Source organism: Myripristis murdjan, chromosome 21 (assembly GCF_902150065.1).
Source record: "Myripristis murdjan chromosome 21, fMyrMur1.1, whole genome shotgun sequence".
NCBI classification, from domain to species: Eukaryota; Metazoa; Chordata; class Actinopteri; order Holocentriformes; family Holocentridae; genus Myripristis; species Myripristis murdjan.
Genome location: NC_044000.1, coordinates 4403077 through 4475165, shown reverse-complemented (window position 1 = coordinate 4475165; position 72089 = coordinate 4403077). Strand labels below are relative to the sequence as shown.

The following is a 72089-nucleotide window of genomic DNA, read 5'->3' as shown; positions in this document are numbered from 1 at the left end:
GCAAGTGTCACACTCTCCATATGTGCAAGATTTTCAGTCAGAGTTGCACACTGTCGCATCTGTCAACTCTTCAAGGTTTTTTGTTGACAAAAGCCCACATTTGAAGAGGGTGCTGGCCATGAACTCCATGTTTTTGTGGATTTTGCAGAGACATGTCTTTCTGTCACTCTCGGTGGGTCATACGACCCCAAATGGCCTTGATTTACAGAAAAATGACACCTGGTCTGTATTTTCAGATTTAAACTTTCTGTAAAGATTTCTGAAAGTGTCCAATAACAGCCTCTTCTGCTTCTTTCTACTGACTGTTTCTTTCTTCCCAGTTGTGTCGGCTGATCTCTTAAGAAGAAGGCTGCCAGCTTCTCCCTTGCAGCTACCCTAATATTCCTTGCTTTCCAGTGAAATGACGTGATGTCACCCTGCACCTTTGTTCTCTTCTGTGAAAATCCAAAGGTCTTCTGTGCAAGTGTTTGTAATTTATACCTTTTAATGATGTTGCCCATGGTGACTTTGGCAAGCATCTGTTTTTCTCTCTCTTTTTGTGTGTTCTGGTATTTTTTTCCACAACTGAGGCATGCAGCAGTAATTTTCTGCATATGCTCGGAGGGACAGAACGATCAAGGATCTTGTCAAGTTTTGCACGAGGGGATTGGTTACAGGTCTTGGGCTGACTCTGTTGTCACCTCTTTCTGTATTTCTGTTTTTGCTTTTTGTTTTGCCAGGAAAGCTGTAAGCTTTTCAGTTTCTCTTTCCAGTCTGTTTGTTTCCTCTTTTCTGACATTGGCCTAACTTTCTTCTAAAACAGGAAAAAATCACAGCACATAATTAACATGCAATTGTATTCCCATGTTTTAAGAATGAAATAATGGAACCTATTGTAACAAATAATCCTGTACAGTTCAGAGCTCAAACCTTGGATATTCTGCAGGTGAAGGTGAAGGTCCTGTTGGTATATCGGGTGGAGAAGGTATCGCTGCCCTGGCCTTTTGCCTTTTTTTTGCATCTCTCTTTCTTTCCCTCCCTCCTCTTTTTCCTCTGGGCACGCTTTTCTTGCTCTGTAAGGTCTTCAGTTCTTTTCTTTTTTCCTATCTCCCTGTCCTGCTGCCATTTCTCTCTTTTTGCAGGTACCTGGCTCTCCTTTCTGGGTCTGCGTCATGCTTTGCCCTATACCGACACTGTATCTCCGCTGCACTAAGCGCTGGTGCCATTTCCTAACAAATATATGGAATTTAATCATTTTTTTCAGCAAAGCTTATTTTTTAATAATGTTTTCTATTCTCTCTTAATTACATTGCTATTAATAATACAGACACACAAACACACACACACACGTATGTACATATGTGTGTGTGTGTGTGTGTGTGTGTGTGTATATATATATATATATATATATACATGTATGTATGTATGTATGTATGTATGTATGTATACACTAGGTTTATAATGAAAGTACGGCAGTCTGTGTGAGCAGCGCACTTGTCAGAACCAGCAGACCTGGTGCCGGCTGGCACCGCGCCAGCCTTGCGCCGGCCCTGTGCCAGCACTGGCCGAGCCGACCGGTCAGGTCTGGTCTGCCGGATCTGATCTGAAGTGCCGCTCCGGACAAAGCTGATGTCTGTCATCAGCTTTTAGATTTCCTGGTGACACAAGTTGTGCTCCGTTCTCCGCCATATTTGTTCTCTCTGAAGCAGATGGCCGAGATCTCGTGAGATCTGACTGCTGTAACGGTACGGAAGCACTAAACCACGCAAGACTAAAGGGGTTAACCAAACAAAAACACCGAACGGATAAAATTTATTTGCATTTTAAAATATCGATACTGGGATTTATGTATCGATTATCATTATACAATATCAAAAATATCGATATTTTTAACCCACCCCTAATATATGTGTGTATGTATATATATATATATATATATATATATATATATATATGTATATATATATATATATATATATATATATATATATATATATATACACAACATTATATATACATATATATAATGTTAAAATATACACACATCTATACATATGAAGTTAATAATATTATAATTATCACTCCCCACCCTAATTTCCACCTTGTTAGGTCCTCAGCAACCAACAGGGTGGAATTTTTTTTAGCTAATCTAGCTTTTAGCTAGCTAACCTTCAACAGAATAACACACCTTTAATAACTAAATCTAATATGTTTTTTTTTTTTGTTTGTTTTTTTTTCTCAATAATTCTACTGAATAAACATTTTTTGGGGGGCAATTGAGCACATTCTCACAGGGTGTAAAATTACTACTGGGACATGTAGAATTTGAAGAAAATAGCAAATAAAAAAATATAGTTTCACCAGATTCAATTGCATAATGAAATAAAGTTTAGTCTAGTTTATCAAATTATTAAAGAAAAAAAAACAGTTGTATCATTTTATGGCCTACACCTCTTGAGGAAGTTGATTACATTGTACTGCGGGCACGATGAAATTGAGCGTGTGTGTTACCAAAAAGGTGTGTAAAATCCAAAATAATATTTGAAATGCATTTTATTTATGGTTAAATGATGGCAAACACTTAAGTGCACAATTAAAGTACTTTGTTGTAAATATTTGGCACATTTTAGAAAAAAAAAAATCAGGATAAGAGAAACATGCGGACATGAAATGTTGCTACAAGCAGAGAATCACCCTGCTGCCAACATAAATAACAGCAGCTTGGTGTCATTAACTCCGAGTGTTAAAGTGGCAGAGGAGCTGTGCTGTGACACGCAGGTTAAGGCTTGTATTTACAAAGAATGTGTCTCATGCAGAAACAAGTCGCTCAAACAAACCAAAAAACATCAAGAGCAGTGGTCACATGGTGGCTCACAGTGGCTCACAAAGAAGATCGCTGTGACAAAAACACAAAATGTATGTGTGTGTGTGTGTGTGTGTGTAAGTAGGGATGGGATTTGATAAGGTTTTAGCGATTCTGATTCCATGATTGAATCTGCTTATGGATTTGATTCTTTAACGATTCTCTGATCAAATCTCAGTGGGCTAGGGGAAGAAAAAAAAAGTACAAATGGGTTTATTTGTATTAACTTTCTTTCATATCATTGTGTTGTTTAAATGCCACCACTTCTGTCCAAATTTGAACGAGTGTTCAAATTATTTAAATATTTATTAAATAACTGTACAAAACAAATATTTCTTTTTTTCTCAATGTGGGTACAGAAGGATCAGATGCAAGGAGCATTTGACTGGAGAAATTCTGATACTACCTGGTATTGGGTTATTTCAGTCAATAACTTAAAAGGTATTGAGTACCAATACCCAGCCCTACAGCGTATAAAGTATGTATTTAAATAAATAAATATGTATTTAAATAAATAAATATATTTTAGATAACCTTAAACAAACCTAAAGCATAAGTAAAAGAAAATCTCTTCTTCCTTTCTTTCTTTCTTGACCCAAAAACAAAACTGACATTTAAAAAAAAAAATCTGACATTGTAATGTAGAAATGAAAATCCAATAACACTTTAACATGTTACTAGACAATGCTCCTTCCTTATTAAAAGGGTATATGAGCTGAGCTTCCAAAAATAAAACCAGTCCAGCAGCGACAAATACAATCAAGTCAGGAACTCTAATGTCGAAAAACAACAGTTTAACATGTTACTAGACAATGCTAGCTGTAGCCGCGTTAGCTTTAGCTGCGCTAGCTTTAGCTGCGCTAGCTTTAGCTGCACTCCTGCTGCTGCTTGGTTGAGCTTCATTAATGTTAGCGTCACTCCGGCGCGTATCGAAAACACCACATTCCTGCAAAGTAATTGCCTGCTGTGTGGACAAATGTTTCTGCATGCTGCTAGCACTTCCTCCCTTTGTTGAAATAGAAGTTTTGCAAGCATTGCAAGTGGCTTTGTTGTCATCTTTCAGCCTCAGTAACACAGAAACACTGGCACTTTTTAAATCCAGGCTCAAAACCCATCTGTTCCATCTCGCCTACTCTCTTTAATTGTTTATGTTTATTCTTGTTGTTTGTATGTAGGGGAGACTGGGGTAAGTTGAGCCAAAGGGTAAGTTGAGCCACCCCCTGTTGCTAGGAAACGGTAAAAAACATTGATCATTTGACCAAATATTTAAGAGGAAGGCATCATTTCATGGAGTCTGTGAAGGTAAGAACCACATGGGTAAAGTAGTTAGACATTTATTTCCAAAAAAACATTTTTTACTCTTGAAAGTGAATTCAGTCTATCATCAGTTTCATGAGAATTGTGTTAAGACTAAAACAGATCATTTTAAATTTGTTTTATACATCAGCTGTGGTATCTATGAGCTACAACATGAGGTCATAAACCTAGAATAAAAGTGCACCATTTTAGCTGTGGGGACTAAAAAAGTCAAAATGGTAGCTCTGGGGTAAGTTGAGCCACTTGGCCAGGGGTAAGTTGAGCCGCCTCAGGAACAGCTGGAGAAGTGTAGAGGCAGAAATGTCGGAGAGTGGGCTCAACTGGGGAGAGCTTGAGCAAAAAGCCACGAACAGAGTGAAATGGAGGATATTTGTCAGTGGCCTGAGCACCCAAGAGGAGCAAAGGGCTTAAGTCAAGTAAGTCAAGTTGTGCCGGAGCCCCATACACTTAATAAGTGTATTTTGGCTGTAGCCTAAATATCTTAAATATTAAATAAATATGAAATATTGAATGAATGAATGAATGAATAAATGAAAAAAATAAATAAATAAATAAAATAATAAATATTAATTACTTATTAAGTGTATGGGGTAAGTGTATTTTGGTTCAGTGTTCAAATGTGTTATGTTCATATGTTCATAACTGACCTTACTGTCAGCAAGGACACCAAGAAACTAGTGTTCTAGTGTTATTTTTCCAAAAACACAGCTGTTAATGTTCTCTTCTCAAGCGCACTTTAAGGCATGTTAAAACAGCTGTTTATTGTACCTGCTGAATTGTGTTTAATACATAAAAATACACATGAATGTGAAGAAGTGACTGTTATTTAGGGGGGGAGAAGGTGAGGGAGGGGTGGGATGGAGGTGGGGAGGAAGGTGGGGGGGAGTAGGGATACGGCTCAACTTACCCCGCTCCTATGCTCAACTTATCCCATGCACGGGGTAAGTTGTGCCACGAGACCACTTTTTTTGGACATGCTATATTATGGAAACAGTTATGTTTACACTCATTCTGTTTTTTTGAAGAGATCCACAACATCCTGAAATATATGCAGATATATTAGTTAGTGACAAAACTATGATTGCCTTGATGTAGTGATCCTAAATATGAAAAATGGCTCAACTTATCCCAGTCTCCCCTACTTGAATGTATTAATGTATGCAATGATATTTTACTCTGTTTTAATGTGTTTTTGCTTTGTAAGGCGACCTGAGTGTCATGAAAGGCGCCCCTAAATAAAATGAATTATTACTATTATTATTATTATTATTATTATTATTATTATTCGGGATTAAAATACAGGGTGTCAGTGCTGGTTTTGGTTGATTATGGCTTTGACATTTGATTAAAATAAAAGAAAAAAAAGTCATGCAGTCATGAAAAGAAATGAAAAGCCCTCCACATAGGACGCACCTGTACCTCCTCAGTCATAGCTCCTCCAGCAAGCCTCCCCGCTCCTCACTCCTTTCTCCTCCAGATGCATTTTAGGAATTGAGACATCCTTAAAGATGGCACGCTGAGATCGATTTCCATGTCAAGGCAGAAGGACAAAGGAGAGCAGAGATGAGGAGGCACAAAATAGAGAGATGATAAAAGCCCCCTGACAGATTGCTGTTATAATGGTGGATTTTCCAGGTAAGAAGGAAGGCTTCTCTGCAGAGGAAACAGATCTGCTTGTGCAGAAAGTGAAAACGCACGAGCAGATCATCTACGGCGACAGCAGGGCCCCATCGACGCTTCCTGAGGTGAAGCAGGCATCCCCTGTGTGTGGAACAAGCAGAGCGGACGTACTTTGATGCCCACCCACATTGATGCTTGATTACTATCTTTATCATGCGCCTTTAAAATAAGTGAAATACTGAACCAGGTGAGCTGGCTTTGTTGGTCAGTCACTTTCAACTGCTTCAAGATAGCAATGCACCAAAAATGCACCTGACCACACCTCATTTTAAGACCAACACACCCATGGATGCTCAGATGGACACAAGTGACTTTGCTGTTTCCACAACATGGGCGCTGGACGGGAAAATGACAGCTGCGCCACTTGGAAACTCGAAAGGACAGTTGCATGCCGTTGTACACTGGGCGTAAGATATGGCCCTTTGTCCCTCTTGTGTTCTTCCCTCTCCCCTGTATGTTATCTGAAACATGAATTCTTGACGTGTAGGCACTTTTTTAGGCATGCTCTTGAGCCTGTACTATGTCAGACTTTGAGGGCCTTGAGCTGATGGAGAAAAAAAATGTTTGGAAATGTCTCATAAGAAACTCAATATAATTAGTCTAATTCTTGCTGATTATGCAAGGAATGAACAGTTTGAAATGGAGTGTTTTTTCGCCGACAACTCTCAACACCAGCTGTTCGCGTGAAACTTGACAAACTCTCTGTGGTCCTTCACTCAGGTTCAAGTCAGGATGTGAGCTCCTGTTTTGTTTGTTGTAAACTTGTGGTCCTGTAAAGCCCTTTGAGACCTTGTTGAAACAACTTGTTGAAAGTCAAAATTTGTCCAAGACAGACACAGAGAAATGTAGTAAATTACTGCTTTTACATGTGTTTCTTTACTCAGAATCGCTGTTGACAAGATAAATGAGACAACTGATTTTGTATTTCTTGTGTGCATGTAAATGTAGTTTGATAATGTGATAACATCAAAGACCAGTACTTAACAGAAAATGGAGATTCAGTAAGTTAATTCAAAAGGTGTAATTTAACTTGCTACTCCTCACTGAAATATAGATCTTGAATTTACGAGCAGAGTCTTGCCTTCTCTTAACAACCACAGTGGTGCCCTTGAGCAAGACAATTAAACCTTATCAGAAAAAAAGTGGAAAATGGTTCCGGTGCAGCTGTTCTCAGGCCACCAAGCAGCTATGATGAATTTGCATATATTGGAGAAGTAGGGCAGTGCTGAGAATAACATGTTAGAACACAAAGTATTTACCCCAATTGAGTGATTAACCTCAGTGATGCTTTACCTCAGTTGTCTTCAGGGTCGCCCAGAGGAGTCCTGCAAGATTTTACCAAGACTTTAGAACATGTCAGTACATTCTTTGGTCTGTGGTCTCTGGGCCATTCTTGGTCCAAAATGTCCAAATGTAACACAGGTTCACAGTTCACGGTTAACCAGGCTCTGCTGTATTTACCTTCACTCTGCCTCCGGCTCCATGTCTTGTTCTCCCTGCTGTTGCTGTCACTTCCCTCGGCCATTTTTGGCTCTTTTGCTCACTGTCCAGACTGAGCTGTCACCCCGCTAGCTGGTCGGCTAATGCTGCACTAGCCTCAGGGCGAGCTAGCCCCGGCCCCTAAAACGCTGCTGTGTTTTTTCCTGCATCCTCACTTGCATGAAATCCTGACTGCAGGTGTTGCATTTTGCTGTCTCAGTGTCTTCTGTAGTGAAGCAAAGTCCAAACTTTGGAGCGTTTGCGGAGGTCATCCATGGTCCTGCATGTCAACACAAGCGTCTCTTCTCACATGTTTTGCTGACATCTGGAAACACCACCGCTTTTGGCCACAGAGGCCACCAAAATTGCCACAAAATGTTTTTTTTGTTTGTTTGTTTTTTAATAGAATAAATAGAAACAGAAATAGAAAAAATAGGAAAATAAATAAATAAATAAAATAGATAAATACTTATAAATGGATAAATACTTGAATACATGTAATTAGATAACAAAAACTGTACAGTGTACAGTTACATAAAATTACATAATTAAAATTCAGATCATTGATGCTGGATCAGATTTCTTGTGTTTAAATGCTTAGGTTTAGATGACTTTCTCAAGCAAGGTGTTATTAGAGTTTAAGCAAAGAAAAAACACCACCCAGGCATATGACATATTACAATTACTACAATATACAAGATGCAAGATGGTCTTTAGCCTCTTACCATAATATTGATATAATATTTATATATTGCCCAGCGCTAACCATAACATGAGATTGTATTTGTTTACAAGCCCAAACCCTTAACCTAATGAACTGTACACATACGCTGTTTGAAATCACACCACAGGTCTTATGTTTGTAACACTGCTGTGCAGTAATATGTAAAATAATTCTTAAATAACAACTCATGTGATGTCAGTTATAATAGAAGAGACATGGTCTGTAGTTCCCTGTAGTTTTCATTTTCACATGCCACTATGTCACCTTTCTCTTCAACTCCATGACACAGACACTATAGTCTTTTTTGTTTCCTTTGCACACTGCTTTTTATCTCTGGCCTTCCTGACATTGTTTTGAACTGGGCAATGAGCTCTGGGAGAGACACCAGCATGAAAAAATGTTGTGTCTTCTGCAGGTGTGCCTTCTAAACCCAGGGTTTGGTTTTTACACAAAACATTCAGCAAGTGTCCAAACCACATGATCTAAGTAATTACTGTCAGTCACTAATAATTATGTTTGTGCTTGTGTGCAGTGTTGGTGGCCTTGTTTGAACTGTGCCTCTCCATCAACAAGCTCAAGGCAGAAGTTGCTGGTGTTGGCAGAGAAGGGGTATCAGGTTTGTGAGTAGCTGCACACAATCTCTGAACCTTTTAACATTACAAACTGAGATGTGACAACTGTTGTTAGTATGCTGATCCTGCGACAGCCATGATTGCAGGAGCTGTCCATGGTGTTCTGTATTTGATCTTCCTCATTTCTCATGGTCGCAGATTGCTGGAATTCATTGTCAAAATTTTTGCAAAAAGGCCACCTGCCCACTCAACTCAGATTATTACCCAGCTGTACTGTGACAACTAGGGATGAGCGAGTACACCACTATCTGTATCTGTATCTTTTTGACCATCTACATTATCCGTATCGGAGTGGGCAGGGCCGAAACCTAAAGTGAATGGTGCTTAAACCATAGATATCTATAATAAAGGCTAGATGTCTTACGGCGGAGTCTGTAACGTCATCACCGGGCGGCCATCTTGCCACCGGCAAGCTCTCTGGCGAAGTCTATGGTAACAGACGGAAGGTGAGTGATCTGCACAAACGTAAATACTCTAATCTCGCTGAAATCTTGACGGATTTACAAACGGTTTGGTTTCTTACAAACGTTATTAACGTGGCTACAATTCTGGATGTTTGACTGGAAGTGTAACATAATTATTAATTAAATGCAGTATTATAGCTACATCTCTGACGTTTATAACAAACCACACCGTTTGAAAATCGGTAGGAAATTGAGCAAGTTATGGTTATTAAAAAGTGCATGCACCACTACCACAAAATGTTATAAGTGAGCGAGCTGACTGTGGCAAGATGGCGGCTATGTGCGGACGTGCGACTCCATTGGCCGGCAGCGCCCACGAGACATCTAGCCTTTATTATAGATATCTATGGCTTAAACCAGAAGTTGGTGGGGTTTGACCGGAAATGGGTGGGGCTTAACTGGTATGTTATTTTAAGCCTGAAATTGATACAGATTGATCAGAAGTTGCTATATTGTTTATTGGAATACTATTTACAGAACAGCCTCAGAATTGAGCTTCTGATCAATGTTTTTGATTTTGAATGGGCGATTTGAATGAGCTATTTACAGAACAAATTTTTTATAAACACAGAACATGAATATTCTGACGTGCATCAATTAATAACACATGCAGTAAGCAATTATGAAGTACTATAAAGAGAGAGTATGTATATATAAATATATAAATATATATATGTGTGTGTGTGTGTGTGTGTGTGTGTGTGTATATATATATATATATATACACACACACATAAATACATTCTGAGTGCAATAAATTGCATACTCAATTTTTTTTTTTTTTTTGTCTCACTCCCATTTCTTCTTTTTGCATTTTGAAGCTCTACTTAGAAACTTCTTAAGATCCAACAGTGCAAAATGCAAATTCTTGCAATTTTTCAACTGGTCTTAAGATTTTGAAAAGGTGGAACCGGGGAAAAGGTGAGGCTGATTAAGACATTTCACACTTTATGCACGGGTTTATTGACATGAGTACTTTACACACAGAGACAATCAGGGGCCTGTCAGAAAGCTCTGCAGCTGTAGGATAACCAGCAAAAAAACAGCAAGTCACAAACTTGAACCACTGACTAGTACTGATGCTGTGAAGACAGGATCATATTTGGGGACGCACTTGCACGATGCACATGTGGGAGAATAATATTAGGACAGTTAAACAAATAAATTGTTTACTCACCTAGAAGCCACCCGTCGCGTACAGTGCCAGCTTGTAGCCTGTTCCCAACCATGCTGTTACTCAGAATGTATGAGTCGTGCATTGAACCAGGCCACCTCGCCACATTATTGGCTAGTTGCATTTGCGCATCACATATTATCTGTACATTGATTGCGGTTTAATGTTGGCCTGTTCAGCTGCATTGTATGGGAATTTGATGTACCTGGCTGACATTCAGATAATGCCGTCCCACACAGCTGGCATGGCTTGGTTCAGTGTTGACTGGCACAATCCCGATCAGTCAGCCATCTCCCTCTGGAATGCCCCTGTTGCTAGGAACCACAGCAGCTCTGCGAACAGTTCCAGGAGGATTGCCCTCGGGAACCTAAAGCGACTAATGAACCAGTTGTCATCATGTGCCAGTAAATCCTCTCTGACTCCAAACACACACGCTCTCCTTATTGCACCATTTGCAATGTCTTCCAATAGTGCCAAAGCAGCCATTGTTGTTAATGGTATTTTCTGCATCACTTTGCACATGCTTTTATATCCGCTCATCTAATTGCAGACACATGGGTGTGTTAATTCTTCATCAATTTTAATTGTTCACGTGTCTCAGATGTGCACATCACTCTGAGGACTAATTGTTTTCACATTATCAACAGTTTCCCAGCATCACCTCTAAGTGTCGGCAAAGGATCAATAGCTGTAAAAACGTGTGTATGCCAGCTATGAAGTTGGCGTGAGGCACTGCACATTTCCACAGTCATTTCACTCTTGATACATCTGAACTTTGCTGTGGAAAAGGGCGCACGCCACGTTTTTGTGCACAGGGCCAGGCAGTATAGGCAAATGCTAAGGGCGCCATCTGCTGGAGGGGCACCGCTAGCGGCCCAGCACCGGCTGTTCTACCGCATAGGCGGCACCATTTTGAGCCAGGCCCACCCAATCAGAACAATATGTTTTCGGGATTAAAATGTTCATCCTTTGCCAGCCTTAGCAGAGCTCATGTGAAGCTAGCTTCTCAGTCAATCAACAGCTTTCTATCATACGTGAGTGCCCGCCCCCAGGCTGCATCTCAGCATGTGACCCAGTGAAATGAATGAGTTAGTTTGCGTGCAAACGGTCCCACCCAGACTCAGGAAGAAAGAAATGTGTACAGGTAAAGAGAAAAAAGAGAGACGGAGACAGAGTTTATTATGGCGAAACAGAGCAGCTTACTTAGGTTTTTCCCCAAAGGACACTGTGTTGAGCAGGAGGAAACTCCTGCGGCCATTCCACCACTTGATTTACATGTTACAAGTGTGAGTGCTAGTTTACCGGTGAGCTCAGCCGTCCGGCCCCGCTCCCAAAGCTACGCAAGTCCTCCTACTCCTCCTTCATCCATCCCCTCACAGTCATGTTAGCAAGCCAAGCCACAGTAACAAAAATAACTGAGACCATTTCTGCTGCACTTAATAGCCTCTGATAGATGCATAATTCTGAAAAAGCTATAACCAAAATAACTTGGGCCTTTTTATGCTGTGTGTGCGTTTTATCCATTTATTAAACGGGTGCTTCCCATCCTTAAATGTGATTGGCTGAGCCGCGTTCCATGCCATTGTAAAATCAGTGTAAGCCACTGGTAGACCGCAGCACAAAATATCCCTGTGCCAGTGTAAACAGACATCGCGTTGCCTAGCAACCAACTACTCTGCGCTCAACTTCCTCGTTAGGTCACATTTGTTTCACGACTTTTGTCAACAAAATGTCAGACTTTGTGGTGAATTTTGGCCTGAGCCTGGATGAGTGGTTGGAGGAGCTGCTTGGTGTCTGTTAAAAGACACTGAATTCACCACCAGCAACAATGTTTTTGGCGGTGTGGTAAAGAAACTCCGCCGAGAAGGGCGTGACAAATCTTCCCACCACCAAGCCATAACCGAGGCAGACTGCCAGAAGATGAAGCACTTTCAGGCACCAAGTTCAAACACACCTTGAGGGCTTGTCTGTAAAGTCTGGTTTGACGTGCAGCTTCATATGGGACGCAGGGCGAACGAGGGCAACCGCTAATTAAAGGCCGACTCCAACATTCGCCACGACAAAATTACCTAAAATATGTCACCCTGAATGCACAAAAAATCACAAAGATGCTGCCGAAAAAAACATAGACAGCCTGCGAGGATTCATATATGAGCAGCCGGGTAACCCACTGTGTCCGGTGGCCTCCCTGGAGAAATAGGCTACCTCTCCCTGCTGCCTCCTGATCCACCTGCCTTTTATCTCCACCCAAAGCGGACACAGTGTGACAGCGCCGATGTATGGTAAATTAACAGTTTACTTTTATTATTATTGTTATTGTTACAACCGACGTTAGGCATACGTCTGCACAAAAACGCACCTGTCGCGAAACGCAGCCACCGTCCCTGCAAAGAGGAGTCCATAATTGAACACTATTTTAACAATTGCACCATTAATGGAAATATCCAATTCAATATTAACGAGCCCAAATAGCCTGATGTGACATGATGATGGCGCTAGATGAAAAAGCAATCTTAGTGGTGGAGGGGCGCAAGGGAGTATTTTTGCCTAGGTCGCCAACATAGGCAGGACTGGCACTGTTTGTGTGTATTCAGGCTTTGTACATGCGGCCCATGGTCATTCAATATAGTCAATATAGGTAGTCAGCTGACCTCATTCTTTGGGCACATAATGTTGCTGAACCTAGACCTGACCAACTGCAGTAACCCCAGATCATAGCACTGCCCCCACAGGCTTGTACAGTAGGGGAGTGAGGGGGAGCGAACGTTACAACCTAACGTTTCAGGCCAAAGGCAAAAAAATGTAGGATATGTAGGAGTTAGAGAACTCATTTTTTAATACAAACAACAACAAGCTTGCAGCGTAATTTTAACAATGTCAGCATTAGAATGAATAGCCTATGTTGGATTGTTTTATTGAACCAAGCCATTTTTTCATGAACAGGAATATAGTTACACTACAGGAAATAATCTGGATAAAAAACAAACAATTAACACACCAAAATATCGAGTCCCTGTGGGAATATTATAGGAATATTATAGCCATGAAAGTCTTATGGCCAATATAAACGCAGGCCTGCAGTACCACAAATATGCCATGAGTCCCATTTAGGATATTACAAGAATACGGGCCTACCATAGGAAATAAAAAAAAAAAAATAGGCCTATAATAATAGTAAAAACCCACGCAGATGTGCAGTGTTGTGCGGACTGCAGGGGTAATATCATTCTGTGGATGAATGAATGAATGAATGAATAAATGAATAAAGACAATCAACCCATCCCACATGGGGTTATTCTGACACCACATAAATCATAACTCTGGCTTGTAAGCCTCACAGAAGAAAAAAAATCTGTTAATACACTAGTTGGAGTATCTGTTTCAATATACACTAGCTACTAGAAAGAATACAGTAGAAATCCCATGATGATAGGGGCTCACATGTTATATCCACACACACGCTCCACCTTGCGCACGCACGTGTGCACACACGCACCCATGCGTGCACACACACACACACACACACACACACACACACACACACACACACACACACACAGCTACACTATGTAGCTAACATTACTCTTATGTTAGTTACAAATATGCAGTTGTTTTTAATGCGGCTTAGTTGTAACACTGCGTTACAACCAACCCCACTGTGTACTCACTGGTCTCAAACCTGACTAGCACTCGCTATGAGTTAGCTAAATGTTTTGAATCAGTGCTATGTTTTAGGCAACATGATGCTTAATACGTTGATGTAAGATTGGATTCGGTATTGCATGCACACAGTTCAGTAGTCAAAAAATTAGAAAGGTAAAGAAATTCACTTACTTGGTGGTAAAACACACGTTTACATGTATCTCCTCCAAAATGCAGCCAATTCCCCCCAAAGTTCGCGCTGGGCTCTCTTACGATCATGTGACGAACTAACTGGAAGCACTTGCCGGTTGACCTTGTGCAACTACCTAAATAGTCCGTGTTACAACTGACCCCGCATTAGTTTCTATCCCGCGCTCCCCTAGGCACTAGGCATGATGGGTGCATCACTTCATCCACCTTTCTTCTTCCCCTGATGTACCCATCACTCTGGAACAGGGTAATTCTGGCCTTTCCTTCCAGTTTTTAATAATGCGTTGGACACTTCTTAACCCAATTTTGGTAGTTTCTGCAATCTCCTTAGATGTTTTCTCTGCTTGATGCATGCCAATGATTTGACCCTTCTCAAACAGACAAACATCTTTTCCACGACCACGGGATGTGTCTTTCGGCATGGTTGTTTAAGACATGTGAAGCTACTCATTGCATCAGTTGGGGTTAAACAATTTGTTGCCAGCTGAAAGATAATCGCCCATGCAGTAATTATCCAATAGGAGGCTCTTACCTATTTGCTTAGTAAAATCCAGGTGGCAACTTTTTTTTTGGCCAGGCAGTGTATCTAAGAAATAAATCTATATAAATCTTTTCCCCCATGTTTTTGAAAGAAATCACATGAATTTGCCCAGGTTTCAAAGGGTTAAGTATGTTGCGTAACATAATTTAGACCTGTAACCTTGATGTATAAATCTTGGTCAAACAATAAACAGAATGTTTGCATGGGTTCCTTATGACTTGGCAACAAGTTAGGTAAAATGTTGCAAGTGGCACTGATGCTGCTGCCAATTCACCAGAAACCATCAAACCACAAGCTTTAATCTCTTCACACTCCCAAACACACGCATCCAGACACACAAGACACATTCATAAAAACAAAACACTCAAAACAAACATTAAGCCAATGATGTGAGTGTTTGATGAGTATGATTTATGACAGGTATATTATGTTATTACAGACACATGTGGAGGACTGAAGATGTTTTCCACCTCATAATAACAGCTCAGTCCACCCACAGGAGAGAAGTATTAAAGTCAGCCACGCTGAGACAGGCCAAAACAGGTCTCTTAATGTCAACTTTATGCAAATTAGCTGCTTTACAGATGCCTGGCCGTCACACCTAATGTCAGATCCCTCATGTGATGCAACTCAGCATATCCAGGTTTTTGCAAATATATTCATTGCTGTGTTTTATGATGGCAGTGACCTTCGACATGGACCAGGTTGCAAGATGATTTGGCTGGATCATGGAATGATGACAAACATTTGTTTTTTTCCCCCTGCCTATTTATTTTAGATAACAAATAGCAGGCATTGCATATGAACAATTCAAAATATTTCAAGAATATGAGTACGTACACAAACACAGATAAAGCAATAGGATACATACAGGACATGTACAGTTCATATGTTAACAAAGATGTTAAGCTGCTTTACATGGAGATTGGCATCACTAAGCCTTGATATTGTAGTAGCGTTAATAGGAAATGCATTGCCTAGCCTCTACATCCGGGGTGTCAAACTCATTTTGGTTCAGGGGCCACATACAGCCCAATCTGATCTCATGTGGGCCGGGCTAGTAAAATAATAGCAAAATAACCTATAAATAATGTCAACTCCAAATGCTTACCTTTGTTTTTCAATATTTCAGTATTATGCCTTAATTTATTATTTAGCCTACATATGTGCATTACAGCTCACAGATCACAGTGGATCTACAAAGGCACAAAACATTTATTCACAGATACACCTATGGAACTGAAAAAATAGCATTTCACTTTGATTAAAACAACTTGTTTATTTTATACAGTGGATACATTTTCACATCTGACCACCTGAACCAACTCACCACACTTTACAAACTAAAGTGGAAGATATAAAGAAAGTTATCACCCTGCCTTGTAAATGTATTAAATGTGTACATACAAAAAAACAAACAAAAAAAAAACATTAAAGTTATAACAGTACATGAGCAATAGGGTTACACCAGACCAAACTATTTTGTACTGAAGCTGCTGACTGATGTTATACTGCAAAATGTTCATGGTCTTTAAATATTATATTACCGCAGTAAGTCGTATTTTTCACTGCGGTCTATTGGCTGCTCCTGAAACTTGGCATCTTTTAGCCTTCACGATTGTATCAATGTCAGGTGTCAAATCCTGAGTAGCAGCCAGTTTCAGATTTCAGTCATTTAAGTGCTTGTGTGTTAGCCTTGAGCGCCGCTTTGTTTTATTGATGTTCATTACAGAGAAAACGTGTTCACAAAGATAGGTAGTCCCAAACATGCATGAAACCTTTGCAGTTAATTTGGGGTACCCTGGCAAGAGATAGTGATAAAATGTGTCCAAGCCCACCAAGGCAAATTTGTCCTTCATATCTGAATCACACTGCAAGTCAGTTATTTCGAGTTGGATGTCAGCGGGCAGATCAGAAGCCTTGACTGTAAATGGTGAGCAAAAAATGGCAAATTCTGTCTCAAGTTCACCAAAGACCTGAAACCGTCGCCAAAACTCCCGCAGCAATCCTGTAATCTTGTCTTTATATTGATCCATATCAGCATTAAGTCCTGTTGCACGCACATCTCTTAGACAAGGGAAATGAGCGGTGTCACCGCTAGATAGTTGTGTCTCCCAGAGTGACAGTTTCAACTTGAATACGCGTATGCTGTCATAATACTGAGTGACTTTTTTGCGGCCCTGTAGCATTTTGTTACGATTATTCAGGTGCTCTGTAATATCCACCATAAAGGCAAGATCCAATTTCCTCTCGTAGGTTAAAGAAATGCTTCAGTACTGCACCTCGGCTTACCCATCGTACTTCAGTGTGGTATGGCAAGCCGTGCGCAATGTCTTTATCACTGAGAAGACTGACAAACTGACAGTGACTCAGATCTCTCGCTCGGATGAAATTAACTGTTCGGATAACCACCTCCATGACATAGATAGATATGACACTCATCATTGCTTGCTCTATGAGAAAGTTGGTTGGCCCTCCCTTGAAGAGAGGCGCAAAGGACATTGGCTTTTATTCATCTTTAAAGCCCTTCTCCGTAGACTACCATCATACATCACAAACCTTTTGGAATGGAATTCTGGCACTTACATGACCCGTTCATCTGACTTGTTACTCCTAAAAGTTCCCCGGGCTTGTACTGAACTTGGTAAAACTGCATTCTCTCATAATGCCCCAAACGCGTGGAACACCCTCCAGCACACTCTGAAGATGCAAGCACTCCCCTCTCTTGCAGAGTTTAAGACTTTAATCTCAGAACACTGTGTCTCTGATTGTATTTGTTTTAAATGATTTTCTTATTATATGGATGTTTTATTTTGTTTTAATGCGCTTGTAAACTCGACAGCATTGAAAATGAGGGTAACCTCAATGTCCATTCGAGAATAAATAAAGGTTGAATGACATTATCCATTTTTAATGATTTGCAACACAACGCTTCCTGGTGCAAAATACAATGAAATGTCCAAAAATCTTGTCCTCCATTTGCGACCTGTACTTTCTCTCTGAATTTTGTCACAATGCCTGCTTTTTTCCTAATCATTGATGGTGCACCATCTGTAGCCAGGCTGACGGCACGGGACCAGTCCACCCCGACCTTGTCCAGCGCTCCAATGACAGAGCTAAAAATGTTATCTGCTGTTGCGGTGTCCATCATAGGTACCAACTCAAGGAACTCCTCGGTGATCGTCAAAGTCTCATCAACACCATGGATGAATATGGCCAATTAAGCAACATCTGTAATATCAGTGCTCTCATCAATTGCAACCGAAAATGCAACAAATGACTTGACTTTGTCATTTTTTTGGCTGTCCAAGTCTGCCGAGAGATCTAAAATCCTATCTGCGACACTGTTCCTCGTTAGGCTAATGTTAGCAAAGGCCTGTCGCTTTTCAGGGCACACGATTTCTGCAGCCTTCAGCATGCAGCATGTTTTCACGAACTCCCTCAGAACCCTCAGAAAATGGCTTGGATCCTAACGCTATCTCGTTAGCAATAAGGTAGCTAGCTTTCACCGCTGCATCACTGACCTCTCGGCTATGAGTAAAAACAGACTGCTGTTTCTTCAGACCCGCAAACAATTCATTTTTCTTCTCTGTTCTCACTTGTCCTCGCAAGTGGTTGTATTTTTCACCATGATGAGTCTCATAGAGGCGCCAAATATTATATTCCTTGAACACTGAAACTTGCTGATTACACACCAAGCACAGGTTTCCCATTCACCTCTGTGAATAAATAAGAATCAGTCCATTTTTCTTGGAAAACTCTGCACTCTGTGTCCACTTTTCTTCTTTTTGACAAAGATATTTTGGTAATGAGGGTGCCAGTGTGGGTGATTTGGCAACATGATCTTAATCAGATGGCACATTCTGGGTAATGTAACTGACGGAAGTAGTGTTTCTCCATATGGTGCATTCATGGCACTGTTGTTGCCTGGGAAAAAAATGTGCCAGCATCAGGAAGCATGTACAGCTCACCAATAGACTCCTATTATCATCATACTTCTATTTTACATATTTTATATTGTGTTTGCCATTGAATTGAAAATTTGAAAAATAATAAAATATGATTATTACCTTTTACATGTATAATTCAAAATGTAATAAGAAATAGGCCTCTTCATGTGGTCATTTTATGGTGGTTATTTTAACTATTTATTCATGTACTCATTTACTGAAAATGTACTATATCATGATGTATATAGTTATCAATATATATTGTTATTTAGTTCATATTGCGCAGCCCTAGAACCTTGTAAAGTGAATATTAGTTTTGATGTTTTTGCATAGCTTCACTGATCAGCACAGAGTAGCTGGGAGGAGTAATATTAATCTTCACACTTAAAGGGTTATGGATCTTGCTACCTTGGTAGTGGGTTCTCTTAAAGAGGACTGTCCTCTCCAAGTGCCCCAGATACAGTCAACAAAGGGTCTGTTCTTTTTTTTTTTTTTTTTTTTTTTTTTTAATCTTATTGGCTGGCTTAACAACAGCAAAGAAACTGCTAATGAGATGGAAGCCACCACATGAATTGAGTATCTTTTAAGTGGAAGCTGTCCTTTTTTTTTTTTTTTTTTTTTTTTTTTTTTTTTAATTTTGCTCACTGCAGCCCAGAAGGTTAAATCAGTACTTCATTAATTAGAACACCTGTACATTGGCAAATCAACTCTGTATGTTCTACTTATGCAGTGAATATATTTTTATTTATGTCTGTTGATTTTCTGTGTATGGCAAAATGAGGAATGTTGATTATTTATGATAAAATGATGAATGTTGGTGAAAACCCTGGGGTCTGGTATGGGGGTTATGGTGAAGCAGCCTGGGTTATGCAACCACAGGATCACTGGTGCATGGGAAAAGTGGAAGAGACGCTGCAAATAATACAACCGTCGACTTTATTATCCACCGACTGTATGGTTTCAACATGTGTACAGGCACAATATGTACTGTATTTTAGTTCAATTGTATTGTAAGTAGCCTTTGGCACATGTATGCAATATGATGTCACTTCTGCCGAGAAAATCCTTTAATAAAAACTTGCTCACAAAAAATAAATAAATAAATAAAAAGGTTCTGATTTTACTTATATTAGAAAAACTTTTAATTATTGCGTTCCAAAAATTGGATAGTTTTGGGCACAACCAGAACACGTGCCCCACTGAGGCAGGAAATCCCCCACAACGGTCACACAAAGGATCTACATTTTAGAAATATATTTCTGATATGCAAATTTACTATCATGTTTTTAATTTTATTTTTTCTTATTTTAATTTTGTATGTGCTTATTTATTTTTTCTGTGTCTATTATGAGAATGGCTGAGAAAGGTACTTATTTTTTAATTGTACCTTATTACATTTTATAGTTACATACACACACGTAATAACATATAGTCCCTCAGTATTACATTGACATAGGCTTACAGAGAAGTTAGATGTGATGGCTTGGACCTTTGCTGAGGAGTAATGTCAAATAATCGGATCTCCTAAATCTTAACTGAATACTCCTGTACTAACCCATGCTCTGTGATTACATCCTATTCAATGGCGTGAAAACAGTCAACAGTCATCTGCGATGGATACAAGGAATACAATATTTTATGGTGAGCTAATGAGTGCCTGCACTTTTGAGGTCTTCCGCGTGTTTGTGCTGAATTCAGGCCTGAGCTTGTTAAAACTGGTGGTGACTGCAGGCATTCCCTGTCAGATGTCATGAGGGAATGAAACCTCACGGGTTTATGGAAGTTCTGTGGAAGATAACCTTTTTGGCAGCACCTCATCACACCTTTACTTATCTACACTGTGTTTAACTCTTTCTTTTGGCAAATGCGTACCTGGAATTTTCTACTCACTACCCATTTTTAATTAAAAATGTGAAGTGACCCAGAATGAGCGATAGACCAGTGATCTGAGGATCAACGCTGCTGTGATGGGAAAACCTTAGAGATCAGGAAAAACAATTCCAAAGAAATAGCTTTGTTTGGTGAAACTTGATCTGAAGTCTGTTTGGTGTAATTTGATCTCCAAAAGAACAAGGAACAAGGATCCAGAAATATTACCCTCACCTGCTCACTGTCACATGCCAGCTAACCCAATACCAAAAACAATACCAAAGAAATAACTTTGTTTGGTGGAACTTCTGAAAACTATCTGAAATCTGTTGTCATAAGGCATCTCATGTGGTTCAGGAAGAAAATATGAAAAACAGAATGACAAACTCCAGTTTCCCCACAGAGATCAGTAAAGTTTCAATTAATTATGCTGATATTAGATAAAGGTGCAGCCACACACTCACAGCACTGTGCACAGAGCCCGACAATGGGATGTTTAATCGTGTAACTTAATGTTTCCCAACATTTTTGGCAAGCATAGACACAAAGATGCAAAGCCACAGTGAGATAATTACAGGTACAGTGCTGAGTGTCTGTCTCCTCCTTCGTACTGAGATGAGGAGGGAGAGTTCCAGCTCATATCTATATATACTGACTCCAGGCGACAGAAACTACATCTTTACCAGGGCACAGCTCCACACTCTGGGAAAACACTGAAACAGGTGAGTGCTGGAGATCACAACTTCTTACCATCTCATTACACAGTAATTTTTTAAATGACAGAAGAGCTGCAAATTGGCTTTATTATCATACATTTTTATTAGTTTACTTGGACAGTGGTGGGTTTTATGTTGTTTTTAATCTCTCTAGTCTAACTGCATTTTTTTTTCATTGCAGCCTTAAAAAAAAAGAGGCACAATGGCAGGTGAGTATGTTGTTGTTGTTATTGTTGTTGTTGATTATTTTCCACATATTTCAGCATTAACCTGAAAAGAAGCTTTCTTGAGGGGCTCTTTGTTGCCATGCAGCATGAAATTTGCACTCCAGTGTGAACTCAACCTGTCTATATGAATTTTACAGATGCTCCCAAACCATCCACAATTTCCTCTGAACGCCCCAAAATGTATCTAATGACGTGTGTGTGTATGTGTGTGTGTGTGTGTGTGTGTGTGTGTGTGCGCGTTTTTTCTTATATCTACAGATTCAAGCTTTAAGAAGGAGTTCCTTGACACCCACAATACCCACAGGGCAAATCACAAGGCACCTGCACTGACCTTCAGCAGTGACCTGAATGCTTCAGCCCAGAAATGGGCTGATCACCTGCTGTCAATCAATAAGCTGGAGCACAGTAGCACCAAAGATGGAGAAAATGTCTTCTATGCATCAGGCTCTGGACCCATGAAACTGACAGGTAGATTAACCACTTGCCACTGTTTTTCATCCTTCAGCTTTTAAAGAGTAACTAATCTCCAAGCCCAAATCTCTGTGAAGCCTGCCCTCTAATGGTGAAAAGTAAGATGTCTGGTGTTTGGTGGTTATGTCATAGAGTACAACACGAAGGGCCACACACTTTTACGCATGACCTATATCATTAGAACCAGACTCCCATCTGCCAGTTCAAATGTCTAAACAGGTTCATTATGTGTTCATTTGATTTGCTTTTCCTTTGCATGTGTTTGTTTTAGGGAAGGAGGCTGTGGACAGCTGGTACGGTGAGATCAAGGATTACGACTGGGACACTCCTGGATTCGGCTACAAAACTGGTATGGCACCAGGGAGTAATTTTGCCTCGCGCACCCCCCCAAAATGGGTAGAGCCCACACTGGTCGGTAGACTAGAAAAGTGCTGTAGGAAAGCAGTTCATTTACCATTTACCAATTACACTGCCTGTGTGGTAGAAAATGCAAGGTACTGTGGAGACATTGCTCCACCAAGTGTGTGAGTGTCTCTGTTATCTGACTGCATGTCGATCTTAAGTCATACTTTGACCATTAAGACAGACTTTTGTCCTTTGTTGCTCCCTCCAGGCCATTTCACTCAGGTGGTGTGGAAAGAGAGCAAAGAGGTGGGCGTGGGCTTGGCAACCGACGGCAACACCGTCTATGTGGTTGCTCAGTACCGGCCTGCTGGCAACATGAATATGGCGGGATACTTTGAGAAGAACGTTCTTCCTAGCGGTAACATCTCATTTATTTCTTTGGCTGAGCAACATTTTGGGTATACAGTATGCAGTAGGCAACTTTACACAGACAGACAATCAGCAACAAGAGGTAACAGTTTAAATTTTGAGGACTTCTGTACCCAGAAACCTTCTGTCAAGGGAAAACTGTAAACAAACACTCAAACTCTAGTATTTTGTTTGATTACTCTATTTTGCCATTTCATTTTGTGTCCCACAAATTTTTTTATCTGACAGAAATATGATAATGCTTTGGGCTAAAGCAAGCAATGACCTTGCTGAAAATTACCAAGTGGAGCTCTCAAACGCACATGCTACTCAAAATTGAGGGTTCGGGTTGAGGGGGCAGTACAACACGTGGTGACATTACCTGCCACCAAAGACCAGGCATCCTGCTTTCTCAGGCTTCACAGAGATTTGGATTCAGGGTTTAGTTACTCTTCAAGAATAAGTGATATCAACATTTTATGTTACAACTTGTGCATGATCCTCATGCATGACATTCATCAATCTGTCATTTACAAGCAGGTAGCCATGTCTGACCAGTATTTATTGTCATTTTCCAGATTAAAGCCTGTGAAATTTACAGCTGGCAGAGAAATGGGTGGAGCAGACAACGCTAAGAGAAAAGAGCCAAGCCAAAACACCAGTGGAGGACAAAGCACACAATCACATTGGGTCAAATAATAAATGGTGTTGGTTACATATTACTCGACTATAAGTGAAAATTGTTAATTTCAATTTCTACTTGAATCAAAGTATCGGGGTATTTGCTTTTTAACATACCAAAGTATCCAAAAGTACACTTTCTCTCTAATGTCACACTGCTGGATTTTAACAATGCATTTATTGAACTTTCTAATTTTAAGACCTAGTCTTTGCAGTCACTTGTATTAGACCTGCTTCAAAGTGATTGTCTTTTTTTTTTTCATTTTAGCTCTGTGTATGTATTCTCAAAGCTTCTGCAATAAAAATTTCAAAAAAAAAAAAATCTGTCTGATTTATGTGTGTGTGTGTGTGTGTGTTTGTGTGTAGTAAGTTCCAGCTCAGTTGCTGACAAATAACTAATAACATCAGTGGTTTAAAGTCAAAAATACCAAAATCCCATTAAAGTTCTGTGTACCAAGATGTTCTCACGATTAGGCTTAATTATATAGGGTTATGGGGGCACGGAACTGTTTAACATCATCTGGCAGCCTGTCAGTCTAACCAGGCAATCAAATAAATATTTTGGCCTGTTCAGGACCTCACACTGCCTGCCAGGGTGTTAGCACCCACTGTAGCTGTAAACCTGCCTTTCTACTGGGCAGAACAGCACGTCTTGTAACTGTAAACATACAATTCTATTGGGCTGAAGCTAGCTAAGTTTAATGTAGATGTAAACAGGTGGAAACTGAACTTAACGTAGTAAAACACCAAACAATAAAGACTTCTCACACCAGAGCAAACTCTGTGTTTTCTGCTAGTGAGGCTGAGCCAGTGGGAGAGATACAGTATGTGTGAGTGGGCCACTAATCAGCCCAGAGGCTTGGCTAATCCTCTCTGGGGTTAGGGTTAGTTGACAAACATCAGGTAATATTTAATTAGCTACAAGTGAAACCTCAACTCGACAGGCTTTCTAAGGTTTGATGGTGAATTCTCTCAGGTGTCTTCCCACAGGCCCTGAAAACTGCAGTTATCAAGCCACTCCTAAAAAGGAACACTCTAGACACTTCACTAATGAGCAACTATAGGCCCATATCAAACCTCCCGTTTTTAAGCAAGAACATTGAAAAAGCTGTTTTTCAACAGCTGAACAACTTTGTGGCACTAAACAACTGTTTTTATGTCTTCCAATCAGGATTTCGATCAAACCACAGCACTGAGACCGCTCTTGTTAAAGTATTTAATGATATACACTTAAACACTGACAGTGGCAAAATTACAGTACTAGTATTACTAGATCTCAGTGCTACATTTGACATGGTTGACCACAACATATTAATAGACAGACTGGAAAAGTGGTTGGGGCTTTCTGGCACAGTGCTAAACTGGTTTGAATCCTACTTAAAGGACAGAGAGTACTTTGTGTCCATAGGTAATTACACATCTGAGTGAACAAAAATGACATGTGGAGTTCCCCAAGGCTCCATTCTGGGACCTCTTCTGTTTAACATCTACATGCTCCCGCTAGCTCAGATCATGGAAAACAACAAAATATGCTACCACAGTTATGCAGACGACAAACAAATCTACATAACCATATCACCAGGGGACTATGGTCCAGTACAAGCACTGAGTAAGTGCATTGAACAAATCAACAATTGGATGTGCCAGAATTTCCTTCAGTTAAACAAAGACAAAACTGAAGTAATTGTTTTTGGAGCCAAGGAAGAACGATTAAAAGTTAGCACTCAGCTTCAGTCAATAATGTTAAAAACTACTTTTACCTTCTTTTTATTAATTGTTTTTATGTATGTTTTCTTGTGTTGATTTTATATTGTTTTAATGCCTTTATGCTCTATGTAAAGCACTTTGAATTGCCTTGTCACTGAAATCTGCTATACAAATAAACTTGCCTTGCCTTGCCTTGCCTAAACATTTTAAATAACAAGAATAATTTTTAATCTTAAAATTTTCAAACATAGACTTCAAGAATGGCCAGGGTGCTCTGGTGGTTGGAGAGGAGCACTTTAGACTCCATGTAATGGAGTCATATTCAAAAGTTGCTCTTTGTTGTTTACAAAGAAATATGCTCAAGTCAAAAAACAAACAAACAAACACTCAAGTACAGTATAGATACTTAAGCACAGTGCTTGAGTAAATTTGCTTCATCACTGTCCACCACTGAACCTTGTGAGCTGCTCTGGAACACCTGGATCCTCACAGGCCCAGAGCTCAACATCTCACCACCACCATGCAAATGTGCTCTTGACTTTTGGAATATTTAATCAAGGTAAGACTTTTAATAATCACAGGCTTGCGTGAACAGGCCTTTGAAATGAGATACTATGCTGAATATGACATTTTCATATTTAAATGAACCAGACACCTAGAAAAATAAAAAAGTACAAGTCAAATGTCTGGTTACATTTCCATCAGTAATCGGTTCCTTTCCTCTGAAGCAGAACTGAATTTCCATCACAATTTCACCTGTTGTTACAAGCATTGCACACAAAAAATATTAATATGTGATATTATAGAATATGTATAATACATGATGCATGTATATAATATTATATAAATCATTTTGTGAAGGTCAAAAAAATGATTAAATATTTACAAAACATCATAAAACAGCCAAACATAAGTCAGACATGTTGTTAAAATGCCCCTCAGACACCTTTAATCTGGTGTGCAGCTCCACAAGCACACATCATCATCTCTACCTGGAGGCGTCAACATCATTCTCATGGAATTATGAGATATTCTTCTAATCATCATGAAGTCTTAATTAAAAAAAACAAAACAAAACAAAAAAAACAGAGGCAGCCTGCTGATATTATGGTGCTGCACCACAGATGAACGTGTGAACTCTCCACCCTTCCCACAAACCAACAAAGAAGACTTACAGTATCAATAGTCAGCCAACAGGTGGCAGTACTGTACGCTTCTAGTCTCAGAAGTAGGCTGGCGAAAATCAACACCACTAGGAAAATAATCTCAACAAAACATCAGGCAATATTTGTTATTTGGGAAAACAACTGAATATCACAAACAGCCTTATGGTTCAATGAAAAAGTTTGTTGGCCAGATTTGGACTCCAGTTTAGGCCTGGTGTAAACCAAAGTGCTTCACAAACATGGTTAAAATCAGTTGGACACCATTTTAGGTGTTTTACGAGTCATTATTCAGAGATGGGCTGGGAGGCTGCTGAGCCTTGTATATAGATTAGATTTGCAAAAAACTACAATTCATTCCCTAATAAATTAAGTCAATACACAACCAAGTGTGAATAAGTGTGTAATAGACAATGTTCTGGATATAGACCAAAATAAATAAATTTTAAAGTTTAAATATTTTTAAGTTTTTAAGTTTAAATATGTTTCCTTGATGAGGGTTTTTTCTATTGAGTGATTGCAGCAATACACTGCAGGTAACATACCCAGACTTGGTTAACTGCCATGTACTGAGACCTTTTGTCCTCAGTTTTTCATGGACCTTTCCTGTTGTGTGTTAGAGCCCCACCGATGCCATTTCCTCACATCCTCATTTGGGCAGACCCCCTCGATTTGGACATTATCTTTAACCCTCAGCATAAGCAGAGACCTTGTTGGACCAATACTGTTGTCCATCTGTCATTCATTATTCTTCTGTGATAAAAGCGGGTTGAGAAAGGAGCTGCTTCGCTGCCATCTCTACTTATCAGCTAAGCAGGAGGCTGATAAATCATTTCTCAGTGAATATCTTGTGTCAAATGGATGCTTTCTTTCATAAGGAGTAATAAGCGAGACAACCCTGTTTGGGTTTATCTTCGATCCTCTGGAGGCATACACACTTACAAAGCAATTTCACAAATTCAATTTAGAAATGTAATATTTATTAAACCAAACAGAAAAGTTGTCAGTTACGATTCTGAATAATTCTCTGGGTACATAACCATAGATTAAATGGCAGTGATTTAGTTTAAATTCTTCTCCTGAATTTCCTTGTCTTCTCTCCATGTCATCTTGCCTGGCTTTCAAATTCATCTCCATTTTGATTTTCCATTTGGATTCCTCTTTGCCTTTGTTGTGGTTCATCATTTTGCATCCCACGTCACCCCCGCTCGAACCCTCTCTCTTGACTTTGACATCTGTACTAAGACTTTTGCTTGTTAGTACAGATGGTGGCTGACCCATAAAACCCAACAACACCTTGTCTCAGTAATCTGTAATCTGTAAACTATAAGGACTGTGCTCGCTTCCCTTCCCCTGCCCTGTATGTTATCTAAGATGTGAAATCTTGACATGTGTAGGCACTTTTTAGGCATGTTTCTGAGCCTGTACTATGTCAGACTCTGAAAGGAACTTGAACTGATGGAGAAAAAATGTTTGGAAATGGAAATGTCTCATAAGAAACTCAGTATAATTAGTGTTATTCTTGTTGATTATGCAAGGAATGAACAATTTGAAATGGAGTTTTTCCAGAGAAGTCTCAACACCAGCTGTTCACATGAAACCTGAGAGAAACTCTTTGTGGTCCTTCGCTTTTTGAGGGCCTTTGAGTTTTTCAGCAACGTCAGGATGTGAGCTCCTGTTTTGTTTGTTGTAAACTTGTGGTCCTGTAAAGCCCTTTGAGACCTTGTTGAAACACCTTGTTGAAAATCAAACTTTGTCCAAGACAGACACAGACAAATGTAGTAAATTACTGCTTTTACATGTGTTTTTTTACTCTGATTACTCAAATTCCTGATTACGTGATAAATCAGACAACTAATTTCGGATTTCTTGTGTGCATGTAAATTCAGTGTGATAGTCTGATAACATTAGAGATCAGCACTTTAAAAAAGTGGAGATTCAGTAAGTAAATTCAAAAGGTTTAATTTAACTTCCTATGCCTCAATGAAACATAGATCTTGAATTCAAGAATGAATTGAAATGAATTTGGATTTCAACACCTTTCCTAAGTATTTAAGGGGACATCAACATCACTTATTCCATACCACAATTACTATGATATCCAAAATGCAAGACACTCTCTGCCCTCATAATATTGATATAACATCGATATATTGCCCAACCCTAACCAAACGTAAGCTTGGATTTGGTCCAAGTTTAACCTGCAAAACTACACATAAATAACTTCAGAATCACACTTCAGGTCTAACATTTAAAACATTCCTGTGCAATAACATGCAAAATAACTGTTGGACATTGTTTGCTGCTGGGGCATCCCCACGTCCGACACATTCAAGATGAAGGTGCAGCCACACACTCACAGCACTGTGCACAGGGCCTGACAATGGGATGTTTAATCGTGTAACTTAATGTTTCCCGAAATTTTTGGCAAGCGTAGACATAAAGATGCAAAGCCACAGTGAGATAATTACAGGTACAGTGCTGAGTGTCTGTCTCCTCCTTCGTACTGAGATGAGGAGGGAGAGTTCCTGCTCATATCTATATATACTGACTCCAGGCGACAGAAACTACATCTTTACCAGGGCATAGCTCCACACTCTGGGAAAACACTGAAACAGGTGAGTGCTGGAGATCACAACTTCTTACCATCTCATTACACAGAAATTCTTTATATGACTGAAGTGCTGCAAATTGGCCTTATTATCATACATTTTTATTAGTTTACTTGGACAGTGGTGGGTTTTATGTTGTTTTTAATCTCTAGTCTAACTATATATATATATATATATTATTATTATATTATTATATTATTATATTATTATATATATATATATATATGTATATATATATATTTTTTTATTTCAGCCTTCCAAAAAAAGAGGCACAATGGCAGGTAAGTATGCTGTGGTATACGATTATTTTCCACATATTTCAGCATTGACCTGAAAGGCAGCTTCCTTGAAGGGCTCTTTGTTTCCATGCAGCGTGAAATTTGCACTCCAGTGTGAACTCAACCTGTCTATATGAATTTTACAAACACTCCCATCAGCCCACAGTTTCCTCTGAACACCCCTGAATTGTCTGATGACAGTTTTATTTTTAAAATTTTATTTATTTATTTATTTATTTATCTACAGATTCAGGCTTTAAGCGAGAGTTCCTTGATACCCACAATGCCTACAGGAGAGATCACCAGGCACCACCACTGACCTTCAACAGTGACCTGAATGCTTCAGCCCAGAAATGGGCTGATCACCTGCTGTCAACCCGTAAACTGGAGCACAGTCGCGCCAAAGATGGAGAAAATATCTTCTACGCATCAAGCTCTGGACCCATAAAAATGACAGGTAGATTAGACAATACCCACTTTTCTTATCCTTCAATTTTTTAAGAGTAACTAATCTCCAAGCCCAAATCTCTGTGAAGCCTGCCCTCTAGACTAGTGGTTCTTAAGTCAGTCCACTGGGAACCCCTATAGGTTTTTGTTCCAGCTCTACTCTTGCACACCTGCTCCAATGAAGGGCCACACACTTTCACACATGACCTGTATCATTAGAACCAGACTCCCATCTGCCCGTTCAAATGTCCAGACAGGTTCATTATGTGTTCATTTGATTTGCTTTTCCTTTGCATGTTTTTGTTTTAGGGAAGGAGGCTGTGGACAGCTGGTACAGTGAGGTCAAGGATTACGACTGGGACAGTCCTGGTTATAGCCACAAAACTGGTAATCCCCACAGTTCAATTAACTGGCTGTAGAGTGATTCAATAGCTGGGAATTTATATAAATCTGTAAACTTTTGAAAAAATAATACTACATGTTATTCAGATTGTTGTTACATTCAAATTTGCTCAGAGAAACTATCGTTTTGTGTTACAAAAGGTTGCAGGTCCAAATTGTTAGGGACAAACAATTTAGGGAGAAGCCATTTCTTGTTAAGAGGTTATTTGTTAACCTCTTTGTTAACCTTTGTTGACATTGATTTTATGGACAAACAATATTTATTGTGATATTTAACACATTTTCAATAAGCGACAACATCAGTAAATGGATATCAGTAAATGGATTATCTCATTTTATTGTCGTTTTTGGGAATTAAGGAGGTTACAGTTGTAAGTCGAGCACTTGTGTGTGTGAGTGTGAGTGTCTCTGTTATCTGACTGCATGTCGATCTTAAGTCATACTTTGACCATTAAGACAGACTTTTGTCCTTTGTTGTCCCCTCCAGGCCATTTCACTCAGGTGGTGTGGAAAGAGACCAAAGAGTTGGGCGTGGGCTTGGCAACCGACGGCAACACCGTCTATGTGGTTGCTCAGTACCGGCCTCGTGGCAACGATCGTGACCATAACGCCCACAAGAGGAACGTTCTTCACACATACTGGACACATTCTGTCCAGAATGTTCCCTAAAAATGACAAAAACCTTCCTCTCATTTTTTTTTTTTTTTTTTTTTTATCATTGGGAGACTTAAATGGTAAATAGTATGCCTCCAATTTCAAAATCATTGTAATAAAAGAGAAAACATAAAAAAATAGAAAATTAAGAAAAAACATTTTCTTTTTCAAATAAAACCAACTGGGATAAAAATCCTCAACAAAAGAGAAGACAACGGGCCTCTGTACTAAATCAGTTGTTTTCTAACTAATGTTGAAAGCCACCAATTAAAAAAAAAAAAAAAAAAAATCATGTTCCCACACCTGGGAAGGATCCTACATAAAAGAAGAGAGAAACCCACCAACCCTAATATTACTGGGGTGCAGAGGACCCCCTGGTGACAGATATGTATTTTTCAAAAATGCATAGGCAGGGGAGGAGAGGGAGATGAAGAATTCCTAGAGTCTCCTCATTCTCAAAATGCTATGTTCATCTGTGAGTGTCTGGATTCAAACCTGGGTCTCCCACAGGAGAAACCGTACGCTATCTGTATGATTTTTTATTTTATTAAATTTTTTTCCCACATTTTTTGTACAGTGAGTTTCAGCTAAGTAACTAATATCTAGAGTGTGATAATGTCAGTGGTTTACAGAACACACAAAAACACCAAAACCCCATGTAGATGTAGATAGGTGGAAACTTCACTTACTTAATCATAGTGAAACACCAGGCAATAAAGACTTTACTGTGTAATCTACTGCAAAAACGTAACTGAAAAACGTCAGGTAAAATTTAGTTAGCTATAAGTGAAACCTGACCTTAATATACTTTCTTAGATTTGATGGCGAATTCTTGTATGCAGATCTGATCAGGGAGCAGGGGCAGGGAGATCACATCAGCCTGGACATAGTGGAGTCATATTCAGAAGATGCTTTTTTCTGTACTTGTTTTCAAATTAATACACTTAAGTAAAAAACACTCAAGTACAGTATAGATACTTGTACTTTAGCACAGTGCTTGAGTATTTGCTTCATCACTGTCCACCACTGAACCTTGTGAGCTGCTCTGGATGACCTGGATCCTCACAGGCCCAGAGCTCAACATCTCACCACCACCATGCAAATGTGCTCTTGACTTTTGGAATATTTAATCAAGGTATGGCTCTTTCATCATCACAGGCTTGCGTGAACAGGCCCTTGAAATGAGATACTATGCTGAATATGACATTTTCATATTTAAATGAACCAGCCAAAAATAAAAAAGTACAAGTCAAATGTCTGGTTACATTTCCATCAGTAATCGGTTCCTTTCCTCTGAAGCAGAACTGAATTTCCATCACAATTTCACCTGTTGTCCACTTGGTGTTACAGGCATTACACACAAAAAATATTAATATGTGACCATACCAATTGTCTTCCAGCAGGTGACAGTATTGTGCTTTTCTTCAAAACTAGGCTGGGTAAAATCAAGGATACAAGGATACAAGGATACAAGGAAGTTTATTTGTCATTATACAACAGGTTGAATAATGAAATTAAAGTGTGGTTCCCTCTTGATTGATTAATTGATTGTATAGAAAATCAACACCATCAGGAAAATAATCTCAGCAAAACATTATTTATTTGGTAATATTTGTTTGGGAAAACAATTGAATATCATAAACAGTTCGAACTTTTTCATTGAACCACAAGGCTAAGACTTTTCATAATTAAAGACAACGGTAATAAAGATTTGAGCATGGTTGTTTGAGTTCAGAATTGTAAAATAAATAGACTGAAATGCAAACATAACAATGGATGCATATTTGTAGATGTAATCCTTTTTTGCATCTCTCTGAATATTTTACACAACATTGCAGTGCATTAATATTTCAGATATAGTTTTATTCATAAACCTTAATATCCAAAACAGGTAAGAAGCATTGAACATTGGAGCAGCGTGGCTCAGGAGGTAGAGCAGTCGTCCGGTAACTGGAGGGTTCCCGGTTCGATCCCCGGCTCCTCTAGAGTGTGTCCTTGAGCAAGATACTGAACCCCTCACCGCTTCTGATGGACAGCTGGCGCCTTGCATGGCAGCCTCTGCCATCAGTGTGTGAATGTGTGTGTGAATGGGTGAATGTGAGGCAAAAAACATTGTAAAGCGCTTTGAGTGGTCAGAAGACTAGAAAAACGCTATAGAAATGCAGTCCATTTAACAAGTGGGACTTTACAAGTTAAAATCAGGTCCACATAAATGTTTTGTCTTTGTGCTGAACTGATCCCTTGTGTCGCTCCAAGCCTGGTATTTGCATGACTCAGATGGTAGAACACAGGTTTATCTCATGGCAGTGTGTTCCCATGCCTGTAGGCCTTATGTGAAATCACCATTACACTGTTATCACAGCTTTCTGAGATGAAGCAGAGGGAGAGGATAAAGATGAGAACACTGAAGACTTAGACATGCTGCATGCTGAGAGTCTGTGGGAGGAAGCTTACAGTATATTGATTTCTTGGGAGACTATTTCAAAGCTGAGAACATTTAAGCATTCTTGATGTTTCTAACCGGTTACCAGCTGTATGATACCATGAAAACTGTGTGCAAAAAAAGAAAAAGGATGCAAGGTGGCGTGAAACTTTGGCCTTTAATTCAAACCCAGTGAATTTCAAGAGTCAATGTGTTATTCTCAGATGCAGAGGCAATGAATATGGCCTTTGGGTAGACAGAGTGGATAAGAAGGAAATGTACAACTGAGGATGCAGAAGGAAATGCAAATAAGAACAGACATTTATTGTATTGTATTGTATTGTATGGTAAATCTTCATTGTCCCCAAGAGGCAATTCAGGTGCAGCACATAAAACCCACATAGAAACACAAAAATACACAAATACACAATACTGACAAATAAAAACACCACAGGTCCATAATGCAAGCCTACTACAGAAAAATTGGGTTGTGCAAACAGCATAATCAAAGATACAAAGATTAAGAAAACGAAATGCAAAGATTTTAAGTGCAGGTAGAATCTACCAAGTGAAAGCGAGGATAGAAGAGGTCTTTCTGACTGTCTATTGTATAGTGCAGACAGGCTAAGCTGGGGCACCCCTGTGATCTTAGAACAGGTATTCACCGCTCTGTGTAATATGGCTTTACACCTTTCTTTAAGGTTACCAAATCAACAGTGACCTTATGTGACCTGTTTTCACTTGTCATGCTGGCTGACAGTGGGATGTTTCCTCCACCTGATAGTTTGACTGTCAACTAACTTGTCCAGGTCCAGATCCATGAACCATGTCTAGACCCACAAAAAAGGGTATCTCAACAACATCCTAAGTTATTGCCTATGATTTGTAAAATTGTGGTAAGTTACATTACCTCCCTGAATAGCATCTGGCCCGGTCCAAACAACACAGGGGAAGTCACCGCCCTGACTGACTCGGACTGAAAGCGATCAAAGACACACGACAATCATCAGCATGGATGAAGTGGTGAACATGACATTATTGAAGATACATCCTCAAAGGCCAAGTCACAAGTACAGGCAGCGATCAGTGTGATTACAGACATGAGAATGACGTCATCAGTGGCTTCCGTGTTTGGCCAAAGTGAAGTGAAAAATATCCTTTTTAAACACCACGTGGAGCGATGTGTTTGATAGTGGGTACGGGTGAAGTTGCAGATCTAACTTTAATGGGTCAGGTTGGGTCAACTGATTTTGAATAAAATTGCAAGTAATAGGTTAGGGATGGTGCGGTGCTATTGAGCTTTTCGAGTTCTGGTCTGACTCGTAAAAACTGGGACTCAGGCTTCTACCCATTGCATTCTGTAGCCCACTAGGGTTAAATGTGTTTCCCTGATGGAGTTTTTTGTTGTTGTTGTTGTTGTTGACCTTTGAACAGTCTGTGCCTGTATTTTGTCCCAACTTGACATCATGTTTCAACCTGAAATGCATACAATTACAGAAGCAAAACACCATCGAAACGCTGTTTCCTTTTGACTGTAATCTTTAGCCTGTAAAACTCCGGCGTTTGTTTTGTAAAGAGTAAAACAAATGGCAGAAACTTGACAGTGGTGCAAGACAGTGGTGCATTTTGAAAAGGTTAAATTAAATTTCCTAACCATTATTTATGAATACACAAATAAATAAATAAATAAATAAATAAATACAAACACACACACACACACACACACACACAGCTGAGGAGTTTCATGTTGATGGCTTGTTTCCAAAAGTGTGTCAGCACAAACAGAAACTTCTGCGCCTCTGATCTGTATGAGCTGAGACTTTTGGGCTTGCTGCACTTCTGGCCACACCCAGTCAGTGATGTCACAACAGGTTCTTTATTGCCACCTGATGAAAATACCAGTCATGAGATCAGTGACTGTGTGTGGCCAGAGGTGCATGCCTTAAAGCTTCAAACCCTAGAGAGCAATGCAGCAGAAGCTTTTTGTTTTTGTTTTTTTGCCATGTAATTTAGTGCTGACTCATTCTTTAAAGATGGCTGAAAGGCAGAACCGACCTTATGCAAACTAAGCACCTGTGTCGGGCGCACCATGACCACCAGAGGGCTCCCAAGAGTGCTGTTAGCAGTGCGATGGCGTGCAGGCGGGGCAGGCCTAGAGAATGTCTTTCAGAGGCCGTGCCAGGCTCGGTTTTAAAGTTGCCATGAAGATATTTGCATCATATTAAACTCAACAACCTAAGGTATCCATTGTCACCAAGCATGTCATGGAGGTTTTTGGCAAAGGGGCTAAATATTTCTCCAAATTTAAGCTACATAAAAATAAATTAATTAATTAATTAAAAAAAAATGGAATGGGAATTTTCAAAGGGGTCCCGTGACCTCTCACCTCAATGTAAACAAATGAAAATGGGTTCTCTGGGTACTCAAAGGTCTCCCCTTTGCAGACGTGCCCACCTTGTGTTAATCCCATGCAGTTTGGGGCAAAACCATTCTGCACTTTTGCCCGTTGTATTTATTTATTTATTTTTTAAACAAAAGCAATTAAAATGGTTCACTTCACTGCATTTACTTTCCAGTAAATGCACTGTCTGCTGGTTTATTTCATTACTTTTCAGTACACTATGTTTAATATGCCACTTAGTACTGTATCACTTTGAATATTATAGTGCAAGTTAACACCAGACCACTGTTGTGAATTTGATACCTTTTAAGACTGAAAACCACAGAATACTCTGAGAAAAAAAACTCAGAATTTCCTAAATTAAAATTGTGAATTTACATGAAAAAAATGAGAAAAAACTTGAAAATTCTGTGATTATAAAGTCACAAATTTGCAAGAAAAAAAATCAGAAAATAGTCTTTCTTACAATTTTTTGTTTGTTTGTTTTTTGTTTTGTTTTGTTTTGGCTAAGGAACCACACCACACCTCACTTTGCGAGGATGGATCAGCCTCACACTGCAGATGCTGCAGCTTGCCATGCTCAGGCCCGAAGCTGATCACCTCATCAAATTCTATTTTGACATGGGATTCAGTAAAAAGGAAATCCTGCTGATTTTAGCCCAGGATCACAATATTGTTTTCTTCTGAATCGGCCCAAGTCACGGCAATGTCTTTTCAAAGTCTGCATGCTGATGAGAATATTGTGATTCTGGGCTCAATTCACTAGGATTTCCTTCTTACTAAATCCTGTAGTAGTAGAAAAGCTAGTTTTCCCAGTATTTTCTTGCAATGTTCTGACTTTATCTCTGAATTTTATGGGTTTTTTTTCATAAATTTGTGAGGTGTATCATCATAAATGCATTACTTTAATCTCAGAATTTGTGAGTGTTTTCTCACAAATTTATAACTGAGTCAATATCAATATAGGGTACCATTTGGTGTCCCGGGCAGAAATCACTCACTTTTCATGAAAAATTTGCAAAATAACAAAACTCTGAGGGTTTATTATAAATGGCCAAACATTTAAACACACATTGGTACAGAGATGCATCTTTAAAAGGGTGTTTTTCATATTTTAAAAAAATGTTCTATGATTAGATGCATGTGATTTTGCCATGTCCCAAACTCCTCTCTACTAACTTCACTTAGTGAAATAAGTAGATAAATGATATACAATGTACAAACCTTTTACATGCTCTTGTTGCTCTCATCAAGTACTTGAATAAAATGAGTCAACTGGATCATTTATGGTCTAATTTCATAATAATAATAAACGTTTTGCATGTGTCCCTAGATTTGCTGTCCACCCCGTCATTAGGTGGTTACTGCCACTAAAAGAAACCACCTGCTGTAATCAGTGACATCACTACCACTGCTTTGTCTTTTACAAATGGAGTGAAGAATAGCTCTTGCAGAGAGAGTACATATAAACATTTATATTTCGACATTTTCATCATTTTATGATTGAACTTGAATGTGTTCAATCTTAATGTGTCCACCCTGTCATTGCAAAAAATGAATTTATATAAATGTTTTTCAGAAATTCAAAATATGTTTGTTAAAGTATACAGAGTCACCTTCCTAACGGATACATGTTGCTAGCTAATGGCCCAACATGTGCTCATTAAATGCAAACTTCAGCCAGAAACGTCCACCCTGTCATTGTCCACCCCGTCATCAAGTCGAGTTTTATAACAGTTTTATAAGTTTTTCAGTGTTTTTTTGTGATAGGCCTACATTTAGGGACCAACATGTTTTTGTTTTGTTTATATTAATCTTGTTTTTTTGTCTAGTTGAAGGTTTTATTTATTTATTTTTGCTGTTGTTGAGTGTCATTTCCAAATGTAGCCTACCTGTGCACAATTCAAAATACAGTAGGTGAAAAAAGTCATGTTTTGACAAAAAACATTTGTTGACAAAACCGTAACATTGTTTCCTTTAAATATATATGAGGCACTTCACTATTGTCCACCCTGTCATGCCAAGGTCCACCCCGTCATGTCATTGTCCACCCCGTCGTGTTCATGTTTTACGTGAATAAATTATTATTTTCACAAGTTATCAAAACCTTTTGTGTGATTTTGCTCTGAAGAGATTAGGGCCAAACAGTATTATTTCAAAGTTTGACCAGATACCTTTATTTATAGAGTTTATTCAGAAAAGAAAGTACAACTTTCACAGATTTTACATATACAAACATATTTTTCCATAATTTCTGTATTTTTGAGAGATGTTTTCCAGAAACTAAAATATATTCCTGAACGTGAAAATGTACATTTTGTAATCAATATATGATTAGAACATATTTACTCTATTTAGAAATTGTCCCATGACAGGGTGGACACATTTTGCAATTCGCTATGCTTGCAGTCAATTTATAAAAGGTGCAGGAGCTTGACCAACATGCATTTCTAACAGCTTAAGGTCTACTTTATACAATGGATATGGAGTTCAGTGGAAAATCTCATCTTTTTTTGTGTGACATTGGGAAGTCTCAATGGCACTCTATACTGATATTGACTCAACTATAATCTCAGAATTTTCTAGGTTTTGTAATTAACCCTTTGATGCATGAATTATGAAAGCCTGAGTCAAGATTTTTTTTTTCTTATGTGTTTTTACTCTTCTTAGGGCATGAACATTTTTGTGAGTCTCCATACTTCTTTAAGGATGCAGGACTGGTATTACCATGTCATGATACTAGTATTAATATGTTTTCAGCAACAAGAATTGACAGCAGAGAGCACTCTAACAGCTGATATGCAATTCCACCATAGAAACCATTGCATTTAGGAGAAAAATGACTTTTAAACAGCTGTCCACTGTAGTGACCGCTATGCGCCAAAGGGTTAATTTGTGTCATGAGTTTACCACTTTACTCTCAGAGAATATGAGAGTTTATTTCTTGTAAATTTAATGTACTTTAATCTTGGAAATTCTGACCTTTTTTGGAATATCAGCCTCCCACTCCCACTCGCACGTTTTTTGTTTGTTTGTTTGTTTGTTTGTTTTCTCTCCCTAAAATGGCACTAATACGCCGTCATATCTTCCTGCGTTGCTTGGCTCCAGAATCCAAAAGTCCAGCTGCTCCAGCCGTTTCAGAAAGGCTAGCAGGTGTTGAAATGAGCCTACCCTCTTCCCTGTATTCTTGGCCGGGTTCCTGTCCCGCTCCAGAACAGGCAGCAGCAGGCTATGAGAGGATTTCCTTGTCAGGCACAATCCTGCTGTCTTTTCCTGTACATCCTTTTTGGCAGTGGGCAAAGAAAGGAAAGAACGACGCACTGAAAGCAATCCACCTATTTGTAAAGACGTGTGGGCGTGCACACAGACACGCGCGCGCGCGCGCACACACACACACACACACACACACACACACACACACACACACACACACACACATACATACACACAGAGAGAGAGAGAGAGAGAGAGAGAGAGAGAGAGAGAGAGAGAGAGAGAGAGAGAGAGAGAGCAGTTCGAGACAGTCGTGTGACAGTCTTTGGAATGTATATTCATTTACCAGACAAAATAACAAGTAGCCTATTAGGCTCATTCATTACATCTTACTTTGTTTGTTTGTTTGTTTTTTCCAAATCAGATGATAAATTTGGCTCTCAGTATGCAGAATAGTGCGAGAGGCAAGTATAACACGTGATACAGTCCAGAGAGCTGCTGTTGATTGAGATGAGCGGCAGAGCCTCAGAGAGCTACAGCGCCTCTCAGGTGAGACAACACGGCAACTGCTTCATATCTCAACCACAATACTCACACCCAGTGCGCGGTGAGGTCTGCCGACTGCAGGAGCGCGTTTTTGTCGCAAACGGAGTAAAATTGGGGACTAGGTCTGGTCTATTGATTCTCCGCGGCGTAGACCCTGCCCGATTATTGAGGTCAGTCAGTTAAAACGTACACATTATTACTCCATTGTGTCTTATAGGAAATAAGACATTATGAGAATACAGTGGGCTAAACGAATGCAGCTTATTTCCATAGACAGCGTCAGCAAGCCAGCGCCACAGGAAACAGCTGGTCAGCATGCACAGGATCACCTGTAGAATGGACGGTCGATGAGAATGTAGTGAAGCCAAATTGACTGCCTTTGATATCATGTGAATGCTGTATTTACAGTAACTGGTCCTTGTTGCAGTGATTGCAGACATTGGGTGGCTTGGAGAATTTCATAGCATTGTGGTTGTACATGGAAGGGTGGAAATGATCTCCAGTCAACTGTCATCATAAGACGGGGATATAAGCAACATAGGGTAAGTTTTACAATCAGAATTTTTTTTTTTTTTTTTTTTTTTTAATAAGACAGCTTCCTGACATCAGCAAAATAAATTTAACTGGTGTTTGATTACTGATTTAGAAGGAGGACAAAGGGAGTGTCTTAGCCCAGTTAACAGCCTACATCAGTTTGCTTTTGGTTCCCAAAAACATCACTTCCCTCATTTGAACGCGGGTGTACAGTTGACATACCAGCTTTAGAGGGCTTGTGTTAAGACCAACAGCAATGACAAGAATGTCAGGCAGTCTTGCTGCTCGGTGCCAGCTCTTCACAATGCTGTCATCTGCGTCCAACTAAAACAACATCTCCATTCCTCAGCTCATTTTGGATGGTAATTGTCAGCTGACAGTGTTCCCTGGAGTGTGGAACATGAGTGTAGAACATCTGAACCCGGATTGCCAACAGGGCATCCAAAAACCTGGGGTTCATAATAGTCCGCTTGATTGATGTAATGGGGGTGGACGTGTGTGGAAGTGGGAGGAAGCTTGATCATAGACAGTGCATTTTGAGTGTGAAAAAGTTTCTCCATTCAAACCATTGAAGAGTGAAAGGCAGTGGCATAAGCTGACAGCTTGCTGACATCAGCAAAGTTCGTTTAACTGGTGTTTGATTATTGATTTAGTGGTATATTGGGCAACATACAGTACATTCTCTCATTACCATGCTTTCAGTAGTCTCAGAATATTTTTTTTCCAGTGCCATGCCTGCATATCCACATGAAACCCCTTACAAAGTCCAAAGCAACTTGTGTGGCTTGTCCTTTTGAAGACTTGCCATTAGAGGTTTTTTTTTTCCATGCACAGTCGGCTTTTGTTTTGCCATTAAATGAACCTATAAAGCGTTTTTGTCAGCAACTTTAACTGAGCTGAGAAGCGTGGATTCTGCTGCGTTCCATCCTGCACACGCAGCAGGGTTTGGTTTTATCACATTGGACTTAATAATAACCATGTGATGCATATTTAGACTGGGGCTCTGTAAGTACAGAACTCTTTAACTACACATGCAGCTATGCCACTTTTTCATTTCACTTGTACATTCTGTATAAACCAATACCAAAATCATAATCCGGTTCATTCCTTTGCAAATAGGAATATAGATGTCAACTGTTGACTTTGGCATCATTCTGGAGATAAAAATGTCTGAGCTATTTTTCTCAGGTTAGAGAGATAAGAGGATGTAAATCACTAGACTACATCGGGCGTAATTAGGTTTGTGGTTCAGGTCAAGAGGTCAAGACAGCTAAGCATAGGGCTGTCATGATCATGATAGCATTTCATTTCAAGTAATTGCAAGTAAAGATTTAATTGGCTTTGAGTTTTGGCTCTTTATATGCCATGAGGAAGAGACCTTTAGTGGGATTAAGTATTGGAACATTATTAATGATAATGCAGTTGACTGAAACCTTGCCATACCACGAGATGTCGAGATGTGCCTTCCTGAGTACAGTGACAAAATGGCAACATGTGGTCGGAGACAGAGCAAGACACACACACACACACACACACACACACACACACACACACACACACACACACACACACAATTGCTGCCTTTATTTCTATGATATTTTTATATCAGCTCAGTAACGTCCCTGCTGTACATCACTTTAACAAAAACCATGTAGGGGAAACACTGAAAGACCATAAATTTAGGCCCATGTAGCCTTAGGCTGTTGAATAATGTAATGCTTTATATTTCCTGTACAAAATATAGACATAAGTTCGAGCTTCATTTAACCAGATATACCTGTTTGCTGTCTCATTCCATCTCATTGTTTCGGCAACTCTGCATGGCACTTCAAATTAGCTGTCATTTCAAATCTTTATGCAGATGGAAACATGATTGTGGAACCTGATGATTATGCAAAATGATTGCTCAAGTCATTGCGATCACATAATGTAATAGCTGTGTGATAATTGTGACCGGCCTAGCTAAAGATCAACGCAAGGTGGCTGTGATTGGCAACCTTTCTTAAATGGATTCATGTGAGGTGTCTGCTGAATAAAAAGAAGAAATGTTTCAGGCCAGTATCTTTGGGTTAACACATTTCTGGCATTACTGGCTTCTTGACAGTGATTTCAAGGTAAACGTTGTCAGAATTGTTGCTCAGTCATTCTACAGGTTCAAGTTGTAGTGTGACATGACCCATGATCAAGGCCACATTACAAAGACATGCCAATATTTCAGGATTTTTTTTTTTTTTTTTTTTTTTTTTTTTTTTTTTTTTTTGCCATTTATAGGATAGCTGTACTTAAATGCAGGGTTTAGATCTACTTATCCATAGGTAGGGTTCTTGATGTTACAGAGACCTTTGAGATTCCTTAATGGAGAAGGAGTAGTTCACCCATTTTGAAAAATGTGATATTATTTCCCTCCCCCCTCTAACTGTTCTGTAGGACAGTAGTGGTGCTATCTTCCTCTCATTGTTACTGAGTGCTGGTTACTGGCTGGATGCTCCAAATGCTAACTGTTAGCCTCCTGCAGTTGAAATGGATTGCATTGCAGATTTAAATTTGATTTAAAAGTGGTTTGGATTTTCAAATTTTAGGCTCACTGTCCATGCTGCAATGTACAAGTGCTCAGATTGGCTCTGTGTGTTTCAGCACTGCAATTCTTTGCAGGCATATAGTTTGGTTGTCATAGTAACAACACAGGCATCCTGACACATTTTAATGTTGCCCTGTGAAGTGAAAGACTTGACTTCAGTGTCTGCATAGACGCTGGACGCACTATTGTGAATCCCATTAGAGCTCGGGGCAAGATGTATGGTTAGAGGTAGTGTTATGGGTGGATAAGGGCTTCTGCCACTGTCATGTCAAGGCTGTTTTATTTGCTGGGTAACAGGCACAATGCTTTTTCTGACCAATCACAACCAGTCAGGGTTAGAAAATGGGATGTGGCTCCATTGTAACCAGCCAGTCAGTCAGAGCACTGCCTCATTCTGCTTTGATGCCAAATCCTATACTTTTATTATCAATCTATCTATCTATTTTTGCAAACCAAAACAAAGTCACATGGACTCATGCAGCTATTGGACAGTTTACTTCACCTGTCTTCCCAACCATGTTTTCTGTAGTTGGTTTATGGGGTATATTCTCAATCCTAATGAACCACATGACAGTTTTGTTGGAATAGAGCTGAGATCTGTGTTTGCAGGTGTTTCACAACAGGATTTTGTTGTTACCTGTGTTTGAATGCAATTGTTCATCTGGCCCAATGAGACAAGCTAAAAGAGGAAGCATTCAAATAAACTGCTCCATGCATACTTGGTATGAACACACCCATAAAAATAACTCAGTTAAAATGCTGCCTTTATACTATGCTTTTGGTATTGGGTTTTAAATCCCAGAAACTCATTACACCAGAACCCATTTCATTTGCTATTTTCTTGATGTCTGGTGTCTCTTTTCACCCATTTGGCACACCTACCATTAAAATCTCTAAAGCTTTAGCTATAGCATGGCCCTGTGACTGAACTTTGACCCCAAATAGCCTTTCACAACTCTGTCAGAATCACTCACATTTCTATGAATTCTTCCTCTGTCTTTCGTTTGCCTCTTTGTTTAAATGCTCCTCTGCTCTTCAGTGCATGTCTTGACATGCTTAGGGGCGGAGAAGGGAAAAAAGACGAGAAAAACCAGAGAGCAACAGAGAAGGAGGGAGGGAGCAAGGGAGGGAAGGGAAAAAGAGGGCATGTGAAAGAGGTGGGAATGTATCTAAAGCTGCACAGAGTGAAGCAGCTTGGGTCGAGGCAAGAAACTTGTGAGAGAAGTGGGACAGAAACTGTGAGGGGAAGCCAGACAGCAGTGATAATTGGAAGACCTAGAAAGCCCACAGGGAGGGGAGGGGAGAGGTACAGGATGATTATTATATCTGTGAGAAAAATGTTGTGACTTTCTCTGACTCATTCCTCACCCTCTTTCTTTCTGTTTTCAACTGACAGAATCCCAGGTGAGGCATTATGAGCAGTGCTAATCACAGATCCTTCTCTTCTTCTGAGGACAAACTCAAGATGGTAGAGAAACTCTGATTAACTGGAAGATGAAGAGCTGAATCATTTTTACGACACGTGAACATCCAGCGGACTTGAGCTTTCTCTGACCTGCACTTTTGACAGCCTTACCTTTAAATGTCAGGGAAAGGACTGTTCCTGATGACAGTCATATGCCTGATGCAACATTTTCAGGAACTGACAGCCTGAGGAAATACACAGGCATTGCTCAGAGTTGCAGCCATAGCCCAAACTGAAAACCCGAGTAAAACAGAGCAGAACATGGGACGTGGAGGTCAAAGCAATGCATGGTTCCCTGGATGTCTAACCCCCAGGGCTCAATGAGTAGCAGTGGATTTGGCAGCAGCTCCAGCTTGCTCCAGGGCCGACGTTTCTACTGTCGGGAATGGGCTCTGGACAAGCTGCAGCGTTGCCTGGATGCCCGCTCTACCCCTGGCCGACCTCCGGGGCTGCTGGTGATGGGGGGCCCTGGCGCAGGGAAGACTGCCCTATGCACCGAAGTAGTGTATCCCACCTCTGAGACAGGGCGCGCAGTTGGGCTGGCACCACGCTGCCTGGCCTGCCACTTCTGCCAGGGAGAGGACCAGAGAAGTTTAGTTCTTTGGAGATTTGTTCTTGGCCTGGTGGAACAATTAAGGACCTCACCTCTCCTCTCTCCTGCGTACAAGGAGATCCTAGACACCCCTTCAGTGTCCTCCACTCTGGAGCCTCTCCACTGTCAAAGGGACCCCGATGACACTTTCAGAAGGTCAGTATTACATTATGTCCTTTATTCTAGCACCTTTTGAAAATTCTCCAATTTGGGATTTCATTGCATCCTTTTAGCCACAGAGCTTTGGTGTGTCATGAGTGAGATGTGTCTGCAAAGGGCAATTCTTGGTTGACATCGTTACTTAACCTCTGCAGCAGAAATGTGTAGTTTATCCAAATTTATAAGGAAAGGATCCAAAGTTTTCACAAGATAGAAAAGCTTTTAAGATACAAGCTGTCACCTCTTCAGACTAGAGGTGATTGTCTACAGGTGTGTGGACTGGCCTACATATTCTATATTTCCAAACTTCTCTGGTTAGGAGACTAGAGTTTATGCCGTGTTTCAGCTATGGGGCCATCATTCAAACAAAGAGAGGCCAAGACAGTCACAGGAAAAAGAAAGCAATTGTTCTTCTTCCTTGTTTTATATTCATTTATTTCGCACTGCATAATGCAGCCCATTCATTGCACATACAATGGGTCTCCAGTGCGAATGAATGCTGCCGTGCTATTTACGACTCTGCGTCCTTTTGCAGCGAAAAAAAAAAAAGAACAAAGAGGTGAAAAATGCTTCCAGCACCCCAGTGACCATCTCAGTACCATTCAGTGAGGTCGCCCCTGTCACGAAGGGCCATTCAGTCTCTGCTGGTGTGTTTACACTGATGATGAGTCTAAGCCCCTAGCACACTCCTCCTCTGTTTGCTATTCTCTGGTGTGAAGTACAGAGCTAGATTCCACATTCCCCTCTGACTGGCCCATAGCCAGGAGCTATGTGTGCTTTAAGCTCTGGTGAGAGAAAGTGGCTGCGGGCAAAGCACCGCCATGTGAACAGCCATTGACAAACAGATGAAACACGGGCTGGAGCTGGTAGCGAAAGAACAATACGGGGGATCTTTGCTTTGAAACAGCTGGCAGTTCGCTGTTGTCAGCAAGTCATTATCTTTACTTTGCACTCATTTCCCAAGCTTTCTCTGCTCAAGGTGTATAACCGTTTAGATAGTTCTTGATTGTCGGAAATAGAGGGCCACTTCTCTGTAGTTGTCTAACTCAGTGGTTTTCAAAGTGGGGCCCAAGGACCCCCAGGGTCAAATGTGGAGCTTCCAGGGGGCCCTCACCAAAATGAGTAGAAGTTTATTATAAGTTAAGTATCCACTGTAATCCAACTCACTAGAAATTATTATTGTACAAAAAATATATCAGGACGTAACATGATGTTTTAATTTCTCTCGTCAGTGTTCAAGTATGGTGTCTTTCAGATGCCTTCCACAAGCATTTAAACACAAGAAATCTGTCAGTTAATATCATATAATATTATTTAATAATTATAATATAATTTTCTTGTATATTTTTTTTGTTTGTTTATTTTTTGTTTTTGCTAATTTTCTGCTCATTTTATTTTCAAATTTTAAACTAATATGGTATTTCTTTTGCTAATTTGCTGATTGCTTTTTTCCCCGTGTCTTCGAAATCAAGTGACTTTTCTGAGTTTAAACAGTTGAAAACAAAGCAAAATATCCCTTTTTTGTCCATACTGGGGTCCTTAGGACAAAAGCTCTTGGGGGGTTGGCTTGGGGGTCTATGGCTTTTGACAAAAGTAAACTTGGGAGTTCAGACCGTGAAAGAGTTTCAGAACCCCTAGTTTTAATTGGTTGAACTCATGGGCCACTGGATTCAGTCATGATTTTTGGAGAGCTGGTTGAAACATGCTCCTCTCCACACCATGCACCATTACAGTCAAAGGTCACCCACAGCTTCATGGCCAGAGCCATGAGGACCGGATGGAGCAGAAAACCCTAAGTGACAATTAAAGGCACATTACCCTGTCCTTACAATGTTGAGTGTGTACTCAGAAAGGGAGTGTCTCTTTTATCAAATGACTAAGGCACACAGTGTGATAAGAATACCTTGATGTAAATACCCTGTTGCTCACGGCAGGTTTTAAATCTGGTTTAAAACAGTAGTAAGTGCTTTATTATAAAACTTAAGGTCACTGTATTGTTCGTTTTACATCCTTTTCAGATATGTTCAATAAATCTTTACATAACTGTTAAATTAATTTGTGAATAACGTATTTTGGTGTGACATGCACTGACTCACCAACTATTTCAGTATGACCATATCTCCTTATCTCCTTCATTTTTTATTATTGCCATACAAGGTCTTGAACTTGGGTTAATGAAAAGACAAATACAGTAACTAATTTACAATAACATCCCCCCTCTTATCAGAGACAAAAATTTAATTATGTTAATTAGAGATAAGTAGAACATAGTAATGTGGAAAATTGTGAGGGGTAGCCAGTATATCTTTGTGTTTCCCAGAGGCCGTTCATGTACTAATGTAACATTTCATGATGGCAGGAGATATGCCAGGCACTCATTTGCCAAAGTCTAACCAAACACCGACTAGTAATTTCTGTGATCTTGAAATCTCCACAGCCTTTGGTAATTGTGCATATAAAATCTAAAACTGAATGAATTCAATGAAGCGGAATGTCAACCAGTGACCCTACTGCGTGTTAATCTTTCAGCTTCACAGGTATCTGTCTGGGCCATGTGCCTAGAGTGTGTATTACCTAGTGCAAACTGATTTTTTTTTATCAACTCTAATATGAAAACACCTGTAGTGTGTTTTCAGCTCAGATGACCTCGTCTTTTTTCACCGCTAGCAGCATGTTCTGCTTTTACAAGGATAGAAGCTTTTCCCTCATCACCGTTAGGCATCAGTAACACACACATACACATACACATGCATACACCTCCACAAATTCACTTCCTTGACCTCTCAAATATTTTGAGAGACAACAATGTAGTAAAGTCTTGGCTGGAAACACGGGGGAGCCATTGAAGCACTCAAGTGATAAACGAATTAGTTTGTAAGGGGTTGATAAAAATTGCAATTCATGTCTTATCTTGAGTATTTTCTAGTGTAATTTGTATCACTGAAACATGATTAAATATATTATTGGTGTCCAAATGGTAGTGAGATCAGGCCATCTCTTTTCATGAAAGACATGACCTTGCAGGTTGGTGGCCCATTTCAGCAAACCACAGAAGTTGCTGTACATTCAGATGCCTGTCAGATATGAGCTTATCACATTGCTGCTTGCTTTTAAATTGATTGTTGTTGACCAAAGTGCTTTCAGATCAAATGTGTGCTTGTCTGCGTGTGTGTGTGTGTGTGTGTGTGTGTGTGTGTGTGAGAGAGAGAGAGAGAGAGAGAGAGAGAGAGAAAGAGGGATATGTCAGTGTGTGCGTGTGTTGACTGTTGACCCAGCTGGTGGGGGCATACAGTGATACAGTGTTATTTAGTAATATGATATGTCCCACCTGGCCTCACCCACTGTGTGTCAGCACAAGTGGTAAACTTCACAGTGAATGCACCAAAATCAGCAGTAGATAAGAAAGCTCCGATCAGGAATGTCAGGGCTAATACCATACAATTTCTTTTTTTTTTTTTTTCTTCTTTTTCTCTTGACCCACTTTGGCACTAATTGTAACCAGTATTACTGTACCCAAAAACTTTATGTCATTATATACTCTTATTATGTGTATACACACACACACTAGTATTGGCAGCCTCTCTTTCATAAGCAATGTTACAAGGCCTAAAAGTTAAACTCTACATCAAGCTTAACATCTGTATTTGGTGAAAAGAGAGCTTTTGTCCATATTGTATGAAAAGATATTTGTAACAGTCTCATACGCCGTATAATAAAATGATATATCCGAACTTCTTAATCTAAGTTCTTACATTTCCTAAAATGAAAGACGCAAATAAAACACCTCAGAGTAGCCAACAATGCTGATTCAGTGAAGAGAGGAACAATACCATAGCAGAAGCAAAAACATGCCGTGAGAATGAGATTTCCTTTTGGCATGTGTTGCAACTTGTATTTTTTGAGCCGTTCTGTGACACAACAAAAAAATTCCCAAACTGGAGACACCATGGTCACGACTAGCACTGGAAGGAAACTTCCACATTTTGCATCAGCTCCTGCACTGCCAACACAGACATGTAGACCTGTGTGTTATAGATCGATTGTCCAGATCTGACAAAGGTGTTTGTTTTTAACGAGGCTAGCTCGGGGGAAGTCCAGCTCAATGGCAGGAGGCTAACAGCTAGCATTTGGAGCATCCAGCCAGTATCCAGCACTCAGTAACAATGAGAGGAAGATAGCACCACTACTGTCCTACAGAACTTTTTTTTTTCAAAGTGGGCAAACTATCATCAAAGTGGGCAAACTATCAAACTATCAAGAAAGGTAAGAAATATCTTTGGCTGGTTTTTAAAAGTCACAAATATCTATGATTTTGGATGTGGGTGCTCCAGTGACTAAAACATAGAGAATGCTTTCAAGCTGAATAAACATCTTGTTCTTCCTCCTCTTTCAGTGTGATGTGAATATAAATGCCAGTTCAGCAGATAAGACGACTATGGTACATGTACTTGTGTGTCTTCAGGGTCAAAACAGCCAATTGGGAAAGGGCCAGGGGGTAAAATGACAACCAATTAACCAACTCTCCCCGGAGCCCTAAGGCTCAGGTCCTAAGGCTTTATAATACAGCTTCCACACTGAGGTTAATTTTAGTCCTACATTATAAACCCTGCAATAGTCCCAGGTAATTATCGGCTTCGCCCCTGATTAGCACAGGCACAAAGTTTATCCATGGAAAACTTCCTTGTTCTGGGCAAATGATGAGCAAACTACATTCTAGCACTTTCCAGTTCCCACACATTCCTACTACAATAGCAGTTTCATGCTAACACACATGGTCATGTGGTCCATTGTGTGGGATACATAGACTGGCACCGCAGGCAGCGTAGATACCGGATGGATTTATTTAGATTTAACCTTCAGCGGTCTGTAACATATTCTTCCAGAACTGACGGAGGCAGTATACATACGATTTACGCTTGATCAAGTGTGCGCTGAAGAAGAGACAAACACAGGTGAAAGATGGTGCAGCGGCTCCTCCTCAGCTCACCCTAAATATCTTTTTTCTTATACATCTTATACATGGTATCAAAATGGGTATCGAGAATCACGGACATTCAGTGGTATTAGTACAGACTACTAAATTTCTGGTATTGTGACACCCCTAACATAGATCTGGAGTCCATAAATAAAACTACCATTTAGTGGCAAATGAAATGCACACTGTTCACATGACCAAATAAAATATGTCTGGCAGCTAATAAACTACCATTATCCAGCAGTACAGACAGCAAATATTGTCATGGTATTACTGCCAGTACATATTGGATCGTATTGGCAGGTCCTTGAACTGTTGGAGAATGTGTTTATGAAGGACTGCTCCTATTTACTCATGTATTCATAAAATGTATTTATTTGATTTATCCTTTGGCCATTTATCTTTATTTTATGTTTTTTATTAACATATCCTAATGTTATTTTAAATTTTTTTTATCTGTATAAAGTATGTTTACATTTCTCAGCACACTTGGAAAAGAAAGCATCTATCCTTAATATGCCTTCTGAGTTCAAATATAGCTTTAATTGAATTGAATTGAATTGAATTAAACCTGGGAGTGAAATAGGTAGACTAGGACTGCAAATGTCACAGTCACACAGACAGTTTTCTTTTTCTTTCTTTCTTTTTTTTTTTTTTTTTTTTTTTTTTTTTTTTGTAGTGTTAGCAGGTAATGTCATGTATTAAAAAAACATGTCAAATCCAGTTGCTTGGTGTAAAAGTCGAATGGGCCTCAGCAGGTAGAGCAGATTGATTCCCGTCAGCACAACAGGAGTCTTCTGGTGGCTGTAAAATAACCGCAGAATTAGGTTTAAGTTAAGTAAGGGTTAGTTTAGGTTTCGGATAAGAGTTAAGGTGTGGAGTGGTGAAAAGTAGATGAGGTTTATAAGGGAAATAATATAGTCAGTGCAAGATCCTCCAAAGGATAGAAGTACAAGAGTGTATGTGTGAGTGTGTGCCCAGGGCGGAGCAGGAAATCCCAAAGGTTCCATCAGTTCCATCAGCCTGAGTCATCAGCAGCAGCATCGGCGTCAGCTCTTACAAAGGCTGGAGACAGAGGCGTTCTGGGCAAGTTCGGGGCAAGGTACGCCCACTCAGCCGAGGTTAGGGTTATGGTTGGGTGATGTCGAGCCTGTTTTTAGCGAATGGATAAGAAGCCAACAAATTTTATGACCAGTCACATTGCTTGTGGGTGTATCTTGCCCAGAGCTCTGGCAGGACTCATAATAACACCAGACGGAGGAGAGAAGTGTGTGGTGAAGTTTTGGATGTGGTCTTTAAAGAAAAAACCTTTTCCGTCTAGTGTCTGTCCATTCACAAGTCGTGGTAAAATACTTCAGTAATTGAGTGGCTTCATGACTTTATTGCCACTGATTGTACAAACAGAAATTTTGATCTGCTTCTTTTATATGATGTGATGTCCCATGTTCTTTTCATTTCCTTGTGCGCTTATTTCATTTACCCGAGTTTTTTTTATATTCTTTTATCTATTCCTCCATTCTCCTCCCTCTCCTCTCTCCTCACATGCCCATTTTATACTTTGCTTTCTTTAATTTCATAACCCCCTGTCTTTCTGTCTCCCTCTCTCACTGTCTCTCTCGTCCCCAGGGCAGTATTGGGTCCCCTGTCGGAGCTTCCTCCTCCTGTGCAGACTCTGATGATGGTTGTGGACTCTCTGGACTCAGGTTATAGGGCCGAGGATGGAGGTGGCCGAGCTGGAGAGCCCCCAGGAAAGAGCAGCACCATCGCAGAACTCCTTGCCAATCATCAACATTTGCTGCCCAGCTGGCTGCTGCTGGTCTGCTCTGTCCGCCGCCAGAACAAAGCTGTGTGCAAGATGTTCTCAGGTATGAGGAAAACTCATTCTGAACATAAAGGGGTAGTTTTCCCATTTTGAAAAGTATATTTAATTGACCCCCCAGCTGTTATAAAGGACAGTACTGGTGCTATCTTTCTCGTCATTACTGAGTGCTGGATACTGGCTGGCTGGAGCAAACTGGCAAAAAAAAAAAAACTCCTGGAAAAGTAGCAAGAAAATAGGGGGAAAATACATGAAAATGACCTGACACAAATAACAAAAAATAAACAAACAATCAAAAAAAAAAAAAAAAAAAAAAAAAAATAGATGATTATCAAATAACTAGCCAAACTATCTGGAAAATAAATAACTAAATACTTAAACACATAAATAAAAATTACAATACAATGATAATAAAATTGTGAAATTGGAAAATTGAAAAAAGAAAAAGAAAAAGAAACATATCAGAAAATTTGCCAAGAAAAAAGTAAAAAATACTGGAAAATTAGCACACAAAAATTGAAACAACAACAACAACAAAATAAAATACTAGGAAACTATATTTAAAATATCATAATAGTATATTTAAAATTGCCTCATAAAAATTACTATTAATGTAATTACAATTATATACACAACATTTACAGTTAATTACAAAAATAATCACAAGAAAAAAAAGCCAGCCCACAGGCTCCTGGGATTCAAAGGGTTAAAACCCTCCTTGGCTTTTTCTGCTTGGGTTTATTGACTACACACACTTCTAGATTACTGTAGTCGGCTAGTATGTTAACTTAAATGTGTAGTAAACATGTTCCATAACCTCAGTGTGGGCTCAGTAGATGAAAACAAACTTCTCTCTCCAAACTGCATGAGATACTGTAGTAAATATGGTTTTAGCACCCTGGGTATATGATGGCTCAACCATTTTTGAGGTACTATAGCATCTCTACCATGCTTTTACTGAAAAAGCCATAGTTTGTGATTAACTCTTGCTTACTATTGACTAAATGGTCACAGTGTTTATATGCACACTAATAAACCAGTAACATACCTGTCAGCATAATGCTGTGGATAAAAGGGACATTTTTGCAGGCATCAGCAATTTGCCTATCTTCCACTGCCTCTCTACTCATATAACCCCGTACCATAGATGAATTGGGGAAAAAAATGAAAAGTAAAATAATTTTGATGGGTCTTGAACTCATATGATAGCTCACAGTGCATTGGAAAAAAAATAAACTGAGTGCCAGTATGTTACAAAATATATAGAAAAAAACTGAAAAAAAAAAAAAAAAAAAAAAAAAAAAACTATTCAAGATCTAAATTGTATCCCAGTTGTCCAGGGACATTATGGATCTGGGTGCATTCCACATAGAGTTTTTTTGTGATTGAATCACCGGCCACGGATCATCTTCATATTTGGAATGTACATGTGTTTGGGTAAGATCTTAACGCCTATAGATTTTGAGGGAGGTCACTTCACATTTGGCCATGGTTCTTGGAGCCTGTGGGCCTTTCTAGGCAAGATGAGCCTACTGCTACCTTGATGGAGTCCCCTGATTCATTTTCCTGAAATATTGCCATAAACTTGAGTTTTCAGGTATAGTGAAGGCACTTGCCCAAATTTTCAGGAGTTTTGAATACTGCAATGCCTTTGATTTTATTTTGTAAGGTCTTACTACACAACCTGTAGAAATTATTAGAAATACTGAGAAACATACAACTATGACGTAATAGCTTATTTGTGTGTTTTGTATGAAACTACCAATCTAACCAGCCATAGAAAAAAAGAGTATCATATTATATATACTGAAGTATCGGTTCTCATGACATCCCTAGCCAGCTTTGTACCAAGTGCAAATACTGCTTGAAAAAAATTGTGTAAGAGCATGCATGAATTGTGTGACCTTGTCACAAGGTCAATATATGAGACATCTCACATGCATAAAAAATGTGCACAAAAATATAAAATAAAAATATCAAACATGTCAATTCTAAAATCTCTCACATCTGATTCCAGTGTGGAGCAGCCTGTTCATGCTGAGTCATTTTTAAAGACTACATTTGACATGGTTGCCAGGTAGCACAAAAAATGTGCCTCATTTGTGAAGTAAATTAGACTGTATCTCAGTCTATTCTAGCAACAGAAATTTCACACCAAATGTGCATTTGGTTGGATGTGTATGTCAAAGAGAGAGATTTATGTGAGGAGGACAAGAGAAAGGGTAAAAACACTGGAGACTCCCGGGAAAAATGGGAGCTGTTGACAGGTGTGCGATCAGCTTGAGGTGCTTACCACATTATTTGATTTGTCATGTAAACAGCAAAGTTTCATACCCTTAATTGTTAAAAAGCTGTTATCATATTGTGAGAATTGCAGTAAACACACTTACATTTTTACCCAGTATTCTATTTTATTTTGTCTATATAAGTCTGATATTTTTTTACTTTTTGTATCTGAAAATTGATAAGGAAAGTGAAACAGTAAACAGGAAGATAAACAGAGAATGAAAACCTTGAGTTTCCCTCAGAATTTATTTCTTTCAGTGACTATATGATCATCTGTATGATGGAGTCATACAGATGATACTTCAGTGGCAGCAACACTACTGAATGACTACAAAAATACTGTTGAATACCAAAGGAATACTATGGGTGGCAATGTGTCTGTGTGTCTCTTGCTCTTGCTGCAAGCACATCGTGCTTGACACTTGGGAGATTTCTCCCTGCTAAAAGTGAAACTTAAGTTTCCCAACTGAAAGTGATACCTAACTGCAAGCCCTAGATAACATCATGTTAATGACTGACTGACCGACATTACTTTCTGTAGAGTCAACACCCGACTTCCAGTTATACAGTTACAGTCAGACCTGGGAGGTATGGAGCACTAATGCAGTTTTCACCTCCTGCACTGGAGTAATTAGAGGTTAGGTGCATTACACAAGGGAACTTTGACAATAAGGAGTGGAGTAATACAGTATATCAGAATTCTGTATATCACAGTGCAAAAATGTGGTAATACATATGTGTGGCAGAAAAATGAATCGTGATTAGTTACATTTTATTCTTCTGCGGTTATCACTAAAGAGATGTTTTGCCTATCCCAATTTCATGAGCTGTGCAATAAAATTATATGAATTATATTATATTCCAGTTTGTAATGACTGCAATTTTATTTTTAGTTTTTTAAATTAAAGTTTTCAAAGATATCCCCCAGCCATGTAGTATATATAACTGAATTCTTTAATCCAACCACAGAGCTTTGTTGGTCAAATGATAATGTCAGCAGTCACCATGGCAAATGTTACTAGTAACAGGAACAGCTTTTTGTGTACCTGTGTGAATGTGTGTTCTTTTGAATGAATGGAGAGAAGGCCCAGTAGTTAAGTTTTTTTTTTTTTTTTTTTTTTTGATTTATATTAATTTCTCATGATACTCAGCGGACTAAATATGAAATCGGCATATGGGAAGCATTAATTCCTTTAGTCTGACAGCGATGGAGAGAAACTTTTCAAGTGTTGCTAATAAGACATTGTACAACTTAATAATTCTTAATAATATTAAATTCTAAATAATATAGAAGAACATAGGGCTTAAATACTCTTTGAGGCAACAATATAACTTATAAATTAAGGGCACAAAAGCACCAGTTTCTGAATGTATTACAATGCAAAGACCCTTAAATGTACTTGATGTCTTGTAGAGCACTTAAATCAAAATGGTCACACTTTAAGAAGACAATCTGAAAATCTCAGGTTTATAACATTATTCATTAAAAGGGTTAATGTAGTTAATCAGCCATTAGTAAAAACAGAAATAATCATATTCAATGTTTTGTTCATCAAGTGATTCAAATGCATCACTTGTTCATCACTGCCCACATAAGAATAGATTAATTTCAGAACCATGAAATTCTGACTTTCTCATTTTCATAGTGTGGGTGACGTCTGAAAACTTCCATTGTCCAGAAAAAGTTATTTGCAAGTTTCACCACACAGCATATTTCTCCTGATACAGTGTCTGTTTATGAGCATGACAGTGCACTGAATACAAAAACTATGATAGAGTCTATATCATGCAACATTTAAAACTACATACAAGTTAAACAATTGCAGATTATAACAAATTCTCTCTCTGTACCTCTCTTCCCCTCCCTGTCTCTGTTGAAGGTTTTCGTAAACTGTGTCTGGATGACTTGCGGAAGCCCCCACCAGTCCGTGATGTGCAGCAGTACATCCTTCACCGGCTCGACCAGGAAGGTGCACTTCGTCGTCAACTCACACCCGAGACGGCTGACATGCTGAATCTACTGCACATCAAGAGTGGTGGCTGCTTTATTTTCCTTGAACGAGTACTCGATGGAGTGGCAACCGCCCTGGTTGGCTTGCGGGAGATCCGGGACATTCCTGGAACGCTTAATGGCCTCTACCTGTGGCTGTGCCAGAAACTCTTCCCACGTGGTCTCTTTGTCCAAGTCAGGCCTCTCCTCAATGCTCTTTTGGCTACACCAAGCCCCCTCACACCACAGCAGCTGTTCACAGCAGTATGGACCCAGGACACCTCCCTAAGCCTCCAGGACTTCCAGAGCAAATTCCAGATCCTCACACCTCTCCTAATTGATGGCCCAAGGGGCAGCAAGATACTTTTTCATACCAGCTTCGCTGAATGGCTGATGGATATCAAGTACTGTACTCAGAAGTACTTGTGTAGCATAACAGAGGGTCACAGCATGCTTGCTATGGCTATAACATTGCAAGGCCCCCACTTGACCACAGAGGAAACCTGCCAGCTCGGAACCCATCTGGTCTACTCTGGATTGCACAAGGACAACCCTTCATTATTGTCATTGTGGATGCTCTGGGCTGGTGTGCCCACTCTCAATCCTAGCTTGAGCCCCAGTTTGCCCGGTCTTTCTCCTAGTGTCCAGTCCTCCTCATTAACTCAGCCTCCTGTTCTGGTCAGTCAAGAAGTCCTACAACTTTTAATGAAGAGTGGGCTCTTCTCCCCATCTTGTTCCCCAGATATAGGGCCAAGAATAGGAGTGCATTGTATAGGTGAAGGGGGTACCATTGCACAACAGAAATTAGAAAGGCAGGAGTCTGTAAACATGCTTCTGGAGAGTGGGGTTTGTATAAATCAAATTAATTCTACTGATGGACGGACCATGCTTGCCAGTGCAGCCCATGAGGGCTCCGCAGATGTAGCCAACCTGCTCCTGACCCGAGGAGCAGATCCATTGATCAGTGACCATCAGGGTCAAACACCACTGACCTTAGCCTCCAGGCAGGGTTATGTCAAGGTGCTGTCAGTGCTCCTGGACTGGGCTAAGATCCAGGTGCCAGAAACAACAGTGAGAATGGTGGAGCACGTAGATAGTGAGGGCTGGACGGCATTGCGATCTGCAGCATGGGGAGGGCACAACGAGGCAGTGCGACTTCTGCTAGATGCAGGGGCCGATGTGGATGGATGTGATGGTGAGGGCCGGACTGCTCTTAGGGCAGCAGCCTGGGGGGGTCACGAGGAAGTCCTCCTGACCCTACTAGACCATGGTGCACAGGTAGACAAGGCTGACTGTGAAGGCCGCACACCTCTTATTGCTGCTGCCTACATGGGACATCGTGAGGCCGTGGAAATCTTGCTGGACCACGGTGCAGAAGTTGACCTAGCTGACGGAGATGGGCGCACTGCCCTGTCAGTGGCTGCTCTCTGTGCTCCAACAGCAGCAGGGGTCAAAGGTTATGGAGAAGTAGCCAGTCTGTTACTAGAGTGGGGAGCTGGTCCAGGACACCGGGACCATGATGGGATGACGCCACTGCTTCTTGCAGCCTATGAGGGCCATGAAGAAATTGTTGAGCTGCTCTTAGAAGCTGGTGCTGATGTAGATGAGACTGCTGGCCATGATGCAAATGCCCTTGCTGCAGCTGCTGTTACTCCACTGTTGGCTGCTGCAGCTATGGGTCATATCAGGACAGTGAGCCGTGTTCTTTTCTGGGGGGCAGCTGTGGATGCAATTGATAGTGAAGGGAGGACAGCACTCAGTTTGGCAGCAGCAAGAGGCAGTGTAGAGGTTGTACGTGCCCTGTTGGATCGAGGCCTTGATGAGAACCACAAGGATGACCTAGGCTGGACTCCATTGCATGCTGCTGCCTGTGAGGGCCATCGGGCTGTGTGTGCTGTCTTGACAGAGCGGGGAAGCATGGCACGGGTAGGAGAGATGGACATTGAAGGACGCACTCCGCTTATATTGGCTGCACAGGAAGGCCACTGCAGCACAGCCAGGCTGTTGTTGGACAGACGTTCTCCTATTGATCATAGGGCCTATGATGGACATTCTGCTCTAACTGCTGCCCTCCTGGAAGGCCATGCTGAGGTGGCAGAGCTGCTTATGAGACGAGGGACAGACACTGATGTCCGGGATGCAGAGGGACGGCCTTTGCTCTATCTCTTGGTGCTAGAAGGTCACCTTAAAATGGCTGCTCTCCTCATGGAGAAAGGAGGGGTACCCCTGGAATCCCGGGACTCGGAGGGACGTACAGCACTTCATGCAGCATCTTGGCAGGGAAATGTGGAGATGGTAGAACTACTTTTGAGGCATGGAGGTGACCCCAACGCACAGGATACAGAGGGGAGGCCATCATTGCATTCAGTGGCATGGAAAGGACATGTTGAAGTGGGAAGGCTTCTCCTTGCGGCCAAGGGTATTAAGGTAGACTTAGCCTGCCGCCAACAGGGAGCAACAGCTCTGAGCATAGCTGCCCAAGAGGGACACACTAACATTGTTGCCATGCTTCTGGAGAAAGGTGCAAACCCTGACCACATGGACAAATATGGCCGTAGCCCAGTCAAAGTAGCTGGGAAACGTGGGCACTTTACCATTGTCAGGCTCTTGGAGAGCTATGGAGCCAAGCCATACCCAAGTCTGCTCCCCACCTCCAATCTTCTCTCACCTACAAAGACCAACATGAAGAGCCCCTCTTCAGCCAGCTTGGGGAGTAGTAGTGGTGAAGGTGGCACCACAGTGCCAACTCCATCAGGAGGAGCAGTGGCCAACTCCACCTCTTCGACATCCTCCCCTGGTTCTACGGCTGAGCGATTCCACTCCATGCAGAGCTCCCAGACCTCATCTACTTGCCACTCCTTGGCTACTGTGCAGACAGTGCCCGCAGACACGCTGAGCTTCACCCAGCAGATCCAACAGCACTCACTGCCCCGCAGTCGTAGCCGTCACTCTACCCTCCCTCCACCAGGGAGTTCAGCCATGGGCAGCCTCCATAGGAGCAGCCAGAGGCATCGTGAGAGCAGCCCTCCCCCGACCATTTGCACAATTACCGCCATGGTGCACAACTGCGAACTGCCTCAGAAGGGCTTATCTTCTGGGTTTGACTACCCCAAAATACTGAAGACCCCAAATTCAAACCTTATAAAAGCAGACAGGGCTCAGTACGGAGGGGGTAAATGGCACTCTGTTATGGCTTCCCTCGGGGTAATGCCAGGTCAGGATTGCCCCCTGCGAACTGCAAAAAGCAGAGAAAGTCCACCACTAGGCTACCCCTATCAGCTGCAAAGCCCACCTCAAGGGAATGCTTGGGATTCTGGACCTCAGAAGAACATTCTGACACCCTCCTGCTACAGTTTTGCAGCAGTCCCACCTTCTAGTGCCTTGCCAGATGATCCCATGATTGCTATGACAACCACAGACCCCCAGCTCAATCTGAAACAGGCCATCAAGTTGCAGTTTGAGGGTCCCACCAGTGCAGCCTTATATAAGAGAGAGACACCCCTGTGAATGATGCTAAAGTAAGTGAGTAAAGTTACTTTTTGTTGTACCTCTTTCACTTTGTAATATTTCTTTGTTTGACTATGTGGGGAGAGATCAGGTGCTCTCAGTAATTACTCTCAAAACAGTTATCTGGTACTGCAACATAAATATTATCATAATCACTGCACTGTATAGATTTATTCACTGTCAGAAAAAGTATTACTGTTACCTCTTTGGGAATACCTCCATGAGAATACCTTACACAACTGGCATTAGACTATGGCACCTGAATCTCACCGGACTAGAGGACTACCTGCTTTGAACCATAAATAAGCATTTGTCTTTGGAGATGTACATTTGGGGGAATTCCTGGAACTTTAATAACAGCTTTCTTTGTTTTAGGTGGAGGTGGACATTTTTGCTGTTCAAGCGGCAGTTTAGACTGTGGATAATGGCTTTCTGGGGTCAGATGAAAGAGTAAGGGATCTCTCGTCACCCTCTGCCCCACCTATCCTCTCCCCCTTCTGAGGAGAAGAGGAAGAAGGAGCTGAAAGACATCAAAGCTGTTTACATTCCAGCCTTTCCAGTGCCTGTTGTGTATGTTGGGCAGCTGTTGTTGGACACATGCTCTCCTGTCCTTTGCGCACACACAGAAACATGCACTCTACCTCTATCTCTGTGAATGAATGTCACAGACATCTACAAACTCATTCACTAAATGCAAATGTTGGTTTATTATTCATAACATTACACTGTCATGTCATTTTCAGCATTTCTAATGTTTTCTAGCATCACATGTTGAGACTTTAAACATGTCATGCTACAACAAATATATGTAAGCAAAGACATGTAGATGCATTGTAAATGATATCCCATCATCCTTCACTTCTTCTATAGTAATGGTCTCAGCACAGTGGTCAGGCAGACAATGTGATATCTGTCTTTAGATACTCCCTTTTTTCTCATCTGGGCCATCATTGTGTCAAAACTATTTGTGGTGTTTGTTTTTAATCTGACACTAGAGCTTACAGCAGGAGTTTGGTGCTGCACCAGTAATCAATCAACTTCTTCACAACTGTAGGAAACCTTTGTCTCAAAAGCATTTTTTTTTCTGTCAAAGTGTCATAAAGGCGTCTGCCAGATCTTGCAAGCAGACAAAGTCACACTTGTGTATTTGAAATTAAGGCTTTATGTATAACTCTGATAAACAAGCTTTGGGGGTGTCAGTTTGGCTCCATAGGACTATATTAAAGAGCTATACTAGGAGCTATAAGAGCTATACTAAGAGAAAGGCAAGACAGAAGTAGTGCTCAAGTGAAGAAACTGTCAAGATTTCTGTCAAAATCAGTATAATGGAAAACTGGGATCCTGCTTCAAAAAGGCTAGAGTTATGCATTAAATTGTTTTTATACCAGTGAAGCTCTTTTTGAAGTTACTGTTTTTTCTATTTTAAAAGCAGTAAACAGCCATGGTTGGAGGGCCTTATTTTAGTGGCCTTGATCTTCATCAAAGCCTTTGCAGTTAACCACTAAAGAGACTGTCAGCATGGACTTAATGGAGGCTGCCAGCCACCCAAAAAGTCTGCAGAAAACCAACCCTGCCAAAGCATGACCCAAAGTCAGTGAGCATGTTTCAGTACTGAGTTTATGACAAACACTATAAAGGACAGCCAAGCTTACTGCACCAGCTCTGCTCCCCCAGTGTGACTGTGTTGGACAGAGAGGATAATGACTATTGGACCATAAATACTGAAGATGGATGTGAGAGTGCTGCTGTTAATTCAAAACTCATATCTGGCTTAAGTACTTCCTTGTGTTTTTCTAGCATTTTTCATCTGATTAATATTTAATGACATTCTTTAATTAAAATGTCTTGCTGTGATGTACTTCATGTCTAATTCAGAGTTGTCATGTGTGCTGATTTAGCAGTGTGTGTGTGAGTGTGTGTGTGTGTGTGTGTGTGTGTGTGTGTGTGTGTGTGTGTGTGTGTGTGTGTGTATTTCCTGCTGCTTGCATCTGTGGAAAAGTAGGCATCATAAAAGCTCCTATTGATTTTATTCAAGGACACATGACAGACCAGCAGCCACTGGATTAAGACTGGACACTTTTGGAAGATTTTTTTTAAACTCCCAGAACTATATTTTATTCAATAAATTTCTTTGAATCCAATGGAATTTTATCATGGAGAATACTTTGTCTATTTGCATTTGCTATGTGCTATTCTAATTAGAGTAAAGCCACCCACAACTAATTTTCTCTTCAGCACCCATTACTTGGTCAAAAAGAATTTAGCATAACATTACACAGTTTTCAAAACTGGTAATTTGGCATTGGTTAATTTGTGATTAGAACAATACAGTCCATCTACTGGTCTAAAACTTACCACTAAATCTGTATGTTTAGCCTCATATCTACAAATATAGCTACAAAATGTATATTCTCCATTCATTCCACTACGATATAAAAATTAACTTTCAGAGATTTCCTTCACACCAGTATTTCATCACTATATTAAAGTCGCCCACATTATTTTTTCTAAAAGCAGGAACACTGTTGGGTGTTGATTACTTGAAATTGGGCAGAGAGAAACACTGGTGACAACTTTATTAGACACAGAAGGAGAACATTATAATGTGGGTGTTTCAACCAAAAATTCAAATATGAAAATCAAGGGATTTTGATTATACAATTTTAAGTACCACTGCACTATTTGCAAAATGGTTTACTGTGACGTAAAATGTGGGTAGATTTGGATAGATCAGCAATGTTCCTCATAATGTTTTGTAAATAAATTGTTGAGTTAAACTGAATGGAATGAACTCAAGTTCCTCATAAACAAGACAGTAGTTCCTCTAATCCAAAAGTGTTATGCCTAAGTAGAGGCTTTCCAGTTCAAATGCCTCAAATTGCCATAAAACAAATATACTTTCAAATAAAAAGTAAATACACATTTATATAAATGCACTTACTAAAGTGTTAAATAGTCAACAAAGGTTCAATGCATTTTAAGGCAGCCCTGGATATTAGCTGCCCCTTGGAGTATGGACACTTTTTATATTATCATAAATAGTCATTATAATCAGGCACAGTCAGTTATTGACAGCCATCCCAGAATACAAGCAATCATCTCAGTCTATCAGTTTTACTTATTTGTGGTTTAGTACTATAACTTGTCAAGTTGAAACATCGAAGTTACTTACCAAGAATCTCAGGAATTCAGCTGAGAATAAAATAAAAACATTGCTTGAAGATGCAGTGCATTGTGCCACAGTGGCAGACAAGCATGCCAGTAGTGTTTAGGAACAAGTCCAGCCATTCCTGGCCCTGCAGTCAGCTATCTGTGTTCCAGCCTTTATTAGCACAAGCCCAAGAGTCTGGCAGCGCCCCCACACCCCCATCCCTTGCCTGCCCTTAATTCCCCTTGGCAGAAACACCACCCTACACAATGTATTGTTTAAAAAAGTGCACACAAGAAAATATTTTGGAAATTTTTCTTGTCTGCATTTGTGTGATAACTGCAGCTTTGTTTGCAGACCTTTCCTTTAAGATGCATTCCTCTTTGATTATACCAGTTGTATGACTTTTTATCTCAAATTATGACAGTGGCAGACAGTGCTCCTTCCTAAAGAGGAGCGGGAAGCATTGTTTGTGCACATCATGTGAGCCCACAGGACCTAAAGGCAGCTGTGTAGCTGATGAAACTCTGCAGGGAATCTTCACCTAAAACAGTCCTCTCACAAATACTGACAGCTGCATGCAGGGCTAATTGGGTGCAGTTTTCCTGTTAGATTTACCTTACAACTATTTCTACCATCCCCACAGAAAATGCAACTCGGGCTGCTGTGATGTTGATTGCGGGGTATTTCTTAGGGGAGGCCTGGTGTTTGATCTGTGATTATCTGCTTGGATAGATGGAGTGATTCTCTCAGATGCACAGGAACCTAACTCAGTGTATACAGAGGCCCTCATGTTATAAAGCAACAGATACGTATGAGTAGGTGGGTACCAGGACTGAGAGAACTGAGCTCCTTCAGTTCTTTCTCAGCGTACATCATTTTGTAGTCACCATGAATTGTCATCACTCTTTGAAAGTCTAAATGTTGTCATTGTGCTGCAAATCTTGTCTCTCTGGTTTTTCTCTCTCTGATAATTGCTGTGACAGCTGACATATGTAGCAAATGTTGCGCTGTCCTGGGACTAGCCCAGTATTTATTCCTGCACAGAAAAATGTCAAAAATATGTCTGGGCATCAATAGAAAAACAAACTACATATATTATCCGGCAACATTCTTGCAATGCAGTGTTCCTACAGGGTTATTGTATTTGGAATATTATAGGAATATTCCAATAGGGAAGTGTATCTCTGGTACTCAGTAATGAGTTTACAGCAAACGTTTTGTAAGTAATGCTTTTTTTTTTTTTTTTTTTTTTCATCTTCCATGGCATCTCTATCTAGCAAGTATTCCAAGCATTTGTGATTTTACTATAGTATCCTTAAAGCTTTGTCATAGGATTGACTATAATTAATTTTCATGTGTGACCATATCGACCTACTGGGGACAAGACCATGGTAGACATAATAAACAGTTTCCACAAACACACATTTTATTCGGAAGTCATCATGACATTGGTTTTCCATGATTAATCCATCAAATAAACATAACTACAATGTAGGTATAATTTATAAGGCATTTATCTTTGCTTTTATCCAGCTTTCATGAAAACAAAAGCAGCCACAGGTAAAACCAGTGTGTTTGGGTCACACTGTCTAATGAGAAAGTCATACCTGTGAGGCAAACTACAAATACTACTACTACTACTAGATTAAAATATGGAATTCTTATTGGTGTCTTCTTCCTTTCATCTCATTGAAATACTAAAAATTTGACAAATGACCATAAGTCCTGATTGTAAATTCCTATGCTGATGGGCAAGCATGATCCTAATACAGTCATAGAACTTTACCCATCCCATCTGACTCTGTGTTCACTGTCTGACATGTAAAGGAGAGTGCAAAGTCATGAGTGAAATAGCCACAGTTTGAACATAAAAACTGACCCCCTCAAAAAAGCCCTGGGGGATCATTACTTGGAAAACAAACATTGCAGGGGAAAAAAAGAACAGACACTCCACACAAAAACACCTTGGAATTAAAACAAAGGATGTAAAGCTGCACAACACATCAGCCCCTTGAAGTGTCATGCTTCTGCATTCTCGTTACTCTAGGTAATGAATTAGTAAGCATGAGAACAAGATAAGAGTCTTGCTATAAACAGGCACCAGGCACATTGCAGCATGAGAATCTGGATGGCAGTGTGGTTTCATTGTTGACGATTCACCCATTCTGTATTTTCTGGAAGCAATATGTGTGGGTGTTTCATATAAGTAAATAATTAAATAAATACATAAATGTGTGTGTGTGTGTGTGTGTGTGTGTGTGTGTGGCTGCTGAATCCATCTATCATAAAGTGTAGGATATACATGACAACTGGTGAAAGCACAGAGTGGGAGGCCTGAGAAAGCTTAAGAGCTCCTCTTATTGTTCATAAAAACTTCAGTGACAGCAGAAGAAATTGCTTCCAAGATTCCAGAAACTGAAGCCACCAGCAACCAGATTCCAGTCAGCTTGATGATTCAGCTTTTAACACACTAAACAGAAAATGTCATGCTGAAAAAAAAAAAAAAAAAAAAAAACATATGTTGGACAGTATTCATGTAGCATGTCTGTGTAGGTGTTTACTGGTGTTCCTGGATGTTATTTATGAATTACTGAATGAATGTAAATATTATTTTGTACACAGTGGAAAATGCTGACAGTTGGGTTTCTCAATGATGACCTCAGCAGGTTACCAGCCTTGGGTGAAAGCCTGTATACTGCATCTATTAACACAGAAATGGATATTACTCATGGCATTTGAATAGGAAAAAAGCGTAGTAGAATATATGGCGGTTCAAGGGGCTAAAGGCTATAATATGATCACTACATTTGATTCAAATAACCAATACCAGTAACTGGACAATTACTGTCTTTGTTACATGGCCCAATATTTATAATGATGACATAATTATAAACTGACTTGATTATTATCAAGTCAGTTATAGAAATGATCAAAATTACATAAAATTTCCACCAGCAAAGAGGCTATGTGGTGTTGACAGGTTGCATAACCAGACAGATTTTTTTCCTACATGGTTCCAGATTTCATCTATTCTAAGCACATAGAAATGTGTGTTCTCTTAACCAGCATATGATCATTTTCACCAATGCACAGCAAAAAAAAAAAGAAAAAGAAAGAAAGAAAGAAAGATTTTTTTTTTTTTTTTTTTTAATTATAATTTAGAGAGTTGGTTTACTGGAAAGGTCCCACTGACTGCTGCTCATTTTCACTGTGTAGCCCAGTTTTAGAACTGTACATAGTTGCCTGGAGGTGACTTCATGTATTCCCGGAGGTGGAAAATCTCCCAATGTAAGTCAAATAAATAAAGAAAATAAATAAATCTGTGCTTGCACTCTGTCTAAAACTTTTGATGTTGTATTCATGTTGAGGTGTGTGTCTTCTGCTGATTCAGACAGAGAGAACATTCATGTTAAGAGTATAAAAAAACAGCGCTGTACAGTCATCATACTCTCATTTGTGCCAGTGCACATCAACTCACTAAAAATTTATATTTAGTCCTGTTTTTATTTGTACTGGTAGATCTTGATGCAGTGGTGCATACTGTCAGACACAACCAGGTAACCTTCAGGCAGCAGGGCAAGACCTCGTGGGCTACTCAGCCCCTGGGTGACTATGGGCCAGCCCACCCCTTGTGCTGGGTATAACACCACCTTGTGCTGTTCCCCCCAGTCCGCCACCAACACATTTCCATCTCTATCTATACAGATACCCCACGGACAGGCCAGGACAGGTCCCATGGCAGAGCAAACACCCAGGACCCTCACTGTGTTCCAGCCTGGCTCGAGCACTTTAACACAGGGCTTGCATCCAGTTTCATTGCCCCTCTCAGAGACAGCCACCATGCCCGAACTCAGGCAAGCTGCCACCAGATAGGGCCGGTGGAATCCTGTCACCACTGTGCGTTCAAGGCGAGAGCCTGTTTTGGGGTCCAGTTTTAGGGCGATGAGGGTACCTTTACGGATATCAGCCACCAAGAACTCATCTTGCCTGGTTACTGTCACACCCCTAGGAGCTTCAAGCTCACCTTTTGTGGAGCCCAACCCTGAACCCCCAAAAGTCTGAAGCAGGCGGCCATGACGGTTGAATACGAGCAGGGCACGTTCTGCTGCACAGCTCAGTGCAATCAGGCCTTTGGCATTGACAGCGATGTCAAAGTAGTTCCGGCAGCGTCTGGCAGAGCCCTCTGATGTTGGGGAGGTCACTTGCTGGAGAACGTTTCCCTGAGGGTCAGACACCTATATGACGGTTTAAAATGTGTTTCAAATTAATTGCCTTCTTCAAGTTCTGGACATCACACATATGTGTCAAAAAGACATGAAGTGTAAACCTGAAGGTGAAAAAATCGGTTATAAAGATTAAAATTACAAGGACACAGCATTTCAATGGAGTGTTGCTTCTTGCTTCTATGAACATATTTCTGGCTGAAACAGTATTTTGGGCCGGACATAATGCAGGAAGAAAATTCAAAGTCAGCCATGGTATCTTAGGAAAAGCAAACAGGCTTTTCACCACCATGTTCACAGTGCTGTTGCTATGAAAGTTGTAAATGATGTAGGGATGAACTGATTTGATATAATGTATCAGAATATTGACCTAAAATGCTTGATTGGATGTCGTTGGCACTAAACTACAAACATCAACTTGTATTGTGACATATAATTTGTAATGTAAGATGCAGCTGATGAATGCAGTTAGCTAAGACATCTTTTAGGAAATCCAAAATTTGCCACAGACACCTTTGTATAACTAAGGGACAGCCTCAGACTATGGTAAAGTCAGCTGGATAGATGTTTGCCCACCACACCAGTTGAAGTTGAAGGTCCAGGATTTTAATGAAATGTTTTATATATTTTTGCATTTATTGTTAAACAGGTGTACCTTATGATATATACAATTAAATAAGTTTTCATTTCATTGTGAATAAGAAAGGTAATAGTGCATAGCAATATTATTGAAACTTACAGACATACACAAAAATATAAGCACATACCTGCACACGTGCATTTCCACAGTCCACAATAAAGAGTTGGCCCTGTGGCGTGGCATGAACACCACTGGGTAGGGTGAGATCAGTACGTCCTGACCCTTGCTTCCCAAATTGTCTGATGAGATTGCCTCCTCCAGTGTGCAGGAGTGAAAAGGATGTCTCTCCTTCCTCTTCCATCTCCATCAGGATCGGCTCTCTTTTCTCTGCTCTGCCTGTGTTTGGCTCCAGAGTGGAGCTATCTATGACAGACATGGACAGAGACCTAGGAACCATGGGGCGGTTTGGGGCAGTCACTCTGATTCTTTTCTCCAGCAGAGGCTGAACACTGGGGCATCTGTGTGCAGGGCAGTAGAGGGTCTGTCCAGTGTCAGAAACCCTCGGCACCTTGCTTGGAGTCAAGGAGGGGGAAGTGGAGGTTGGTGGAGTTGAGATGAGACTGCTATGCTTCTCCCTCCATACGCCTGCATGCTCAGTCTTGACACCACTGATTAATGGGCGGGTCTTGCGTGTCAGATCCACTGCAGACTTGGACAGACGTGAGTTGTAGTTCAGAGAGCCTTTGCTTATGCTGTAGTCACGAGGTGAGCTGACAATGAAGGTGTAGCAGGAGTCAAGACTGTCTGCTGGAGATGGTGCTCGACCAGAGTCTCCAGGTGTCCCCAGAGGATGGTCATCAGAGGACTGGCTCTGACAAGAGTAAGGTCGGCCCCTGGAGGTCAGATCTAGGCAGCTTTGGCTAGCAAGCCCTTCTCTAAGAGTCATCCTGGGAGATGTTAGGGTTCCGTGGCTGTACCTTGAAACTCCACAGCTGGAATACTGACTTCCTCTTCCTCTATCTCCATCCTGACTGTCTAAACTCAGACATTGACTCAGCTTGACATGCTCCTGTCGTCCCTGTTCAGGTGATGGGGACGACTCATGGTCTCTAGCCTCTAGCCATGAAATATCTAACTCCCGGTCAGATTGCTCGTGCCTGTTAGGCCAATGACGCATGTTTGGTGACAAGAGCTGCAGTTCCTCCTCTGATTCCACATCACTTCTTCCAGAGAGGCGGATCTTTCTGACCACCCTGCCCGTTGGTGAGGTTAAGCCCTGTCCTGGTCTGGGACCATCTAGGGTGCCTTTCTCCTCCCTGGCACCTTGGATTGTGTTCCCAAACTGCATCTCCCCTGAATGGAGAGCACACAACTGGCCATGGGGCCCACAGCCTCCAACAGGGAGGCACACACTGTGTTCCTGCACACGGATATCTCCAAAGGTGATGGGATTAGGTTGGGAGCTGGGCTTAAAATTCACCTTCTTTAGGGAAAGGGAAATCTCCCACGGTTGGAGGAGCTCTGCCACCTCCTTCAGGAGAAGATTCATTTGAGGCCCACTTTGTTCCTGACTTGAGCGCTTGCCATTCTTCTGTATCTGCTCCTTGAGCTGTGTCAGTTTACGGAGCTTCTGGTCCAATAGGGACTGGCTGACCCGGGCTGCTGCTTTGTTATCCCTTTGCACTTGCTCAAGATGCTGCTGGGCATCCCGGTGGTCCTGCTCCACCCTTTCCAGAAGGCGTCGCTCTTCTCTGCGTGCTCCTAATATGGCCCGCTCCACGCCACGCTTTACAGTTTCAATCTCAGTTGCATGACGCTCTTGTAGGCAACGTAATTCTGTTTCAGCCTGGGCAAGGTCGCACAGTGCCTGGGTGGCCCAGCATGGTGGAGGGGATGGGGACATAGGTGTAAGGTCTGGGTCATCACACTGACCCATAGGACTGGGGCTATGGGTTGGGATTGGGGAAGTGGGATTACTGTTCTGAGGAGTTCCCACAAACATCATAGCAATGAAGGATTAGTGAGTTGATCAATAGGTAGAGGGTAAATGCCACACTATAAGTTTGGTTCTTCTCAGGTGTTCAATCTGAGCTCCTGAGGAAAAAGACAGAAAATGAATACACAAATTAAGAACAATGGGTGCTTTATGAAATGTCATTTTTGTCAGGTAATAAAGAACATTAACAAAAAGTGTGACACTGCCTGCAATTTGCACACAACATAAAGAAGACTTGACTTGAATTAGCCTTTTGAAATACTGTGCTATATGAAAAACTGTACAACTGTACCATGCTGTGCTGCTCACTCCTAAGTGTTGATCTGTGATTCTTGCTTTTTAGATATGGAACAATGATCAGTTTGTTGATGAATAAACTGAATATTCCAAAGTGCAATCAAATTCCTCCACGTTTATTCAGTTGATGATGCGGCATGTGCGTGTGTGTGTGTGTGTGTGTGTGTGTCTATTCTGTATTTTCAAGGGGAAATTAAAGTCCTTGTGAAAGTCCTCTTGCAGCCCGGGACTAAGGATCTATTGAGTGAATGCAGGTGTGTGGATAGTGCTGTAGCAGAATGGCATGATGGGAAACTGAGTTCTTGGACATGGAATGTAATACTTCTCTAAAAATGTCCATTTCAATTACTGTAAGCACACACTAATAGCTCATTTCCACTATAAAGAGCCGTGCCGTGAAGGGCCGTGCTAGGCTGAGCCCGGCACGGCCCTGTTTGGCCTTGGAATATTTCCATTGCTTATGGTACCAGCGGGTCTGCGTCATAGAATTAGAGAGGCGCGCTCGTTGCCATGGAGTTGTTATAGTAACAAGAGGAGCTGTCAGTTATTAGCCTACATTAGCTTTTTGCTACTTTTTTTTAATGGACAAAATCTTGTTTGAATAAAAAAAAGCCACTGGCCGGCAGCAGGTGGGCTGGCCGCGGCACCGGTCGCCGTCAGGCGGGCTGGCCGTGGCCTGCTTGATGCCATCATCGTCATCTTCACAGATGCTCTGCCATCTGCACTTAGTGGTCACATTTCCATTTCCATTTGTAAGAAAAATGTAAACTAGGCTACACAACAGAAAAACCCAACAAAAAACTCAACAAGCAAATCAATTTCTTCCATAATCTCTTCAGAAACTAATGTTTGTAAATAATAGCCTACTGGCTGAAGGTTTAATGGTTGACACTTGTCACTTGTCAGTTTGTAGCAGCCTGGTTAACTGACATTCTAACGGACCAATCACGAAGGAGATCATATTTAGGCCCACCTCCGCGGCCCCGTTCTAATCGGGCCAGCACCAGATGTCAAACTGGGCTGAAATCTTTCACGGTTGGTTCCCGGAACCAAGCGGGCTGGTGTAGTGGGAATGAATGCGGAACCATGAATTTCACGGCACGGCACTATAGTGGAAAAATGCTAAAACAGTTCATACTATAAATTTGGCTTTAGAAGAAACAAAAATTATTCACTCATCACGTAACTCTGAAGAAACATTATTGCTCCCACTTAATACCGTCTTTATAATTGTGATTTGCATAAATGAATGCAAGTCAGATAGGTTGAGTGTGCATATGAATGTGTGTGTTCCTTATGTGCCTGAGTGTTGGTTGGGACTGGGGGTATATATCCATTTCTGCACTGCTGTCTACATGGTGTTGAGTTTTCTGTTACTGTTTGATCTGAATAATTTTTCATAATTATTAATAATTCATAATTAATTGTTTTCTATATTTAAAGTTTTCTTTCCATTATACTTCACGTCTGCGCTGCTAACTTACATGATTTGACCTAATCCCAGGGATGGCAATTAAAACATACAATAAGGTAACAAATTTAATTGCAGACACATACAACTAACTAGGTTGCATGTGTGTGTGAGTGCCTGCTCTCTTTATTTTGTTCCTCATTTGCAAGTGCAGGGGCTTTTTCACACACCCTCACAGATACAAGTAATTATGCCATTAAGCCATTATAATTCAAATGCTAAAAAACAGGCAATTTTATGTAAAAGTCCAGCATGTGAACCAATTACCTGCAATAAACAACTGCAGACTCACATCAGACGTGATTATGAGGAAATGGATAGCAGCGGTAACAGAGAATCCAGCTCACAAAAGCTAGCATATAGCCTGATAACTGCAAATTAGAAGGTGGGACATCCCTGCAATATTGAAAGCTTGTATTTCTGACACTGAAAATGCAAATTTTACAGGCATTCAAGAACATTGGTTGGAAATATTGGGTAACCACAGAAACCTGAAAAAATGGAAGCCATTGCAGGCCTTACAAATCACAGCTCAGAAACTCCGGCATCATTGATGCTTTCCAGTTTATGACAAGAAGGGTAAAATCAAGGAGAAAGCCTCTCTATTTCTGCCAGAGAGCCTTTCTAAGGGTTAGGTATTAGAAGATTATACACTTGATATCTCACAGCTCACCATCTCCAATTTTGGTAGTATGGGCAGCTTGCGAAGTGAGTTTTTGAGAAAAAAGCACTGACCCACATCTGTGACTTATCTGCCACGACCCTGAAGAATAACACGGCTTGACACCGGTTTCAAGTTCATGTGAAACAATGTGGCAGCTTGTGATGTCTGGGACTGGGTGGCAGAAGCTGTCAGACTTGGTCCAGCCTTATGGAAACACCTCTTCCCCTTAGTCTTTATGTGTTGCAACAAACTGGGGCCCCTTATCCTGCCAAATAAGCTATGTATACTGTCAGTAGTTACCATGGGGTTGTTAGAGAGATAGAGCCTATGGTGAGGGTTCTGTGGACATCAGAACACTGAAGCCCCTGTGTACAGGGCTGTTTTTACTTGTAAAGTCTGAGTTTGGTTCAAGTTAGGGTCAAGTTATGGCTTGGGTCCAATGCTTTATTCAGTTCTATTCTGAAATGGGTAAGGTTTGGGCCAGGTTGTGGTTAGGATCCAATATATTATTTCAATCATAGTTTGAAATGGTTAAGATTAGGGGTTGGATTAGTTTGGATTAGTCTAATTTAGAACTATCTTATT

At 40.5% G+C, this 72089-nt stretch overlaps 2 protein-coding genes across 6 annotated transcripts; both read left to right on the top strand.

The window, feature by feature from the left end:
* Nucleotides 1-21189: 21189 nt before the first annotated feature.
* On the top strand, nucleotides 21190-30650 carry LOC115380171 (ancylostoma secreted protein-like). The gene is made up of 10 exons (XM_030081258.1): nucleotides 21190-21246; nucleotides 21422-21449; nucleotides 21726-21935; nucleotides 22210-22287; nucleotides 22552-22701; nucleotides 28754-28860; nucleotides 29108-29135; nucleotides 29380-29589; nucleotides 29889-29966; nucleotides 30469-30650. The coding sequence occupies exons 2-10, from the start codon at nucleotides 21443-21445 to the stop codon at nucleotides 30648-30650; spliced, it is 1050 nt and encodes a 349-aa protein (XP_029937118.1). The 5' UTR covers nucleotides 21190-21246; nucleotides 21422-21442.
* An 8643-nt stretch (nucleotides 30651-39293) lies between these two features.
* On the top strand, nucleotides 39294-60176 carry ankrd50l (ankyrin repeat domain 50-like). 5 transcript variants are annotated; one of them, XM_030080926.1, is made up of 6 exons: nucleotides 39294-39387; nucleotides 39645-39759; nucleotides 43726-44542; nucleotides 51147-51385; nucleotides 55506-59133; nucleotides 59498-60176. In XM_030080926.1, the coding sequence occupies exons 3-5, from the start codon at nucleotides 44082-44084 to the stop codon at nucleotides 59120-59122; spliced, it is 4317 nt and encodes a 1438-aa protein (XP_029936786.1). In that variant the 5' UTR covers nucleotides 39294-39387; nucleotides 39645-39759; nucleotides 43726-44081; the 3' UTR covers nucleotides 59123-59133; nucleotides 59498-60176. The 5 variants fall into 5 exon arrangements, with proteins under 5 accessions (XP_029936786.1, XP_029936785.1, XP_029936788.1 ...); XM_030080925.1 differs by having other exon boundaries at nucleotides 39294-39759; XM_030080928.1 differs by lacking the exons at nucleotides 39294-39387; nucleotides 39645-39759 and adding an exon at nucleotides 43007-43051.
* The last annotated feature ends 11913 nt before the right edge of the window (nucleotides 60177-72089 follow it).

Coding starts and splice junctions, on each gene's coding strand:
- LOC115380171 (XM_030081258.1), top strand. Junction 21,936..22,209: donor TGGACCCATGAAACTGACAG/GTAGATTAACCA, acceptor TGTTTGTTTTAG/GGAAGGAGGCTGTGGACAGC. Junction 22,288..22,551: donor TGGATTCGGCTACAAAACTG/GTATGGCACCAG, acceptor TGCTCCCTCCAG/GCCATTTCACTCAGGTGGTG.
- ankrd50l (XM_030080926.1), top strand. CDS start 44,082: ATGGTTCCCTGGATGTCTAACCCCCAGGGCTCAATGAGTAGCAGTGGA. Junction 44,543..51,146: donor CCCGATGACACTTTCAGAAG/GTCAGTATTACA, acceptor TCTCGTCCCCAG/GGCAGTATTGGGTCCCCTGT. Junction 51,386..55,505: donor TGTGTGCAAGATGTTCTCAG/GTATGAGGAAAA, acceptor TCTCTGTTGAAG/GTTTTCGTAAACTGTGTCTG.